At 35.5% G+C, this 64,436-nt stretch overlaps 4 protein-coding genes and 1 long non-coding RNA gene across 5 annotated transcripts; 1 reads left to right on the forward strand and 4 right to left on the reverse strand.

Annotated features, from left to right (window-relative positions):
* Positions 1 to 3,375: 3,375 nt before the first annotated feature.
* Positions 3,376 to 15,923, reverse strand: LOC134242659 (uncharacterized). The gene is made up of 4 exons (XM_062724760.1): positions 15,696 to 15,923; positions 15,295 to 15,528; positions 3,961 to 4,117; positions 3,376 to 3,908 (listed from the first exon to the last, which is right to left on the reverse strand). Exons 1-4 carry the CDS (start codon positions 15,921 to 15,923, stop codon positions 3,376 to 3,378), a joined length of 1,152 nt encoding a protein of 383 aa, XP_062580744.1.
* A 1,570-nt stretch (positions 15,924 to 17,493) lies between these two features.
* Positions 17,494 to 20,744, reverse strand: LOC134242663 (uncharacterized). Its single transcript, XR_009986894.1, has 3 exons — positions 20,156 to 20,744; positions 18,517 to 18,644; positions 17,494 to 17,962 (listed from the first exon to the last, which is right to left on the reverse strand). It is a non-coding gene; the product is annotated as an uncharacterized LOC134242663 (long non-coding RNA).
* Positions 20,745 to 26,371: 5,627 nt separating this feature from the next.
* On the forward strand, positions 26,372 to 27,212 carry LOC134242660 (uncharacterized). Its single transcript, XM_062724761.1, has 2 exons — positions 26,372 to 26,848; positions 27,084 to 27,212. The coding sequence occupies exons 1-2, from the start codon at positions 26,372 to 26,374 to the stop codon at positions 27,210 to 27,212; spliced, it is 606 nt and encodes a 201-aa protein (XP_062580745.1).
* Positions 27,213 to 27,913: 701 nt separating this feature from the next.
* On the reverse strand, positions 27,914 to 28,414 carry LOC134242661 (uncharacterized). The gene has a single exon (XM_062724763.1). It carries the CDS (start codon positions 28,412 to 28,414, stop codon positions 27,914 to 27,916), a length of 501 nt encoding a protein of 166 aa, XP_062580747.1.
* A 1,058-nt stretch (positions 28,415 to 29,472) lies between these two features.
* On the reverse strand, positions 29,473 to 30,894 carry LOC134242662 (uncharacterized protein F54H12.2-like). The gene has a single exon (XM_062724764.1). It carries the CDS (start codon positions 30,892 to 30,894, stop codon positions 29,473 to 29,475), a length of 1,422 nt encoding a protein of 473 aa, XP_062580748.1.
* Between the last annotated feature and the right edge of the window lie 33,542 nt (positions 30,895 to 64,436).

Genomic DNA, 64,436 nt, shown 5'->3' on the forward strand with positions numbered 1-64,436 from the left:
TATATTTCTAGTGCTTAAACTTGCAGGGAAAGGGAAACACAAAATCAAAAAAATATAAACTTATCAAAAGTCAACTTCATTGCACTTAATAGTTAATCACTCTTAAATTTAATTTATAGGGTGATTCCAATTTTACCTATTTTTTGTGAAAATTTAGCAGTAGATTTAATATTATTTACAATTATGATTACAAATTCTCCAAAAAGAAAAAAAAACACAAACACAAACGACTTACCAAAATAATAGAAATTAGGCTCTTAGTAAATAATTTATGGAAATTTAGTAAGTGTTGTTCTGTTCAGAGGAACTTAAACAAATAAATAGGTAAAAATTGGTTACCCTATAAATTAAATTTAAGAGTGATTAACTATTGGGTGTAATGAATTTGACTTTTGATTAGTGTAATACTTGGGTAGGCCCTAGATATTGTGAGACATTCACGAACACATGTGTACACTGGATGCTGACATTTTATTCAGTAAGTTGATATTCATACGCATACACAAAGCATGTGGAATAACGGCGGGAAATTAGAGAGTAATAAGGTTGAACATTACACAATAAGAAATAGTTCCATTAACATAGTAACAATAGTGTAAATGAATAATATGCAGTTATTACATTCCTCCTTTTCTCAGAAATGAAATTTGGTAATAAATGAAAAATTGAAATTGACAGCACACAGATTTTTCTACAAATACAATTTAACACAACAAGAAAATTACACTTGCAATAAAATTGACTAGAATTACGAATTGAGACACTTTGCAAAATTGACTAGAAATTTTACATCAAACTTAAAACCAAAACATTAACAATATGCAAGTTTATTTCATAAAGTCCTTCAAAGCTGCAGGTTTCCGTACGATTCTACCCGATCGCGTGGTGTACGGTTCCGCTTCATTTCTGGCTGGTATTACAGGCTTGTCTGATGACGGCACTGTTTTCGGTTTCGTTCCCGGTGTCACATTCGGAGTGACATCTTGCACAGATGTGTTTTCCAACTTGCGCTCGAGTATCAGTTCCTCTCCTTCTGTTAGTTCTGGTTCCTCGGTACCACGAGCGAGAGTGTTCGGGATTCGTTTGAAACATAATGAATTACGAGTGGTAAGTCGTTCCATTCCTGGTTCCGGAGAGACGGACACCATGCTTCCCTTCTTGGCCATAACGGTATACGGTTGTGGGTCAAAATTCGGGGCGAGCTTGTTGTTCCTTTGTTCATTCCTCATGAGGACGACATCACCGCAATGAAGTTCATCAGGTGGGTTGTTGAGTTTTGCGTTCATCTTCATCTTCCTTTTCGCAACTTCATCATTCTGTCTGGCGCACTCGTCGACAGCATTTGATATACGTGTCGGAACTTGAGGAAGTTTGGTCCTAGTTTCGCGATTGAACAGAAGTGAGAGCGGCGCAAATCCAGTCGATGGGTGAGGCGTTCCTCTGTACTGGCGAAGAAATTTGAATAGCTCTTGCTTCCACTTCTTTCTTTCTATGTGTGCGGCGCGAACAGCTTTCATCATTGGCTTATTAAACGATTCAGCTTGGGAATTAGCTTTCGGCCATCTTGGAGTGATGCGCCGATGATGGAAACCAATGTTCTCGGCAAACTCCTTAAAGGCATGAGAGTTAAATGGGCTTCCGTTATCGGTTTTTATGACCTTTGGTATGCTAAACGTAGATATCAATTTGTCCAATACAGGTACAGTCGCACTAGCGGAAGTTGACTTCATGATTTCAACAACAGGAAACCGTGAGTATTCGTCAATCACTACGAACAAATATTCACCAGTGGGAAGTGGGCCACAAAAATCGGCGCTGAGGTTCTCCCAAGGTCCCGACGGCATGTCTGACATCTGTAGGGGTTCAAAGTGAATCTGCATGTCTGTTATACTTTGACACGCTAGACAGTGTTTAAGAGCATTTTCTACGGCAACGTCCAGGCCAGGAAACCAAGTCTTTGAACGCAAGAATGCCTTTGTACGACTTACGCCCTGATGTCCCTCGTGTGCAATGTTGACCGCACGTGTTCTGAGTGACTTAGGTAGAACAATGCATCCATTTCGCAGAAGGACATTATCTGAGTGTACAACCAGTTCGTCACGGACATTACGTAAAGACTGGAGTTCCAGAATGTCGATCTCGCTGTCGTTTATAGATTTGATCTCCTTTCATCTCCCTGTTCTGACCAATTCTATGGCCTTAGAAATGGTCTTGTATGCGATGGTGGCTATCTTGACTTCATCTAAACTCATTGATCGAAGGGTTGCTTCCTGTGCAATGAAATGTAAGTATTTCTCAGCCATATCTTCCTCTCTGGATGTAGTGTGGCTCTTCACAGGATGACGCGACATGTAGTCTGCCGGGTTGTCCTTTCCTGGTCGGTAAGTAATTTCTAGCTTGTATGGTGAAGTCTAAGTCCCCAACGTTCAATCCTTAGCGGATGCTTTGGGCGCTTCCAAATGGCTAACAGAGGTTTGTGATCAGTTACGACACGAAACTGTGGTGCTCCTCTCAAGTACATATCAAAATGCTCACAAGCCCGTATGATCGCCAATGCTTCTCTCTCTGTCTGACTGTAGCGCGACTCTGGTCCACTCAGTGATCGGCTAGCGAAAGCAACTACGTTGTCCTCTTGTGTAAGTATAGCCCCTAGGCCAACAGGGCTGGCGTCAACCACAACTTCGATGGGTTTCTTTGGGTTGTAGTAAGCAATCACAATGTCACTGGACAACAAAGTTTTAAGCTTGTCAAATGCACTCTCCTGTTCAGACGTCCATTGCCAGTCAGTATCGGAACGAGTAAGACAGCGCAGTGGTTCACTCACAGTGGAATAGTCAGGAATGAACCTCGAACAGTAGGCAGTCATTCCCAAGAAACTCCTAAGTTCACTTACGTTTGACGGTTGCTGCGTTTCTCGAATCGCTGTGACTTTCCCAGGATCAGGTGAGATACCAGCCTTACTAAATACTAGTCCAAAGAAGGTGATTCGGTCCGTGTTGAACTCACACTTGGGAAGATCCAACTTTAGTCCACTGTCCTGAAGCGCTTTGAAAGTTTCCGTCAAGGCGGCGTCATGATCCTCTTGAGTTTTGCCAAATACCAGAATGTCATCTGATATGTTCTTTGCTCCACGTACTCCCTGGATAGCACTACGGATTGTCTCTTGAAAAATTTCAGAGGCAGCGGACACTCCAAAGTTGAGGCGCTTGTATCTAAATATTCCAACATGTGTGTTGAATGTTGTGATCGAGCGACTAGCAGGCTCCAATTCCAACTGGTGATAGCCCTGTCGAAGATCCAGTTTGGAAAACACGGCTGCTCCATTTAAGTCGTGAATAAGCTCATCTATGGTGGGCATGAGATGACGCTCTCTGATTATGGGTTATTGGCCTCTCGCATGTCAACGCAAACACGGATTTCTTCCGGATTCTTCTTAGGACCACAAACTATAGGAGAAATCCAGAGTGTAGGCTCATCCTTCACTCGCTCTATAATGTCGTCGACCAAAAGTTTCTGAAGTTCAGCTTCTACTTTCGGTCTGAGATGAAATGGTGTTCGACGACTACGTTGAGCTACGGGTTTCACAGACTCATCAACATGAATTCGCACAGTTCTGTCTTTGAGTTTTCCTATACCAACGAACAGGTCAGGATATCTGTCAGCAATAGGGGACAGTTGATGATCAACTTGAACAAGTCCAAACGACAAACATGTTTGATACCCTAGTAGGGCTCCATAATTGCCTTTTACAGCATAGAATTTGTGAGGTTGTACGACTCCTCTCCACTCGACTGTTAGCTGGCAGCTTCCAAACACAGTCAATTCCTTTCCTCCACCATAGGGTGCAAGTGCGGGATTACTCTCTTTCTCAAGCTTCGGACTACCGATTTTCACATGTGTAGTCTGATCTAACACATTAACAGATGCACCAGTGTCCAAGAGAAAAATCACACAACACACCATTTACTTTAAGAGTTTTCTGAGGTCCCTTTTTGCCATTAATCGAGTACATATATTCCTCCTCACTTGATTCAGCCTCATGCCGGAAATCAACTTCGCGCACATGTTTGTAATTTCTGTGCTGTCCTGACGCGCGTTTCTTGGCTCTGCACACTCTCTGGAAATGGTTAAGTTTCTTGCAGAATCTACACTGCTGTCCCTTCGCTGGGCAAACTGATGTGCGTGCATGAGTAAGTCCACAATTTCCGCATGGTTTGTCAATAGTGCTTTCACTTTTTGGGAGTTGATTATATCAACGAGTCTATGTCAGTGGGCCAAGACAGGAAGTGCAACTGACAAACAACCGCAAAGGAAAATGAGCATTGCGAATAAGAAAATAGTTTTTCATTAAACTTACTATAAAGAATTTATAATTCTTGACAATATAGTCCACAATCACTCTGTATTCAACTTAAGTCTGTCATTTTAATTTCCTCTTAAGGATCTGTCACCTAAATAATCATACCGATTTCTATATGTATTCATACATTGTGCATGTATTCTAATTTTAAGACAGGAAATTCCCTACTAACAAAGCGTCTGCAATATGATGAGAAAACTTGATGGTATTCTGGTGGTTAAAAACAGAAAAAAAGTTTTGATACAGTATATTTAGACAATAAAACAATGGGCCTAATAATCAGATGTACTTTTAAAATTTAAAGTCAAATTGGAACACAGAGAACAAAACTTCATGTCTTGGCTAGCTGTTTTGTTTACAATACATGTGTATGTGTGCATCTGACTCAGGCTGATTGATAACTCAGCGGGCATTGTGTGCTTGTGAATCTCTAATATGTGTAAAGCTTAATTTAGATAAGATCTCCCCACTGCTGCAGAAGTGACCTACTGCATGGATTAATATTACTTCTCGCCTTTTACTTTTGTGTCCGGAATGATAGTTTTCAAGCTAATTCAGAGATTTTGTGTCCCCCGCTTAGGGAAAAAGTAAACAATGCAGAGTTCGGGGAGGGGGGAGTCGAATCCCCCTGACTGAATTTGTAGAATTATTAAATGTAAAATATGGCAATATGGATATAAAGATTTGATTGCTTATTCTTTATTATGTGTATAGAAGATTCCTTTTATATGGAATATTTAACACACTGTGATGATGATCTTATGAGTTTGTACAAGCCATATCTCATAAATTTTTCATTTCACATGCTGAATACTATCATTTAGTAAAAAAAGGTATTTCGGGAAAAAGAAAAGAAAAGATAATGCCTCGTCTGGGAATCGAACCCGGGACCTCTCACATGTGAAGCGAGTGACATACCACTAGACCACGGTGCCGCTCTATAATGAGGCAAATTATATGGAATTATGAAGTCACATATATGTATATATTCATTTTCGGTATTGTCAAAATTTTACACAATCCACGGTGTTTGTTTTATTGAGCATTAATTAATCAGCTCTAATAGATGTAATAAGAACATAACGTCCGCCGAGAACCTGTTTTATACGCAATAACTCTCCTCATGCCTCTGTGCTAAAAATAGCGACATGTAATGCTATAAATACTGATAAAACAAACGGGGCGGGGCACTTTGAGAGGGGTAAGAGAGGTCCTAGGGAGTTTTTATATAGAATTACATTGCATAAGCTAAAAATCTTCTTGAAATATCGTCCGGAAATGATAGTGTTACACAAAGACAGCATGTATAAATTTACGACCTTGAACTTTGACCTTTTGACCTCAAAATCAATAGGGGTCTTCATTAGGCTACAGGGAGTTGTTATGTATAATTTCATTGCAATAGCTCAAATGGTTCTTGAGATATCGTGTGGAAACGAAAGTGTTATAACAGATAAAATTTGCTTATTTATGACCTTGACCTTTGACCTTATGACCTCAAAATCAATAGGGGTCTTCTTTAGTCCAAAGGGAGTTGCTATGCTAAATTTCATTGCAAAAGCTCAAAGGGTTCTCGAGATATCGAGTGGAAACGAAAGCGTTACAGAAAGACGGACGGACGGACAAACCCAAATTAATATCCCCCACTTTTCAAGCGGGGGACAATGAAAGTATAAACAGGGTGATTTTTATATGCGTATGAAGATTGCTAATTTCTTTTGTTTGTGGAAAGTTGTACAGTTATACAGTATAGTGAAAGTCAATTTGCGTGATGTCACTGTTTGACTCAAGCAAGATATAGAGTGGAAATAGATTATTGCAAATTGTTGGCACATTGAGTATTTTAAACGTGCATGGATGTTGGGGTATCCAATTTCCCTCTAACACAGATCTGTGTAATACTAGTGCATACACATTTTTTGGGGAAAAAAGGCCAAATACACACGTAAATTATGCTTTGTGGTTTAACAAATATCTTGCTGCAATTTTAAATAGATTTCACGGAAATCGGTCTCAAAAATATAAGATGTTAAATTTAAAAATGAATTAAACCAGGCAAAAAGGCATAATTAATATGTCATAATCGAACGAGCTCTATTAAGTATGAAATACATCAATCTCTTACATCACATAGTGATACTACATGAACTATACTTATACTCACATTTTTGATCATAATTGAACTTATTTTATTGTATGTACATGACATTTTGGGGTTTTAGCCATTTACAAAAATATATACTCGTATATAAAATCATTATAAAAAATATTAAAAAGCAACCTAGCTATTAAACTTTTTTTTCAGAATTTACTCCTGCTCAATCTGTGAAAAAAAGTCAACTGTTTTTTTTTAACTCAATACCCGGTGTGTATAAATCTGTTACTAATTTTGCTGTAGTAAATGTAATTTCTGAATATGATAAATTAACCCTACAACTTAGACATTATACTATCGATGATAAATTGTTGATATGGTCTTGATGTATGCGTTATTCATTTTCTCTCAAATTTGTCTTGAATGTCATTTTCATCCTAAAACATCTTTTTATCTTAGATACTGAAAGTATAAGTTCCATACAATGTACCTTTATCTAAGATAAGGACGAAGTCTGTGAGGAAAACGATTAATCTAACAAGATTTCGCATATCATTCAAGTAATTTTCAAATTACTGTAGATCACTTAATTTTCGAGACATCTTATTTTCGCGAGATAGTCATAACATGTAACTATTTATTAGCATGACAAAATTTTTTTTTACGAATTGTGGTTATTGTTCTTACTGTAAATAGTACTTATATATGTGCGAGAGAGAAATTTTCGCGATCACACTGTCTCGCTTAGTTACGCGGAAATAAATTTCTAATAAGTGATTAACAGTACAAAAAACCATACCGCTCTGACTCTTTAGGATCACGGAATCCACTTAATGCATTTGCTTCTCACATACCTCAAACAAGAAGCATCAATATAAGTATAATTTGGAAAGTGGGGAAGGTTACACACATCGAATTCAGGTTCGAATCCCACCGAAAGACTTGGAGACCGGTACTTCGTATGAGACCGTATAAACGAAGGTCCCTGCACTACTAAGTCAAAAACGTACTGACATTCCCATTTTTTACTGACAAACTTAGAAAATTACTGACAATGTGCTGTCGTTACTGTAAAACTTAGACAATTACTGACCTTTTTACTGCCGGTACTGATAAACTTAGAAAAGTGCTGACAATCTTAGTCGGTGCTGAAAAACTTAGACAATTACTAACCCGTTTACTGTCCCTGCTGAAAAACTTAGACAAGTGCTGACATTTACTGACTGTCCCTATTGTTCTCGCTCTCGGGGAGGCTGCAGTGGTGTGAAATTGATTTTTTTTTATTTTAACATAGGTTATCATTTCATTATTTATTTTTTCATATAATTTTTAACTATGTCCAGATGATATCTTTGGATAAAAATGCTTCTTTGGTCTATTTATAGAAAATTGATTTGTAAAAAAAAAAAAGAGAGAAGGGATAAAAAAATTTCAAAACCTTCAAAAAGATAAGCAATTAAAAAAAAAAATCTTCCTTTAGTAGTTAGATACCAGGTATGAAATTTTACAGAGGTCTTTTCCTTTTCATAATTAAACAATGTTATTACATGGCATGCATTTTATAAATATTTTCTTAATGAACGTTGACTCCCTGGCTTTCTTTGATATTAAATTAAAGAATTAAACTGTAAGGTTAGATGTGTTTTATTCAATTTTGATTTAATTTATTCAAATTAGTTTGAATAATTTTAATAAACTCATAGCGCTCGGTGAGGCCGTGGGTGTACCCTTTTGAGGAAAGGCGTTTTTTTTTTTTATAGTTTTCATATTATGTAAAATTTTAAATTATGTGGAGGCCGCCCATATTTGTTTTTGTACAGTCAAACATATCCGAATCCAAGCATTTGCAAGAAGAAACCAAAATTAAAAGACAGACGGGGGATTTAAATAAAAAAAAAGACTTTTTATTTTATTCATTGGGCAGGGGGAGGGGAGCTACGGGTCTGCATTGATCATTGATCCTTTGACATTCATTGATAAAGTTACTGTCCGCATTATTCTTTAGAAATAATGTACATCTTGTAGCTGATTTTCGAATCTGGATTTTCCAGATCCCCACCTGAAAGTGTTAATTTTAATTCAAATACTTGAAAAACTATGACATTTCATATTTTTCATCTTTTGTCTATGCATACTCCTGAAACAAAACTTTGATAGAAATAATGTCAATGTTCTTTTCAATTAGAGTGTCGGTAGACGTTCACATGGACCTAGTTTCTTTTTGTCTAGTATTCAAATTTAAATTGGGGGGGGGCACTTGCGAACTAAATGAAGAACGATGAACATGTACTTATTTATTTTATTAAAGTAGAACACACAATTAATACTGTCGTGTTTAAGTTTGTGCTCCTTTTTAAGGATAAGGAATACGGCATCTTTACCCTTATTACGGCCCACAGCGCCACAACTTTGTTATACTCGCCAACATTCCTTCTTCCCCGTTTATGCTCAAGAACGGATTTAGGCCAGGAATTACCTTCACAACTTATGACCAAAATCTCTAACTGGTTATATTAACATCATAACACCCTACGCCTACCTATTTTAATGAGATAAAATTTAATTTCGGCACAAACAATTAAATTAATTCCAATTCACCGATAGATACAGGTGGAAATGGAAGGTACGAAACATGTAATATTTTTGTTAAAATTGAATAATGATTAAAAAATACTTAAAGATTAAGTTTAAAAACTAAATAGTGGTCTAGTCCCTCGGCAATGTGAATAAACGGAGCACTTGTCAAGGATTTAAGTAACTTACAGTGTCAATACTGTTTGTATCTTTAAGAGAGAGTGAGCGAGGGAGGGAGAGAGAGAAAAAAATATTTGAGAGTGGTGCTACTGCTAATATTAGTCTTACCGCTGACCTAGTAAATATAAATATTCTGTAAGATTACTATAATTGCTATTACATGAATTTTTATTACTAGTCTGATAATTATTTATTAGTCTCGGACTTACAGACATTGGGTACTTATGAACCCTGTGTAAGCGACCAACCAACCATTCATTTAGAAATTATAATGTTTTAAGTGACAAAATTAACAAGGCATAGTACACGTTTATAAATGGAACACTGTACTGTTCAATAGGGGAACTCCAGTATGAGCAAATGAAACCGGAAATCGTAAACAGGGGTATATAATAAAATTATTAAATGACTTGTACAGATGTCCGAGAACATTAGGAAACTGAATTACCTAATAAACATCAGCAATCATCAATATTTAGAAGATTTACTTTTCTAACAAGAGACAGCTGTCCTGTTTGTGAAAAGAAAATTGATACAACTTTCCGATCGTAAAAGGGGGGGGGGGGGGCTCAACATTTAAGTCAGATATCTGTCTGCGAAGAAATAAATAGATGAAAACTAACTTGATGATTAATTAATTTTAATTCCTTAATTGAACAGGGATAGATATATTCAACACATAAATTTAAACTTGATTTAGTTATTCTGAATTATTTTACAGATATCAATAATATTTAGATTAAATCAAAGTGCTGAGAGTACTGATAGGCGGAAGCATGTTTGCAAGTTCTCATGTGCACTTTAATGACACATATTTGAAGCATAATCTTTTCTAAAGGGGGGGGGGTGATAAATATTTTGATGGGTTGTAGTATTGAAACCAAGGAACAAGAATAAACAATATGTCTCGGTTTTCATGCGGATACATGAGAAAAAGTCAAGTTGATATCAATATGAACATTTTAACATTTATTATACCCCCGCTTGAAAAGTAGGAGGGTATACTGTAGTCGGTATGTCTGTCCGTACTTACGTCTAGCTGTCCGTTCGTCCATCTGTTATACTTTGGGGTACTCATATCTTATCCGTAATTCCTCTTATACCACTGAGTGAAATTTAATGAAACCTTCACAGAATCTTTATTACATATTGCCATTGTGCACCTCCTCTTTTACTTTTTCATATGACACATATTTTGGGTTTGTTTCCCGGCCACAGCAAAACATGGACTTTTCCATTATAATCATATGGGATGTGGGGGTATCATTTAGTCAGTTCATTGTTCACAGTACCTCTTTTTTTTGTCAAGTATAACAAATTAAAATTGAAATGCAAGTTGCAATACATGAAATTTGTAAGATATGGTTTTGGGGAACAAGAAATTGAAAATTATAAAATTTCACACAAAAATGAGAACTAATGAGTAATAAAAAACAATAAATATCACAACTGCTTTTGCGTTTTGTATGTGTACATGTATTAAGTTTTAGTACCAATGAAACAAAGTCTTGTTATAAAACAGCAAATTATATAAGGAATACAACATACAACATACAACATACAGAGAAGACCTTACATAGATTTACAATGTGCTTGTGGTTCTATGAATTGTTTTCATTCAATATATGTATGACCCAGGTAGAACAAATCACACAAGTCTTTAATGCTGGTGACAGGTGAGCCCTGTGTCATGATGTCCACAATAAATGGAATATTTTTTCAGGAGAGCTTCTACCATGGCAGGCCCTTGAATGCCAGACAGTTTTATTTTTATTCCTGTGGTAAATTTGTCTTTGATGATTGTATTGAAATATTGGTACATACATCCCAATATCAGTGGTAATTTCTTTTCTGGAGATTATCTACATGATTCCCTTCACAACTGTCTCTTGGCAGCATTTTCTACAAAGTGTATAATTGAAAAAAATTAAGAATATCTCACAATGTTTATTTAACAAAAATTATTTCACATTATGTATCTGACTTTCAATAAATGAAATCAAGGACTTCAAAAAACCTTTTATGATATACCGGTTATTTTAATATATTTTCTAGGGAATTCAACTTTACCGGGTACTCGATCCAAGGTCCAAGTATCGAATACTAAAAAAAGTTTACTCGGATGTATATTATTTCTTTTTTCAAGGTGCACATTTTTATCAGTAACTTATAAATTATAACTAAAACATGCAAATGGTGATAAGCATGTCTTCATCTACACCTAGCTGTAAAACACCCGTTATCGCCTTGATCTACATTCATTCATTCAGTGAAATCTGACACGCAAAGAAATTAATGCCACTATACCCACTTCAAGAGTGAAGTGGTTATATAGAAATAACGAAAGATTCAAAACTGCGGAAAGTGAACTTGTGTAGTAAGTTTAGTGTAAATATACTGGAAACAACCAACAAATGAAATAATATAAGACTAGCGATCCTGACCGACAACATCTGTCCGCTCTCTTTCGCTAGTTATATAACCTACATGTGTACACAGCAGTTTTTCAAATAGATCCAATTAAAACTACCTTTTGTAATTTTGGGTGTATTGTGGATTTGTGTTTTATTTGATAACTAATTTTAGTACCAACTAGAACTGTCCAATAGGGACAAATACCCCCGCTGGGTTTTTCAGAGTAGGTGCCAATATTCAGAAATATTTTATGGATTTAGTAAGTGGTATTCACTATTGTCTAATAAAATGCCTTGCCACAGCATGATAAGCCCATCAGATATTGTTGATAATCATAAATTGGTTAGGGTGCAAGAAAATCAAGTAACCTTAATTAACAGATTGACACAGATTTCAATGATCTAATTTCCATTTCTTATCATGTTTAAAATATTGTACATACATCTCTAAGAGACTTACAGTGTAGGGATTAATTAAAACAAATAGTACATCATATAATTCTAAACTGGCTGTGTTAGAGCTTAACAAATATCCATCTGCAGCTTTAAATTGTTTATTGCAATATTATGAAATAATGGAAATGCTACAGTCTAATAAAAAAAATTCAAAAATTAATTATTCTTTAGACTATAAAATTCAAGTGAGACATGACTGCAATTTGTTGCAAATACCGGGTATATGAAAATTGAAATGTAATTTTTTTTTCAATTAACACATATATATAATTAATTTTAATTATATCATACAATACTAATTCAGTTTTAATCATACACTAAAACATCAATTTGTTTTAATTACATTACACCAATTGAAAGATCTTTATCTGAACTACAGCCATCAAGAACTCTTAATTAACACAAGCAACTATAAGGCCATTTCTTTTGACCCAACTCCCAAGAGGTAAATTAAGATTAGATCTAGAGATGCCCTTGCCAGTTAACCGACAATGAACTCATTAATTTCTCTCTAATTTGACATACACATTTCTGCTATCAAAAATTCTCCTTGACCAGTGCTTGATAATTATGCCCATGGGACAAACTGAATTCCTCTCAAATCATTAACATTTGTTATAGAATTTGCTGTAAAGTATACGATAAAAAATAAGTTTTTACTTAATTTAGCATTTTTTAATAAGGATACAAATATATTTTTTATATTTTTAAGGATCATTATGAAATTTAAAATTTTAAAGACTTAGTTTTTTTTATAAAAAAAATCACTTAAATTAAAGGTCACAGTGACCTTAAAATAGGTCGTGACACACCGTCTACCCAAGATGCATAAATTGTCAAAGTTTGATGATTGTAAGTCTAATAGTTTTCTAGTTATGACTCAAACAAAATCACAAAATAAAAAAGAAAAACGCCTGTAAAATGCAGAAAAACCATCCAATCATGATGAAAATCCCAGGTGCACACCTTCATATGGTGAATAATAAGTGTATAAATTTTCAGACAAATCCATCCAACACTTTCTGAGAAACGGTCCGGACAAAATCTTGTCTACAGACAGACGGACAGACGGACATGGTGATTCCAATATACCCCCCTAAACTTCGTTTGCGGGGGTATAAAAATTATTTCCAATGGAATTCATAATTATCTGTACATGTAATGAAAAAGTCAGATAAAGTCAAAAAAAGTCAGATATCGAGTAAGCGATTATTAAACATGATAAAAATTGACCGATTTGACTTCTCTAATATTTTTTTTGTATTTGTTTTCTCTTTCAAAAGCCTATATTATAAGCAATCATGTATTTGCATGTATTTAGAAAAAATGGAAAGAAAATAAGTCAACAAAAAATTAGAAAAGTCAAAATATACTTTCAAAAATAGTATTCGGTTCAGTTTTGCCATCAAAACAAGAAGATTTGTTATGCTATAAAAAATATGTATCATAAGTTATGAAATTTTTTTCCACTTATCTAGAAATATAATAAATTGATGTACTCACCATCAGAAAAGTGTTTCTGGTTGTGCTGAGTTGAGTTTTCTTCTGCCATTTAGAGGTGGCACAGGGCAATTCCACAATGCAATCTTAATTATATCCCCTTTCTGTTAGCTGCCACCGTAGCAGGGACACATCTATACAAAACACAATGTAGTTCTTATGCTTGCGTTTTAATTTCTGTCCAGATTTTACAGTTTTGGCCCATCCTTCAACATACATGTATGTATTAACATTAAATGAGAAAGGATATATAAATGTATACACAAACTCGGCATGATCATTCCTCAAATAATTTCTCCCTGGCATGTATTCATGGTAATTAGAGTACCAGTTCGTTCGATAAGACCCGACCATAACAGCTATCATATTTCGATATCTAACATGTCTAAAGCATGCCTGCATAGGGAGACGACATTTTCAGGTTAAAACAATCAAAGATAAGGGTGACAATAAAAGATAGGCTAATCACAAAGTGTGAGTTACCTTGTTTATTTTGAAGAGAAGGCCTGTCACTTCCAGTCAATCATTGTAAATCATTTGTGCTCCACGTGGGTTTGTTGACAATAATTTCACGCTGAATCGTCTATCTGTTAGATTATTACGCGAATGTAGTACACAATTGATAAAAGGAGTTACATACCTCTTTTCTTCTATTTCATACAAGATTATTGAAAAGATAAGTTCCTCAGTAGCTATGTACCTGTCATTAATTCTAAACATAATTACCTACTTGAACTATTTTGTCCCTCGTAGTATTTCTAAAGATCGCTTCAGTATCCCGTGCTAATCAAATGTTGAACCCAATTTGTTTATGTTTTAGACATACAGAGTTGTCGTTCGTTCTTCTCTCAAACCTGAAACGTATCAGCAGTAACAAAGTAATTATTCGTTTTATTATAAGGCTATTATTTTTATTGGACTTTTTTTACATAAATCAAAATGAATAGTTTAAATAAATTTGCCATAACACACACACTTTTTGATATGATAATAACGATAAAGATTGGGAAGGGGTCGAATATGATTAAGCGGGTTGTATGCCCTTAGTTTAAGATACATCCGTTTGGAGTACCATGAAGCGGGACAAACATCTTGAGAGGTCGAAAGGTCAAAAAAGCATGCAAAATTAAAAGGCGGCTTCCGCCTAAAAATGATAACTGCCTGGGAGTTTTTTTCATCAAAAATTAAAATAAGACTTTTTTTTTAATGCAAAGTATAACACAGTCAATTTCACACCACTGCAGCCTCCCCGAGAGCGAGAACAATAGGGACAGTAATTATCAGTAAATGTCAGCACTTGTCTAAGTTTTTCAGCAGGGACAGTAAACGGGTCAGTAATTGTCTAAGTTTATCAGCACCGACTAAGATTGTCAGCACTTTTCTAAGTTTATCAGTACCGGCAGTAAAAAGTTCAGCAATTGTCTTAAGTTTTTCAGTAAAGACAGCACATTGTCAGTAATTTTCTAAGTTTGTCAGTAAAAAATGGGAATGTCAGTACGTTTCTGACTTAGTAGTGCTGGTCGCAGTGGGTGCTGGCTCGAAAAAGACCCCTCTCTGCTCAAAGGGTGCCGAGTATAAGTAAGAAAAATTTGAAGTTCTCCACCGGCAACTAATGGCATATCCATATGAGTCAAAAATTCTCGAGAGGGACGTAAAACAATATAAATCAATCAATCATACATCGAATTAATTTAATAATCAACTCCCATCAGTACTTTCAGTACTTTGATTGTCACTTGTTCTTTACTTCTCGGGTTGCGGCTTCGGTGTTTGTCAGATGACTTCTGCATCGCGTTTACACTGTTACGTTCGTTCTGGGCCTCCATAGTTAGCGCTTGAGTCTCAGCAACCTCGAGGGCACGACCTAGATCTAGGAGTGTTTTTAAGTTCATGTAAGGCTCCCGCAGCGCTCTTCGCCTCAGTCTGTTAGAGCGACAATTCTGAATTATCTGTGAGAGAATTTCCTTATCTATCTCTGCAAATTCACAATCTTTAGACAATTTCCTCAGTTCTGTGATATACTCATCTAACGATTGGCTGACGCTTTGTTTACAGTTTCTAAATTTATAAACTTCCATCTGAGGGTTTTTCTCGGAGAAAAGTAATCAGATAATACTTGCTTTGTGGCCGCATAATTTGGCGCTGTGTCTCCCTTCTCTGCTTCGTAGATATCAAACACTCTTTCTCCAGCGTAGTGAAGAAGGAGGGCGCGCTTTCCCCCCTTGTCGTCGATGTTCATGCCGGTAAACAAAAGCTCCAAACGTCGGGTCCATTTTTCCCATTTCGGTCCAGCGTCGGCCTTATCAGCATAATCGAATGCTGCAAATTCTGGCAGTCGATCCATGATACACGTTATTGACCTCGTCGCCAAATGTAATACTTGGGTAGGCCCTAGATATTGTGAGACATTCACGAACACATGTGTACACTTGATGCTGACATTTTATTCCGTAAGTTGATATTCATCACCTGCATACGGAGTGTAATGAAGTTGTGGTAACAATAAACGCTAAGAAGATCAAGAATGCGGGTTAAATGGAATAACCTGTCTCCCCTATCTTAGTTGAAATAGACTAGCCCAAAAGGGGTATATAAAAGAACGCGCTGAGAGTTTCAAAGTTAGTCAGTCGTTTGTGGAGCTGCAAAGTAGAAGCAGTAGAATTTGGGTAAGAATAAGAAAAGGTGAAATAATAGAAATTAGAATACATTGCACCAGTGGCGAGAAACCCGGGGAATTGAGGTGAGATACTGGGGGCTGTAGATCTGCATAAGAACGAAACTCCTAGTGCCCGCCATCAATAGGAACCTGGGGCAAGGTACACGGTGCTTTGTTACCAAGTCATAATTTAACCACGCTTGTATATATTTTGTGATTAAAGAAATGAAAGTATAACCCAGATAGGTTAAAGGAAAATTGTTGTATTGTAAATATTTAATATCAATTCTCTGTAATTATCAAACAATATCAATAATGCTTGGCCACGCTACATTTTCAATTTCTATGAAACTTTTTGTGTGTACTCACATTGTCACATCATTAATGGTTTTATATTTTTTTATTTCAAAAAATGTCTCGTTGACAATTTTGAAGTACATATAGACTAACCAGGGCATGTTTCAAGTTTCCTGAAACTATCCCCTTAGATTGAAACTAATATGAAATAAAATTTTCCATATCCATTCTCTATTACTATGGAAACAGGAATGCAAGATTTGTTACCATGGAGACAAGAATACCAGATTTTTAACCAAAATGGCTGCATTTAATGTAACAATATTCCCAAAACTACACTTATTTACTCTTTTATAAAACCTGTGTAATTAGTTAAATGTGAATGTGAACTTAATTTTTTGGTACTTAAATTTGCATTTTTATGATGTTGCAAAAATATAATGCATTTTGTAATGCTATGTCAAATAATTGCAAAACCTTGTGGCTTTTACTTTTTCAAGATTTGGTCAAACTTGAAAAATTCTGAAATGAAACGAAAACAAGCAGGACATTCATAATATTTTACTCATTTCAACTTGTTACTTTGTATAATTATTTATTAAATTCAAGGGCAACTGCAAACCACAGATACTTTGAATGAAGTCAAAAATTTACCCCTCCCCCTCTTCTGATTTTTTTCTTTTAAAACTTATGAAACACGGCTTTAAACTTGAGAAAAATTACATTGGTTAAAAAAAAAATCAATTCCTCTTGGGTAAGTTATCTTGGATTTAAACATAAATATCCAACAATGGAAAACTTCCCCCCCCCATGAGACACTGTCCTCCACTAGTATCATTTTAAGGAAGTTCTTCCTTTCATTTTACTAGGTTTCTGCCAACATCTCACCACACCAACTATATCAATCTTCTTTTCTTTTTTTCACATGTAAATATAAATTCTGAAAACAAGAGAACTTTTCGCTTTTTTAATTTTTTATAAATGCAACATTTAGAGTACATGTATTCTCAACTACAGTACATATCATTAGATTTACGTGACAAATTCTACTGTTTCTGCTGCTCTGAAAGTCTTGTCTCTGATTTTTCAATTTGAGAGTTTTTGTTGGTCAGGCATGTACCAGTAATGACCTACATGGACATACGCAAGTAACACTGATAATTAGTTAAAGAGAATTATGCTGACTTGAGTTTTTTTGGCAAGGTACAGGATAAAGTTTGATAAGTTCTAAAACATATTGTTATACAGCATAAGATTTGAGGATGCCATCACATAATATGATAAACATGTTCCAAATATATTTGAACTTTAACATCTCAAACACTGATATCTTGAAGACTGTGGATACATGTATGTTGAAGTAGGTTGGAATTCAGCTTTCATGATCACTTGCCTGGTTTCAAACCTAAAATATGGCATCCATTCTCAACCTGCAATGGTAAATAATTCCTGCACTTTCCAATATACACTAATTTCAAGCTAATTAAATGTGTATGTAATCCTTTAGAAAGTTGTTTTCTTTATTCTAGTATAATAATTTTTCTGTTACTGGACAGGTATTAAATTTTGTTTAAAAAAAAATAAGCAAGATTTAAATTTAGATATAAAACTGAAATATTTTTTTAACAATTTAAGGACAGATGATACAAACTTTTGTCCAAGAATTTGAAAATAACAACTGGGGTCATGTTTAAATCCGTAAAATTAATAACTTTCTGCAAGTACTTTTTAATTTTTAATTCATATTTGCGTAAAAATGGAATTTGAAGTGAAAAGTATTTGTATAGATTAATAAGGATAGTTTCAAGAGGGCAGACTTTTGAACATCACAGAAGGTTTACAATTTCTTAATATTCTAGAAATTTATTAATAGCATCATTAATTTGCAATTAAATTATGCTAAAAAATATATACCAATTCAGCCATCCATTTTTTGTTTGTATCATCTGTCATTAATTTTCTTTCATATTTTAAGAACGGTTACCTTGAAAAGAACAAAATCTAGGCTGTCCACTTTCTTGCAGAATGCACTTGAACTTCAGTCATGGCCTATTTGGTCCTGTTTTGGTTTAATGGTCTTACTTTTTCTCTATTCATCTTATATGGTAAATCCTTTGATGAAAAAATGATGAAAATAATTATTTTCCTAGGAACATGATCAAAAGGAAAATTCATTTCATTCATACACAGACATGTTCATTTGTGTGATCATCTTACCAGTAGTGAATATTTTCCTGAGTATCAAATAATTTGTTTAGAATATTATAAAACATGGTCAGTGTGTATAAAACAAATATCATTATAAATCAGAGTTGAATATTCTACATGTACATGTATATAGTTTTATTATACCCTCTGCTTGAAAAGTGGTAGGGTATACTGTAATTGGTATGTCCGTCTAGCTGTACGTCCAGCTGTCTGTACGTCCGTCTGTCTGTTACGCTTTAGGGTACCCATCTCTTATTATCCGCAACTCCTCTTATACCACTGCAATGAGTGAAATTTAATGAACCTTTCACAGAATTTTTATTACATATTGCCATTGCGCACCTCCTATTTTACTTTTTGATTCGACACATATTTTGGGTTTCCTGGCCACAGTAAAACATGAATTTGTCATCAGTTATAACCATATGGGAGGCAGGGGGTATCATTTAGTGAGCTCATTGCTCACAGTACCTTTAGTTAAATTTTGTTTTAACACTAATACATATATACAAGTGAACATATATATTTTTTACTGTTTGCTATTTGAAAAGATTATTATTATTCACAAAAAATTGAACTATAGATTATACAGTAATGGTACTTCACAGACAAATGAAAGAGTCTATATAAACAAAAATAACTCAATATTTCCAGAGCATTCTTAACCTAGATCTATTTTGTCAATACATATAGTACAGTTTTGGTTATATATAATAAATTTAAAGTTTAAAAGATAGAAGCTATTAAATAAAACAATAACATCCAAACAAACATGCTGTTTTCCTATTTTCTGCTTCTGAACATCACATGACCATATTTTGCTGATATATAGAATACTATTTTAAAAACTCAGCTACTTTATGCGTGTGCTCACACATTATGAACGTTTGATGCACTTTTTTTTTATAGAAACAAACTTGCTCTAGTTAAATATTTTAACAACACAATACTGTAACATAGTAACATATGTGCCTAATGCCAATAAAGAATTGAAATAATATTAATAGGATAAACAATGAATGAAAACTGACAGAAGTGGAAATTTATATTATAAAGATAAATAATATTCACTTAAAAGTCTCAGCACATCATAAAAAGTAAACCTACTGAATGGCACAGATTTTATACAATATTTACATAGACATTTATATTTCGGGGGGGGGGGAGTTCAGCTGTATCAGCAAGTGGTGTTTATATGATTCAAAATCATTTTTATTAATAAAAATAATTAATTCATTGGTCAGAAAGTCAAACTGTCAAAAGGTATTGTTCGCTTGATTTGATAAGGACCATTGATAAGGACCACTGATCACTACCGGTAAAACAACTGTGTATTGTAAGGCAAATAAAATTAAGAAAATATGCATTTGTTAATCTTGATATTCTTGTAATGCTCAGTATATAAATAAATTTACCTTCTGTCTTCATTGTTTAAGATGTCTAGCCTTCTTTTCTTCTTTCAGACTGTAAAACTTTGTTGAGATCTTTCGCCAGAAAATGTTCATTGCTGTTTACTAAATACACATTGTACCTCCAAACGTTAGAGAGTAGTTCAAGGGAAGTAATTAGGAAGCAAAAAATGCTTCAAAATGTAGAAAAAAGTAATCTTTACCTTTGAATTTCTTTGACATCTTTGAATCTCCCACCAATATTTTACATATTTTGATATAATCAAATATCAGCCTTTCATAATTAATTATTACTAAATTTGTAATCAGTGTGCCTTTTTTGTTTTAAGCCTCCTAAAACTCCACTAAACCAATCACATATCTGATATGTTATAATATGTAAAATGGCCATTTACTATTGAGAGATTAAATTAAAACTACTGATATAATTACTATAATCTGTAGTATAAAATTTAAATAATGAAAACATATTAAGTTATCTCTTTTCATTTCTGGACACAGTTTTTCCTGATAAGTACATGTTTTTCAAAATTGACGAAATTGAGGAATTTGCACCCCGTTTCTATGGCAACCAAGGGTCTATTTCATAAACCCACTTTAGATTTTACAATAAATGACATGGCTGTTTAAAATTATTATAAAAATATCAAAATGTTTTTCTATGCGTGGCCAACAATTTTGATAATTACAGAGAATTGATATTAAATCATTAGATCAAATACTCAGATAGAGTAACTCAGTTAGAGTAAGAGGAAAATTTCATCCCCTATAAGAACCTAAACGCAGGGGTACACGTTACAGGAGTATATATATCTCAGTTGATTCGATATGCAAGAGCACGCTCTACGTATGAACAATTTCTTAAACGAGGTAAATTATTGACAAGCAAGTTGATGAAACAAGAATATCAACAGTCTCGTTTAAAGTCATCATTTCGTAAATTCTATGGTCGATACAATGACCTTGTCAGCAAATACAATTTATCATTGAATGAAATGCTGACTGACGTTTTTCATACAAATTGTTAGTCCATTATTTATACACTGAATTGACGACGGATTTTTTCGCTATTTTCTGATCATGACAAGGAACACACGGCGGGTGTGACCAGTCGGCAGGGGGTGCTCACTCCTCCATGGCACCTGATCCCACCTCTGATGTTTCGGAGGTCCGTGTTTGCTCTGCTCCTATTTTGTATATTGTTTAATGGACGTTGAGATTGAATACTGTTCGTTATTTCCATATCCTTCATTCATACGCATACACAAAGCATGTGGAATAACGGAGGGAAATTAGAGAGTAATAAGGTTGAACATTACACAATAAGAAATAGTTCCATTAACATAGTAACAATAGTGTAAATGAATAATATGCAGTTATTACAATTAGTTTGTATTATGTTTGATTTTGTGTTTCCCTTGTGATTTTTGGTGGTTATGCATTTCCGTACTTTTGAAGGCGTGTACATAAGCTCAAGAAGATGGGCGCATTTGGCGAGTGATCTGCAGGAATCATTTGTACGAAACATTTATGGTTTAAATGTCCATGATATGGTTTGGCTGACTATTCTGGTCAGATTTTACAAACAAGTCCATGGTTTTTTTTTTCATTTAGTTTGAAAGACCTTGCGAAATTGTAACATTTAAGTCCGTTTTTCCTAGGGGTATAATGACATAGTTATGTTACACAAAAATTAACACCTAAAATATTTAATGCATAGATGTATGATACGTGTACATGTAAATTATTGAATAAATTAGAATTGATTTCGCTCGAGAGCCAATCTGAACCAAAATTTATCTTATTCAGAGTTTTGTTACATCAGCATATAAAACGAAACTGACAAAATAAATGGTTGTTTGCATGAAAAAAAATTAAAGCCCCATTCCAGGCTCGAACCAAAAATTCTTTGGTTTGAATGCACTGGACAGGTAGCCCAACTTACTGAGCTATCACCTCTACACATATACAGCTGATTTTAAAAGGACAAAGAAAACACCACATTCTCACATTTGGATTTTTTTGGGAAAAGGTTCAGTTTTCGTGGTCTCTGGGTCTTCTCTCCATTTTTTAAAAAAGTGTATTCGTTTCTTTGAATTGAAATGCACAAAAATAACGTTTCAAAATCATGGAGAGAAGACCCGGAGATAGAAAAAGGTTAGAAAAACGTGTTTAAACCATTTTGTACCAAGTGCAGAGCTGCCAACCCTTACGATTTTGGCGTAAGGCGTACGAAATCAACGTCTAAAATACGCCTTAATATTTATCTCTATATTCTTCCGACTTCAGTTTTTGTCGTTCAAAGTTGATAGTACCGGTATTTTCATATCTGGCTGTCTATAGTTTCTGCTATTATAATATATTCGTAATTCTTACAACGCTTGCTTATATCATCGTTTCGGTTTTTGAAGGCCGATCACATTCATGTCATCAATGTTTTAAAGTAAACTAAATTGAAATATGCCTCAGATTGCATGTCCATTTACAAAACGTCTTCAGCGGCAGGGGGCCTAGGTGGTCCCTAGACCTCAGCTTACTATTTGTCATTTCAGAATGTTGGCAGCTCTGCAAGTGTCTGACCTGGCCAGTAGTATAAACGGTCTGGATGGGGGGGTCAAATGAGTGCACTTTTTTTTTTCCTCTCTAAAAACTGCTAAGTCCATAAGAATGATCGAGAAGGATCTAGAATGTGTGCCGAGGCAGTGCATGGAGCTCATATGCATTATGATGTCATAAACTTGGCAGTATAAGGGGAAAAACCATGCTATGAGAATGTGATTATGAAAAAAAAACTTCTGCGGTACAACACTCATTTGATGTTGACAATCAGCTGACTGATGTAAACATTGACTGTCCTACTTTCAGCATCCAGTGCAGTATTACGTCATAAACGTGTCAGCGATTCAAGTCACAAACTGTGTTTGTCTCTGTCTATGTCACAAACACGTATAGAGAGCTGACAATCAGCTGATTTTTTTTTTTAATTTAATGATAACATAACACAGATGTTTTGTTTTCTGCATTTATTAATAAAAACAACAACAGCAACAATAATAAACAAAATACACTGTGAATATAATTTTTAATGTCCATTAATTTTTCACTTTTTTCTGCAATTTTAAGCTTTTCTTCTTCTTAGGCGGCTCGACAGAGGAGATTTGGATGGGAGGTTGAACTCTCTTCTTTAGTTTATTTACCTGGGCCACAGTGGGTGGTTTGTTTTCCTTGGTTTGACTGGGTCCTGGGTTTTCATGTATGGTTGCAACAGCTGTCCCATGCGGCTTTTTCTGAGGGTTATGACTGTCTGTATTTTCACTTCTCTTTTTTTCAGTTTTCTCAACCTCTCTCAGAAATTCCTGGTCGTCATCTTTGTATAGGCATTAATTTGCCCAGTGTCCGGGTTGACCGCATTTAAAACACAAATCTCGCTCTTTTCTGGGACAGTCTGGAGCCCAATGACCCAGTTCTTTACAAATAAAGCAAGGGTTGGTTTCCTTACTTTTCTTCGGACCTTTTGGTTTTTCATGGTCTTTTGGGTTGGTACTTGATTTCATCTTGTCCTCAAATTGACTTATTTTGACTTCCAGCTTAGCCAGTTTTCCTCCCATGGCACCAAATTCGTTTGTGACTTCTTCCCTGAAGGCTCTTAGGATGTTAATGATCCCATCTAAGGTCGTCGTTAGGATTCCAAAATCTTCTTTGTTGATGGGCTCTGGTATGTTGTAGAGCCCTAATTCTAATCCAATGGGATCTTGAGTCTCGGGTAAGGCATTGTAAAATCCAAAGTCTTCTCCATTGTTGTTGTTGTTATTCATGTTTTCACCCTTTACTAAATCAACTATCTCTTGAGCCATGATGATGATACTTCTGCATGCACAAACCGAATGAGGACGATTGAAATGAAACACGGGTTTATATATACTCTTTGATATGATATGCTGCACGTGCCTCAGGTAAAAAAAAAAAAAAATTCAGGTAAATTCTAAATCTAGTTTTTTCCAGAAAGATCTGTTATTTTCCAGAAAGATTACTCGCACGTGAGACAATAAGAAAAAAAATCAGGTAAATTCTAAATCTAGTTTTTTTTTTTTTCTAGAAAGATCTGTTAATTTCCAGAAAGATTACTCGCACGTGCCACAGGTAAAAAAAAAATTAGGTAAATTCTAATTCTAGGTTTTTTTTCCAGAAACATCTGTTATTTTCCAGAAAAATTAAAAGGGTATAAATATAGGCACCTTTTGTCATTTTTTGGTCAGTTTTCAATCATGTCAACACCTAACCATATGACTGAGAGAGCTCAAGCTCATCACCAGCATGCTCTAACCTTACATGGATATGACTATATGATGCGATGCATAGAAAGGAATGGAGAAAAACTGACACCAGAACAACAAGAAGTGTTAGAAAGGGCTACTACCATTATCGAGGATACGGATTCATTGTGGATGCAATGTACCGGACTGTTAACCAGCCCAAATATAGGCAGACTGGCAGTCATACATTTTCTGTGCGAGAAGATGAAAACCAGTCTACCAGAAAAACTGTACGGTGTGTCCCTAAGCCAGTTTCAAAGAAAACCTTACAGTCTGATTTGTCACCCACAAGGGGCCAAGGTTTTCCAGCTGTTACAGGAAATCGAAACCATCGAGAAAATATGTATACAGTACGGATTCAAGATGGTACAGATCTCGGAAGTAAACAGAATTCTGGAGCAATGGGCAAAATTGGAAGCAAACGTGTAACTTTTAACACCACCCAGAATCAAATTTATCATTTGCCTCCAGAAGACAGAACAAGTCCCTGGATGACTCTAGCGGCTGATCGGTTTCACTTTCGTCGGAGGATTCAACATTTAGAGACATTGTTTAAACCCATTTTACAGAAACATTATAATGAAAACATCAATGATCTGTGTTAGATGTTATTATTATTGTTGTTGTTGTTTTTTTTTTTGTATTTTGAAAACTGTTTTTGTGAAAAATTTAATAAATAATGGGATCACATTGTTTGTGTATTTGTGTTTTATGTTAAAAAAATAATAATAAAATAAAAAAAAACTTAATAGCAATAATAAAAAAACCAAAGGAGCTGTCAACAAGGACATTCGTCTGCTGTGTATACATGAACATCCGGGTTCTTCATGTCCGTTATCAACAATAGAAATTTAAAAGAAAATCATTAAAAATTACTATGTTGGTGTCAAATTTTCATTTTAAAAGGATTAGACATGTCTAAGGATTCTTACCATATGATTTATGACTCAAAATACCCCTTCTAAGCTTAGATTTCTATATATTTTTTTAACTGTATAATGATGTTCGTGTGTGTGTGTGTGTGTGTATGTTTGTGTTAGCACAGAATTTCTACGGTTTAAAACATAACCCAAACAGACTGTAACTTATGATGTGTGTACAAAATGTTTTCTTTCCTCACACGATTGAGTGGGTTCTAAAACATCAAAGGTAAAAACCTCCTAAAAATCACCAACGGACTCTCCAAACCTTCAGCGGAGGTTCGTTGAGTCTACATTTTTTTTTTTTTTTAAATTTACGATTTTACAACTTGCCAGCTGAACCTAAAGTGTATACAAAATGATTTTATCGTCATAACACTCTTTACATCGCAAAAATAAACGATGAGAAGTCCCGATTTAAAAAATTACTATTTGGCTCTATATATTTCTATGATTTCTATACGAAAAAAATGGCCGACATCCAGGCCCTGTGTGTATAGACCAACCCACGCCGTCTGTATTTCTTCCTTTAGAAGAATTGTTTCGAACTAAAAACTATATCAACCTGTTTCACTATGTCCTATCTCCTAATAAAAAGTGTCTTTTCTTTCTATCTCACTCTAATAAAGCTACACTAGTCTTTTAGGGTATCAAGGTCAGTGCTATCGACCCCCCATGCTTCCACTATTTTACTTAATTTCTAAGTCACCAAATAATGTCATGTATCAAATATACTATCAAAAGATGCAGGAAACTTACCTTTTTTAGACTTGAATCATGATTTAATCCAATTATGAACACACAATAAATATTCCATCAAAATGTACGTATTGACAAACACATTTCGAATTTTACCTCGGCTAGCTCACTAGGTTACATCCGGGCTTTTAGGGTGCTTTCTTTAACGTCCGTGATTAATCAATAAATAGGTCGAGCAGGCGGATCGCAGTGTCATTTGTTATCTTCACGGATTCCGAGAGGACAGAACCATGGCACATCGCGGACCGTTTCCGCACTTTGGTCTTTTGGAGGGACTTGAGGTCGTTATTTACGTGGCCTTGCGGGGTGTACTGACGGGGCAGGAGTTTGCTCGATGGCCAGTAGCGGGAGTGGGGATGATGGATCCGCCACCAGTATCAACAAGAGCGGACAGACGGAGGGCTAGGAGGGCCGGGCGCCCGTATTCAACACCCCCGGCCTTAGGACCGCCACCACCACCACCGTCACCGACTAGCCCAGCTTCGCAGCCATCCCTTGATGCTAGACTGCAGGATATGTATGGAATTTCGCCCCCGGCCTCTCCTGGACCTTCTGTTACCCTGCCAACATCACCACCAAATCCACCAGTATCGCCACCCAGAAGCCCATCGCCCCCACCGCCCATCATTAATGATGTTTTGCCAATCTGGGGAACCCCTGTGGGAACAGAGACCATACAAAGATGTTCGGTTTGCTGGGCTGAGGACGTCAGTACTTACTATATCTGCAGGGAATGCCTGAATAGACCTGCTTGTGAAAGGTAAATACAATTTGTAGATTTTTTCTTTTATATTATTTTTAAATTTAATTTAATTTTTTTTTGGGGGGGGGTGTATAAGATTTTTTTAAAAAAAATTATGAATTAATTTTGAATTTCAATGTTTAAAAATTCAGTGATCTAAAAAAAAAATGTTATATGTATATATATTTTTTAAATTGTAGATGCACCAGAATGCTTGTCAGCAGAGAGATGAATTGCCCCATATGCCGCTATGGAGGCACGAACCCCCCCACAGGAGGTGCAAGAAGAAGAAGAAGGGGAAGAAGACAGGAGTGAGGGAATGCCAGTAACAGCAGGCCAAGACTGAGGCCAATACCATCAGTACCAGTCTTAAACCCCACGGTCCTTTTAAGGACCACCCACATTTTTAGAAAAGATGCCTTCATACAGGTGTATATGTAGAAACGAATGTGTCAAGAAAAACACCAGGTCATATCCCCTTCAAATATTTAAAAAAAAAAAAAAAATCAAATAAAAAAAAAGAAATAAATTAAAAAAAAAAAAAAAACAGCAAAAAAAAAAATAATAATAATAAAATTAGAATTTTTTTTTATCATACCCCCCTCAAATATTTAAAAAAAAACAAACTTAGAATTTTTCAAATTATTTTTTATTACACTAATTTTTTCTTAATCCCCCCCCCTCTAAACTCACAACTCAAATAATAGTTTGGATTTTTTTTTTGCAATTAATTTTTCCCCTTTCATTCACTAAATAGTTTTCTCTTTTAAAAAAAAAAATGTTCTCCCCTTAAATTCACTTGATAGTTTTCTCTTCATTTTTTTTATTTACTAAACTTGATAACACTTAAAATAAATTCTCATTATTCATTTTATTTTTCTGTGGTAAACTCATATTATTTATTTAATTATAACTCATCTCACACACACATTTTTTCTTTGGTTGTATATTTTTAAATCATAAGAACACACCTGTTTTTGTAATATTATTTTATTAAAACAACAACAACAACACATTACAGTGCAAGGCATTATGTATGATGAAAAATGTACACATGTTTGTCATAAGTGTGTGCAAATTGTTCAATATATTGTCTATAATGAGTCCAATTTCCCCCACCTAAATTACATCCAATCTTGTAAGGAAAACCAAATGTTTTATAAGGTAAATTTCCCAATTCTTGTAAGCAGGTCTGAAACCAATTCTCTCTGTTTTGGGGGGTATCCTCATAAGTGGAGATTCTTTTAGGTCTGTGACTAGCTCTGCCATAATCCCATTGAGCTAGTAAACAAATGACCACTGGTGTTTGTGAGGTAAACACCCTAATAGTTCCTGGAATTCCTCTATCTTCTTCTACGGCTAAATTTCTAGTCCCTATAGGTTTGCGAGTCGCATACACATTCGCTTGGGGGAATTTCTCCGCAAGACTTTGACTCAATCCATGAGCTCTGACTGTTAAACAGTTACACTGGTGTACAATAACTTCTGTATCACTGTTGAATAAATCTCCTTCCATCTCCTGGAGACTCATGGTTCAAACTAAATGTTCATGTCAAGTCATTTCCCTTTTTATAGGCAATAAAAAAAATGCATTGGTTTAAAAAAAAATCATTTTTTTTTAAATTGTCATTATCAACCAATTTTCCTCAATTTATTTATTTTTTAAAATCCTTTTTTTTTGGCTGAAGCTGTCACTCCCTAAACAAAATAGGCAAATCTAACAAAATGGCAATGTATTTGTACAATGCTTAGTATTTATTTTATTTTTTCATTGTATTTATGTATACAAACAACCCACATCCAAAAAAAAAAAAAATAAATTCTATGGTTAAAATTACCTACTTTCTAAAAAAAAAAAAACACACATCTTTTTCATTTTTTTTTTAAAATTGTATTTATGTATACAAACAGCCCACATCCAAAAAAAATAAATTCTTTTGTGTATTGATAAATAAAATGTATGGTTAAAGGGGGATAATCTACTTTATAAAATGACAAAAAAAAAACAAAAACACATCTTTTTCATTTTTTAAAAATGATTTTTTTTTTTTTTTTAGATCTAACAAACAAAAACAACAACAAACAATTACAACACATTTTGATAGAAACATTGACAAATTTGTCCATGACCCGTAGGTAATTTATGATAAGTGTCTTTAAACCAACGGGCGACAAAATGATCCCTTTGTAAAGCCGTACTCCGGTCAAACGGGAATAACCATTCATCTGCTTTTTTTCTCTTCTTGTCTCTTTGATGTAAATAATACACGCAATATTGTCCACACACATCTGAATTCCAGTCTTGATATCGATACGGATTATAAATCCATTGGTAAGCATGACGCTGGATAAAGTCTTGAATTTCTCGATGTAAGGGAGGAAATCCATAAGAGTCAAAATATTCCACCACTGGACTGCTCACATATAGACACAACCAGTGTTCTCCAGGTCGATCTTGAGGATCCGTATTGACCACGATGGCTTTTTCTCCAGGTCTTAATTGATCCGGTAATAAATCTAAAGGGTACACTCCACCAAAAGAACTCTTTAATTCTCTGGATAAGACTTCTCTTAATTGTCCCGTATCCATTAGTAATCAATACTCACTTCTCTCTGTTTGTTAATTTCTAATAGGTTATCAAATTCTGCATAAACCACACAATTTAAGGTGTTAGCCGTGTTGTTGGTAAACTGAACTTCTACTCTCAGATTTCCAGTTTCTATGATGTGGAATTTATCCGACTGCGCCTCTTGATCTTTGGTGAAATCCCAGCCCCACAGAGTGTATCCGTTTTTATACTCTTCCAGGGTGATGTCTGGAGCCCAGTCTTCTCCTAATTTTCCCAGGGCTTGATACAGACTGAGATAAGATCTCAGATATAAATCGTCATTGAAATTGGGCTCAAAACAACGAGTACTCATGGTCTCTCCGTTGATACTGACATCTAATTTCTTAATCCCAAAGTTTTGGAAATGAAAGGGATTTTTAGTTTGATCTCCATTAAATGCTGCATTCTCCACAAAGCCTAAAATGAGACGTTTAGGCATCTGTCCTTGAAACAGATGATCCGTAATCTTAGATTGGGTCCCTGTGGCGATGGTAAAGGTTTTCACTTCTACTCTTCTCAATGTATATTTAGCTCTGTGGGTGCTCAAACTTTGATTAATGGCATTCATCATGACCGCCGTGGGTTTTACTTTTCTCACCCACAAGACCATACTCAATATTTTCACTTTTCCAGTACTTCCTGCCTTGATCATCATGTAGAAAGCGGGTCTAGCTCGATTAAATCGCAAACGGACGTCCACTCCATTGGGTAGAAATCGATCTTGTTGAAACAAATCCAAATGTAAACCATCTAGCAAACTGATTTTCTTACTCGCAGCAATAGCTTGGTGTCTTTTTCGGAATCCTTCGTTTTTAGAATTGGCCGGTAACGCTGTGAGGATGGGTTCGTTAATGGTCACCGTGTCGGCACCACCATTTGCAGCTGGAGTTACATCAAAGGTTTTATTTTCAGCTACACCAAGAGCCTCTAACCCCACTTCGTCCATGTGTCCTGCCGTATCTTTTTCCCATAGACTACAGGCCCTCGTCTGTGTCTTTAAAGTTCTGGGTCGGTAAGACAATAATTTCTCCAGATAAGCTTTGTAAGGATAGGTATCCGTCCCCGGAGTCACTATTTTGCCATTCAGACTGACATCGATTTCCGTAAACATCGAATGTAAGATATTATTCACAGGGCTCGAAGTGCTGTTAGCTCCAGTTAGATTACTTCCATCGTCTTTGGTAAATTTACATACCATTTGAACATAGGTTTGAGATAAATCTAGATAGTGATCTCCTTGTCCTTTAATTTCAAATTCGATAGGAGCGGTGTCGGAATCTAAAGTACTGGAAATGGGGTAATATTCTTCCCATTTAGAGTCTTCTAAAGCAATATTAGTCGGAGGGACTTCAAACAATTGTAAATTGTTCATTCCACACGCACAGGAATCGGGTTGCAACATGATGTTTCTACTAGGATTTAGTATTCACAAATGAACCTTCTGTTCAATGGACTGTCCTATTTATAGTCTCTCTCTCAGTCAAACACATCCAAAGGACGTTTTCTTTTAGGATTTCCTCCTTGTGTTTTCCTTTTTCTCCTAGGACCTCCTCGGGCCAACATAGGTGTATTTCTTCTTCTTTTCTTAGTACTTCCCAGATTCATTCTTTGCTTCACCATTCCCGAGGTATTTTTAAGAGCTTGTACTCCATGAGTTTTGACTGCGTCTTTTAAAGATCTCTTATTTTCCAGTACGTCTAACCCCGTTCTGGCAGCAGCAGTCAAGGCGTGTTTAGCTCCCGTTTTCAGTAAATCAGTAAAAAATCCTCGGCCTCTCTGTCGTCTTCTTTTCCTTCTTGTTATTTTAATCACCATTCCCGATCCCCTCTGTTTTTTCATTCTCTTTCTTCTTCTTTTCTTAGTACCTCCTAGATTCATTCTTTGTTTCACCATTCCCGAGGTATTTTTAAGAGCTTGTACTCCGTGAGTTTTGACTGCGTCTTTTAAAGATCTCTTATTTTCTAATACGTCTAACCCCGTTCTAGCAGCAGCAGTCAAGGCGTGTTTGGCTCCCGTTTTCAATAAATCAGTAAAAAATCCTTCCCCTCTTTGATAGTTTTGGGGTGGATAATAGGCTGGTGGTGGTGGTGGTGGTTGCTGTTGAGCCCCTCCCAATAATCCACCCACTAGATTGCTGACTAAGGGACCTGCTACTTTAAATAGGGATCCTAAAAAACCGTGTCCTTTTTGACGTAATAAACCTCTATGATAGACAAACTGTCCGTGTCCTCTTTGTCTCAGTAATCCTGGATGATATTGCATGGTTCATGTCTCTTGTTTAACTGACCTTTCTGTCATCAGGGACTTCCTTTTATACCCTTTTTTAGGGCTGAATACAATACAGACAGCAGACCAGACAAGCTACCACACCCAATAAGATGGAACACAATAACGGTACATTCATCTCAGTAGACTTTTCTGAAATGAAGTTTCACCACTGATTTGCCACTTACAAAGGGCATGGGAGTCCCTAAAGGAGTCATGATGTGAATCTCAATGGTATCGAAATGTTTTTTACTTAGTTTCAAATATTCCGCTCGAATGGGTTCCCATTTGGCTTGTTTTGAATCCTCCAAATGAAATGTACAAGGCACCACTCTTAATAATTTCAAGGCATTGGAGCCTACCGTCTGGGGTTGAATCAAGTCACAATAGACATACATGGATTTCAGATTTTCATATAAATCCACAGTATTGTTTCCCAAGTAACTAATGTTGATCCATTTGGTCATGTTTTCTGTATCGTTCTGAAGAATGACTTTCTGACTGTCCATGCCTAGCTTATAAGCTAAGGATGTGGGGAAACGAATGCATAAGGGAGTAAGCATTTTTTCATTGATTTCATACATCACTCGATCATAGGTCTCGTAATATACTAATTTCATAGATTTTTCTTCATTTCCCTCACTAAGGGTTTTCCATATTTTTTTCAATGATCTCTGTAGTCCTAGACTTATTTCCTCTGTTAAAGCCTTGGGGTGAACATAAGGCCCGGATCTGAAGTGAATTCTTCTAATTTCCATCTTGCTATCTAGTTCAACGAGTGCAGGCCGTTTAGTATGGGCCCAATCGAGCAGTACAGGACATTGACGTAATGGCATTGGGTCTAAGGTTTTCATTTTAAATCTGCCATAAACATTGGGGTTTTTGATATGGTGAGCAAAAGACTGAGGGATCAGGATGTCAAAATAAGCCTCCTCTTCTGTAATGTTTTTCAATGAATTGGGATACATCATTTCTGTTAAAGCCACCTCCCATTCTCCGTCGGTTAAATCGACTGTTTGTGGCAATAACGTTTTAAATTGGGCTGTCGTATTCCCCTGAAAAGAGGCCATGGACCCATCACTGGGTAAAGTCATGTAAAAACTACTGCTCTCGCCCATGTTCTATCTACTACTGAGCAGAAAGGACCTATGACCCTTCTATTTATAACAACACTTGTATTTGCTTTTAAACAAAATTTATTGGTTCAATTTTTTTTTTTTACACATCTTTTTCTTTGGCTTCTTCTTCTTCTTCTTCTGATCTGTAATCAATGACTCTGTTCAAAACCCCAGATCCTTCCTTTTCCAAATTGTTTTTGATGTGGGAAAAGGGGATGCGACAATACACGTACTGCTGAACGCCGTGATAATCTGGAAAAGTCAGTTCTTTTTTCTCCATCTTGAAAAAATGTCTCATACATTCTTCTATGTCAGAGTACCAAAGACTTTCATTCAGAACCATGGTGATGGGTGTCACAGCATTCCCATGATGAGTACAGCTGACCCATTTGTATTGCTCGTAATGTTGGTGGAGTCTCACCCTCACTCTAGATATTTTGGGATGCGGGATTTTGACTCTTTTTTTCCAGCCACACGTTTTCCAGGCAATATCCTGGATGATTTTCATAGAAATCCATGATCGCTCCTACTTTAGTTTTCATCCAGCCTCCTTGCATGTAAATAAACTGACTAATGGGACTCTCACAATACCAGCGATACTGCATCTTTGAAAAACACGTTTGACTTGAAGACTGAACTTTTTCAGAATGAATGATTTTTTTGGGGGGTCTACCTCTTTATAGACTTTAGTCCAATCTATTTTTAGTATCTCAGGAAAAACCACAAACAATTTTTTTTGATTTTATGATTTATTTCCTTCATATCTACATAATGGACAACTTCTGTAGCAGGTCACTGCGAACTTCTCCATACATTTCTCACAGCAGGGATATTGACGGCATTGTCTGCATTTCCATTTCCCCACCGTATTTTCCTGGCAGCAAGTCAGGCATTCCTTTAAGGGCCTTTTCCTGGTCACTTTGACCCATAGAGGCACCATATTCTCTGCCCCGTTCTTCCATGTGAAATATTTCACACACCAGCTACATCCACAGGTCTCCATGGAAGGCTCATCATCCACAAACCAGTGTGGAAAAGGCATTTCACAATGCTCGCAAATTTGATAAGTCCTATGATGCCATCCTGGATAGTCATACACCGTAAATGTACACTCATGGATGTTCTCCCTATCACAGTAATGACATATTTTCTTTTCTTCTTTAAGCCAATACAACATTCTCCAAACAAAATGCATGATTGGAAATGAGCATAGTCAGACTAAAACCTCTGTTTTATACCTAGACTCTGTGACGTCATCACATGTCATCAAATGTGATACACTCGGCTTAATTTAAAAAAAAAATGAACGAACAAGACCTGTTTCTGTGTTTACAGTTTTTTTTATTGTTCAAAACGACACAAAGGACAACTTTTGTAAGAAAGCCTTATAATGGACTTGTAGCACTTTTCACAGCAGGGATATTTCATGCACTGCTGACATTTCCATTTTCCTTGGGTGTTGTCTTCCCAACAGGAGGGGCACCTCTCGATCTTGGTATTTCTTCTCATGAGCTTGGCCCAAGGTGGTATCATATAATCAATACCATATTTCCACAGGAAATATTTCAGGCACCAATCACAGTGACAACGCTCCAAACTAGGGGGATAGTCTATTGTCCAGTGAGGTATGGGTTCTCCACATTCATTACATCCCCAATAGACATCAATAACTTCATCGTCACTGTCATACACTGGTATTCTGCTGACCTCTGTCAACTGGTTACGACAATGAGGACATCTACTACGTTCTTGTTCAATAAATAATACATTCTCCACACGTAAGTCATGATTGCTAAAATGAGCACAGTGACCTCAAAGCAAAGATTTATATATACATGTATATCTGATGATGGCTATTTTAAGCATCTCGGAAAAAAAAAACACAAGATTTTTTTTCTCTCTCTCTAAGGTTTTATTCATATAAACAACAACAACAACAACATCTTCATCATATTAACAAACATTCAAAACATTGGTGCAGTTCAGTTTTGTTTTGGTATAGGAAACAATCTGCTCATGTACAAATATTCGGTTTCACTGACATAGTCTTACAATATACTCTCATTTTCTCTATTTATTTTTTGACTCCCGAATTAACTTGGTGAATTTGTCTTCTTGGTCGTAGGTGTATGATGCATCATGGTAGGACTAGGCATGATGTAACCTACTGAAGAACTGACACAGACCATCCAATATTCTCGATTAGGATCGTGTAAAGCTAACATGACCACACTCGTGATGATGAGAGATACACAGATGAATAATTGTGCAAAATACACAATTTCTTCTCGAGGAATATTCTCTCCACAAAATTTCCAATGAGGTGTTACTGGATGAGATCCGTTTGAGGAATCCATGAATCGAAACTAGGGGGATATCCTTTCCACCGGACTTCTTGAATGATTTTCTTCCCTATGCGTCGCTTTTTATACCCCAAGATTTCCTCCACTTCGTAAACATCGTCTTTTTTAATGATCTGTTGTAATTCTTTCTCGTAAAAAGTGCCTTCTAATTCCTCACCGTTGTAATCTTGTATCCGATACACGTAAGGGTAACGACCGGGGACTCTTTGAGAAATGGTAAACAGTTCTGTAGTCCAGTTGGGTAAATATCCTTTTTCAAAAGTGCGTTTGGCTTTACTGATGCGCACCTGATCTCCTGTTTTAAATTTGGGTTTTCTAAGGGATTTTTGAGATTGCCCATATAAAGTTTTCCAGACTTTAACACATTGGAAGGCTTCACTTGAGCTGGAGCTCTTTGGATACTGCGATGGAAAGTATGATTGTAAGCATACACTAAGTCCGGTAAGACCTCTAAATACCGCCTGGTTTTATGACGGGTGAAATAGCGCCACATGCGTGCTTTGAGAGTTCTCTGAAATCGTTCCACGATACTGGCTTTGGTGTCCGTATTGCGAGTGGTAAAGAAATGAATGGATTTAAAAGCCTGTAAGAATTCTCGATTGGTAAATTCTTTGCCTTGATCCGATTGAATGCGGACGGGGCGTCGACCGTCTTGTTGAAAAATCTCTGGTAATCCTCGAATCATTTCTTTTCCCGTTTTCTGTTTTAAAGGCACCACCCAAGCATATTTAGATAAGACGTCAATGGCACACAATAAAAACGTATAGTCGTCATTGTGTTTCTTTAAACTGGACACATCGGCTAAATCTAATTGCCATTGTTCGTTTATATCTGTCACTCTCGTCTGCTGTCTCCGAAATTTTCTGTGAATGGGTTTATGTAAGGTATAGGTATCTTGCTCTTTTAACCATTCTCGTATCTTTTTCAAGGAAATCTTATGTCCCAGACTTCTGACCTGACGATACAAAGCTTGTATCCCCCCGTACCCTCTCTTGGGATTGCAATAAATCTCTTTTAAAATGTCTTGTACTTTCTTTTTCTTCATTTTTTAGGCAATGAAAGCCAATCTTCGTTGATTTGTTGTAATTTCTTCTTTTCTTCTTGGGTTTTTAACTGCTTTTTAATTGCTCTAAAGGGACTGAGTCTGGGTGTGAATGTTTTAAGCACTCTTGATCTCTCTTCTGCAGGTCGACTAATAGGGGTTAAAAAGGAAGAAGAAGCATCCTGAAATCCGCTCTCTTCTTCATCTTCATCACTTAAGATCCCTTTAGGAGTACTGATTTTCCCTGGTTTCTGCATGGCTTTTATAAGGTTTTGGTTTTTCACGTAGTCCATGGGAGCATGGGTCTCTTTTAAAGCTTGAGCAAATTCATCTAATCCTTTAGGAACGGGATGGTTTTTCAAGGGTTTGTTTCTCATGTTATCAGCCATTAAATCCACCATATTAGAATTGGGTACTTTATGACCTCGATAACTGATTTCTCCGTCTTTATCCCAAGTCAACACTTTGGTTTTCTTTAAATGATTTAATAATAATTCAGCTTTCCTTTGCATGGGTTTATTCACGCTTTGAATGATTTGTTGATCGATCTCGGAAGTGGTACTCGACTCTTCTGGTCCAGCTGCTGCTGCTGGTGCTGCTGCTGCTGCTGCGGGAGCTGAAGCTACTGCTGCTGCTGCGGGAACTACGGGTGCAGGGGCTGGTGTTTTTGGAGTCGGTGGTTCTCTAGCTTGTTGTAAATAATTCCTATAGCGATGAAGTTCTTGACCATATAAAGCCACTTTTTCTTCTGGGGTTAAATCTTCACGCTGTGTAATCTCGTCCAATTCCTGACCTAAGCTAAGGGTGGTTTGAAATTCTGGGGGTTTGGGTAATTTTGCCTTGAGTTCATTCAACAGAACTTCAGGCACCAAGACCATTTTACGACTCATTTTAGGAGGTCCAAAAGTAAAGGGGCTGCTGCTGCTACTAACAGAGGAAAAAAACCTCCTTTCTGCTTGACTAATAAAGCTCGTCTTTTCTGAATGGATTGGGGTCGAACCAGTCTCCTGAAGATGTGTTTCTTTGGAGCTAGTTTTCGTTTCTGAGCCGAATTGAGAGGTAACACCCCTTTTAATAGGTTGTAGACAATCTCACAAATTTTCAGAATACAGTCTCCAGAACAATGTTTTAAAATTCCGGTTTTTAAGGAAGAGGAATAGTGAGGGTCCGATAACACTCTCAAAAGAGGGGCATGAGCTCTTAATCGTGTAGAACAACCCTTTTTCTTCTTCTTCTTAGCCATCTTTTATAACAATGGAGAAAGGTTTCCCATGTCACCCCCTTTTATAGTCTCTCTCTCTCTCTCTCTTAAGGAGGGGCATACCCCCCGTGTTTGTCGATCTCGTGTTTATCTCTACTTTTCTCCCTGACATAAATTTTCCCACAATATCGACATTTATATCTCATGCCTTTAGGTAGTTGAGGCGTCGTCGAGGGCATCAAGGGTTGAAAGCGCGTAATTTTAGGAGAATGAATGGAGACTTTAATTCCAGGGGAGGGAATTCCCACATTCACTCGAGGAAATACTTCTAAATCACTCGCTCTTTGACTGCCTATGGGTCCCATAGTACGATCCATTCTCAGTTCTGCTTGTTTCTTTAACAACTCCTTCATCGTTTTTTGTCTTTGGTCCTTATAATACTGATTAATTTCTTGTTTCAGACTTTCGGGCATGGCTTTACGTTGAGCGAGAGTTTGAGGGGTAGATTTGGTTTTCACCGCTTTTTTCTTTGAAACTGTTTTTTTCTTGGGAGCTTTTCTCTTCTTCTTCTTCTTTCTGCTCTTTTGAGCTGCTCCTCCTACTCGCACCATCCAATCGGGAAACACTCTTTGTTTCTTATTATCGACTCGCACTACTACACTTTTCAACCGACGAACACGTGGTTTTTTAGGGCTGTTCCACTTGAATAAATGACGAATGATCACTCCACCAAGAAACCCAGCTCCTCCGCGTTTTAAAATGGCATTTTTTCTGTCTTGATCACTGGCCGACTGATCGGCTATGATACTTAAATCTTGACGATGATTATTAATAAATTTTTGGGTCTGTTTATTAATAGGTAGTACACCCTTCATTAAATTTCGAGCCCTCATGGCAAACCAATTCAATAAGGCTTTACGCCCTAATTCGATTAAATGGGCTCGCTTGGCGGGATCTCGTTCCCGCTGTAAACGTCGTAAGGTTCTCATTAATTTACTCTTGGCAGATGGAGCCATGATGATTGATCAATAATGAATGACTAAGATGAGCGTGATACACTTTTATTTATACTCTTGAGGCATGTGTACAGTCAACATTTCAAACATTCGACTTCTCAATCTGTATTCGTCTGGGGTCTGTGGACTTAAGTCGACCAGTAAATATCCATGAGGAGGACTAGTGGCATCTTGATAAGCTGACATCAAATGAGGCAGGGCTAGCTGACGACTCAAGACACTGATCTGAGATTTATCTCTGGGATTTTTAAACAGGACTAAATAATGAGCATTCAAACTAATAGTGCGATGGGAGGCTGCTCGATCAAATAATGATGTAAATCACACTGGTATTCCGATGATGGGCTTTACGGGTAAACCAATCCACAATCGATTATGATGGCTTTTCCTCCCATCATGTCGTCAAAAATGAGTAAGTGAGGAATATTTAAAGTGGCCACTAATTTCTCATCGTCTTCTGGGATATTTCGGATGAAGGACACCCGATCTGTTAAAGACGTGTAAGCAGGTTGCCATTCTCGATAACACCAGACGATTTTTTGAGGCATGGGGGTGATCCAGTGTAAATTGTTCACCAATTTCTTGACAAATTCTGTTTTCCCCGATTTAGAGGGCCCTGCAACCACCATGGTAAATTCGTGTTTCAATTGAAAAGAGGGGAGGGGTGTCTCCTGGGAATACATGTTGATCAATGAAGGAAGAATGGGGTTCAGGGGTCTATTTATACTTAACACAGCTATCCACTTTTTATTTCTTTTACCTCGATTGTATAAAAAATAACAACACATCAATTTTTTATAAAACAATTTTAATAACCATAAGGCAAAGTGTTATAATTCTCTACAATTTGTCTCTTGTCATACACAATTCTATATTGTTTTTCTAAAGGCATGGTCTTGACTTCATGGTGACGGGTCCTTTGTATTTTGTAGGGATAGGAGACCTGGATTTCATCTATTTCTTTCTTCAACATTTTTTCTAAAGTCTCTGGAGACACGATCTGGGAGGCCCGATAGTATTTTCCTTTCCTGTTGCACCGGAACTTGATAAATTAAACAAAATTGTTAAATTTCCTGTGACATGTCGATAAAAATCTTCACTTTTCAATTACGCCCTCCGTTCACGGTAGCTGAGTCGGTAGAGCGCTCGCTCCGTGATCGGGAGGTCGTGAGTTCGCATCTCGGCCGCGACTGACCTAGTCATTAAAATTGGTAGCAACTGTTTCTTCGCCATGCGCTCGGCACTTTGAAGTGAAAGTTGCGGGTCCTTCGGATGAGACATTAAAAACCGAGGCCCCGTGTCAGCGGCAGGCGTTGGCTTGATAAAGATCCCTCACTGCTCATTGGCCCTGAGTGCCGAGTAAAGATCAAAATTTAAAGCCCTTCACCGGCATACGGTGACGTCTCCATATGAGTGAAAAATTCTCGAGAGGGACGTTAAACAATATACAATCAATCAATCAATTACGCCCAGATTCCTGCCGAATGCCAATCAAAAGCGCCCTCGTTCTTTAGAAAACTGGTTGGTCATAAGGAAACGACGCGTGGCAGCTGTGAAAGAGGTTTGTATCACGCCACGTTTAAAGATTTGGTCACCATAGATGTTCTTAATTTATAGTGAATTCTAGAACCTGTAGCCAGGGAACGGTGACATTCTGTGTGTGGTAAGTTCTGTTTTCTCCAGTCGGTAAGCTTGTTTTGGTTACTTTTTATAGGATTTGCTTCTTTTTGTCTGCATACTTGTTTAGTGTTAGGAAGGTGGGTATTATAAAGGGTGTTAAGAAAGTTCGTTCCATATTCTTTTATTTTCGAAAACAAATGCGATGAAAAGATATTTACAATTTGTTATATTTCATGTCTACAGAGTTCATTCTTGCCACTGATAAGGTTTTAACTGTCTTTTGTTGAATCAATAAGGGGAGGGCAGGTTTTAAAACAGACGTCCGTTCAGCAAAATTAGGGGTGACGCATATTTGTTACATATACGAAGCACACAGGCCAAAACACCCTTTCAAATACTATGCCAAAATTATCAAATATGTGAAAAATTTCAAAATGACAAACCTATTTTTAGCTCTACTGGTCAGAGACCAGAAGAGCTTATGCGATAGTAAGGTATCCGTCGTCCGTCTGTCTGTCTGTCTGTAAACAATTTTTCAAAACGCTACTCCTCCTACAGTTTTGGTCTGATTTCAATATAACTTGGCACACAAGTAGACTACACTAACATACATAAAATAGTGCATCGGTTTTCGATTTAGATGAACAGTGTTGCCATTGTTACTAAAAATAGAATTTTCTGTGACATTCCTTTAAAACGCTACTCCTCCTACAGTTTTGATCTGATTTCAATATAACTTGGCACACAAGTAAACTACACTAAGATACATAAAATAGTGCATCGGTTTTTGATTTCGATGAACGGTATTGCCATGGTTACTAAAAATAGAATATTCTGTGAAATTCCTTTAAAACGCTACTCCTCCTACAGTTTTGATCTGATTTCAAAATAACTTGGCGGACAAGTAGACTACACTAAGATACATAAAATAGTGCATCGGTTTTTGATTTCGATGAACGGTGTTGCCAAGGTTACTAAAAATAGAATTTTCTGTGAAATTCATTTAAAACGCTCCTCCTCCTACAGTTTTGGTCTTATTTCAATATAACTTGGCACACAAGTAGACTACACTAAGAAACATAAAATAGTTATTTTGATGAATGATGTTGCCATGGTTACTAAAAATAGAATTTTCTGTGAAATTCCTTTAAAATGCTACTCCTCCTACAGTTTTGATCTGATTTCAATATAACTTGGCGCACAAGTAGACTACACTAAGATACATAAAATAATGCATCGGTTTTTGATTTCGATGAACGGTGTTGCCATGGTTACTAAAAATAGAATTTTTTGTGAAATTCCTTTAAAACACTACTCCTTCTACAGTTTTGGTCTGATGACAATGGCTTCTTTTCTCATCCTTTGTTACAAGTACAAACCAGTAGAACTACAGTCTTGACAGAGACTTCTGGTTTTAAAAGTGATCTATCGTTCTTATATATACGCTCATCAGCTTATCTGATGCAAGATAAGTTATGAAGAAACAAAAGTGAATTATCCTTTATTTTCACTCAAAATGACCAGCATTTCTATTATTCGGGTATTTTGAAGATGTTATATATATTTCCATTTGGAAGAATAAATTCTATAATTCCCTGCTAGAAATAAATTTCTATAAATCTAAAGCACACTCTTGTAATTTTGTCAGCCTTGAAATTTCATCTCTTTAGTTAAGCACTTCTTTGAAGTTTTTGAAAATATTTCATCCCGGAACCAACTTTCTTAACACCCCTTACAATTGTCTCATTTAATGTCCAAACATTGTATCATAGTATTTTACAAATGTAATTAGTATTTTAATTCCCAAACGTTTGTACATAGTACTATATATAGAAGGTTTACACTCACCGGACGGGTTAGGTATTTAAATTGCTCGTGCTGGCCAGTTTGGGTGTATCAGGCACCAGAGAAGGACACGTTGTTCCCTTGCCAGTTATTATCACATCACGTCTCTGATTTGTTATTAACTTCATTTCAGAAATCCTACTCACTTCTGAGGTAAGAGTATTACAGTTTAATGTTTATTTTAAGTAACAGTATATTTGCAAATTCTGCCAAGTTACTTCGCCGCAGTATATTTTGGTAAAGTGGTTTGAAGTAAACATATTGTTGAATTGTGTATATAATGTATTTATATTCAGTAGTAATGATGCGTCGTAAGCATTGTAGTAAGTAAGTAGTAATACTGTACTTGAAGTTTGTTCAAAGTAGTAACAATGCATCAGCAGCATTGTACATGTTAGACGTGTTTGTACAGTAGTAAGTTGAATAATTGCAATATGCATTCTTCGTATAATTAAAATGGCTATGATAAAGTGTGAAGAGTATGTTGAGCACAAAGTATGAGTAAAATATGTATAGGAAAAATAGCCTATTAAGTATTGTATATGAAGTATATGTACATAATTTAATAAACATTTACAATATGTTTTTATTTTAAACATTCCATAGATCCTAGTTGTAGTAGTAAGGAGGGATCCAAGTATATATACAGTCAGGAAGGACCAGACGAGGCTTTCCGCCGTAACAGTATAATGCGCCACACGTGAGTCCGGGACGGAAGAGCCGCCATTACGGGCCACAGCGCCATCCTAGGCCAAGGAATCAGTCCACAGTGAAATAACATAGACTTTTTTTTTAACTTTTATCATATCAAACAAAATATAGAAAAATATTGATATAAAAATGTAAATAATGCTGTAAATATATTTCAATAAAATGCTGTAAATATATTTCAAAACATCTCACTATTTCTGATTAAAGATCTGTGACAACAATACAAGGCTTTAGCCATCTGAGAAGTACAATAGAGAAGCAGAATTAAAATGTAAATAAACTTTATTAGTCGCACCAATTTGAAATTTTTTATCAATTTTAGTTGCCATCAAAAAATATATAATGTCAGTCTTTTTATAGGATAAATTTTGAATGGAAGGAGTTTTATAAGGAAAAACTGACTGCCAAAAATTAAAGAAATGTTGTTCAGTAAAAGTGTTAGCGGGGGGAGGGGCTGCAGCCCCTCTTACCACCCTCACCCAAAAATATTTATTCCCTTGTGTTTTGTTTGCATGAAAAAAGTCATAGTCGTTTAAATAGCTTACCAAAACAATTTGTATTTATTTGGAGTTTCCCGATCTATTTTTAGATCAATGTTTAGGAAATAAATCCTTGTATTCACCTGGAACGTCGCGTTCAGGTCAATACAACGCAATATTTTTCCAACAAAGTTGGATCTAAGCCAATCAGAAAGATGGAAATTATTCAATCATATAATAACTCCTTTGTTGCACACGATTTATTTCTTCAAAATGATTCTGTTATTTGATAGTATTCTAGAAAAGTGGTTCGATTTATTTTAATGCATAGGGCATAGAGAATACAAGGGGCTAGGGACTCAGGACGGCAGATTTGAGTGGTCAGAGCCTATGGAGGGGCGGCGGTGGTACAACATGTACTTCGTCCCTACAGACCAATGGTAAGGCCATACCGTCCGTCTAACGGATGGAGAGACGACGTTACGGATCGGTATCGCTAAAAAATTTCGTATCGGGATATATCACTATTTTTCCCAAAAATATCACGATAATTTCATGATATTTTTACAAGCAATTTTACCTATGATTTAAATAAACAGTCATTATTTTTCCTTTAAATATGCTAGAAAAACAAAATTTGACTTTTTTGAAATTTAGTAAAATTCATCATGTTTGGATGTACCTAGATACCGGTATTTAGGTCTCTGTATCACGATACGTATCATGCAACAAAAAATCGCGATATACCGGTATACCGATAAAATCTCACATCCCTAGACGACGTCATAGACGTTAAAAGTGAGAGACCTGTAAGTCCGGTGGTGTAGACTGTTAGTAAACTTCCAATGTGGTTTATTCAAGAAACATTTCTCAAGTTGTATAACTGAAAAAAGTATTGAAATTATAATTTCAATTTTGAGCATTTTTAAAACAACTTGAAGTTTGTAATGAGTTCTTTGGAAATTTGTATTGCTGAGACAAAAGAACAAATTGTTAACTTAACAAAAAAATTATTTAAGAAAATAAACAAAAACAAAATTAATGATGATATTCTCTCTCCCTCTTTTCACCATACTCAAACTAAAATTAAATGGAACAGAAATAAGTTTAACAAATATCTTATACAACATTATACATTTATTGACTGAGTTTTCGGGCAACATGCGTTTTGACGGACCCAAGAATAAACTGTCTGCCTTTGGTCGTTAGGCCGAAGGCAGACAGTTTGAACATTAAAAATGTTAGATTTTTTTCTGTAGAGGTTTGTATAGGAACAAATTTTTAAAGGTATAACAAAAATAACTTTAAATCAACAGTCTTTTTGGTTCAATTCATGCATCAGATATAAAGATTAACAAATAGCTGTACTTTATTAGAATAAGAAAAAGTTCACTTAAATAAATAAACTGAATAATAGTTTTTGGAATTTCCTTTCTCAATTTTTTTACAAAAACAATTCACTGAAATTCACGATTCACGACACTAGTCACGCTGAAGGACTCCCACCAACCATGTGTTGATCCGCTCCCATAAACTCACATGCAGACAATCGACAATAGATGATTCACCACGGTAGTTGGAGGCCCGGACTCGCTGGTCTCACCCTCCAGCTTGGAAAGAACGTCTTAGGTCCTTAAAATCCATACGCCCTCATCACCATCCATACTGTCACTTCACACCACGTATAGGTCTCTTATTGGTCTCCGTGAGGAATGTTGACCAAACACTCCTCACGTCTTACTACGATTTACTCACTTAAAATATCATTCGTTTAAATAATCTTAAAGTAACTTTACACATAGAAAAAAAGCAAAATAACATACTAACAACAGTGAAAACTGACAAATAAAACAAATACGCTTTCCGGCTAGTGAGACAGGGAAAACAGAAAAATATGCCAGTCCAAACAAGCATTCCTTATTCTAAAGGCTATCAGTAAAAAGTCCCTATAAACTGTATTATTCACCACACCCCAAGAACGTATAAGACAAGTACAAACGTGGCATCCGGCTGGTGTTGCTACCGCTCCCTAATCTGACACTCTGGCCTAACCGGCCACATTTTATACTCACACCTGTCGCTAAAAATAACTTACACACTACACCCGTCTATGGTAACCCACTACCGTCAAAACAGAGCCAACAAAAAAAAAAATACCGATACTAAACAACCATGCATTCACACAAAAATTAAACAATAATTGAATCAACTTTATTACAAAGTTAATTATTGTTTAATACAAAAGTTACTGATTTTATCAAAAAGTTTTGTTTTGATATTTATTTCTGACACGCATCTTCAAGTTCTTTGATCGTGGGCGTGTCAGTTTATTCTTCATAGAGTTTTTTCTTTCTCTGTGTGAGAGTTTGTGAATGTGGTGTATGTTTGTTTTTGTGTGTGTGTGTGTGTGTGTGTGTGTGTGTGTGTGTGTGTGTGTGTGTGTGTGTGTGTATTTGATCTGTGAAATACATTTATTTTTATTTAATTGATTCTACAGTGTTTAATAATTTTGTTGATGCAAAATTTGAAAATTCAAGTTATCTCTCTTGTCTTAGATAAGCTGTTTAACTTTTCAGACACACGGAAAACAGCAAAATTTAAAACAGGTAATGTAAGAGACTTGAAGCAATCTTTTTTAAAATTAATCGTATAGATACAGTAATTGTAATGAATAACATGGAATTTCACAACTTATTGATTTTTAAATAAGCTTGAGGCATTAGGAAAATAGGTAACTGAAACATATACAAACTCATTTTTTCGAAGTACGTATTCATGAAAGAGGGTGGTTGCGGTGTTCTATTGTTTGCACGTTTAGGGATATCTGATTATTAGCATTATAAAAGTTTAAATAATGAAACTTAAGAAAAACGAATCTTATAGGATTTTCTGTTATCCCTTATAACATCTTGCTATTGCCTAAACGATAAACTATGCTCAATTATTTAAAATGAGAGAGAGAGAAGGGGGGTGGAGAGCAACTGTAGTAGAACGAAGAGGAAAAAGTAGCAAAGTAAACAAAGGCAAGAACAAAGAGGGAAAAAAGGTCAATGTCAAAAAGGTGGATTTAGATGGAAATTTAATTAAACTTAACAAACTTTTTCCTGTGTTCTAACTTATATTCATGTTTTAAACAACAAATGGATAAACAAATTACAGTACCGGTCTATAATAAGTAACATCGCATGAATTAATGAATTATAATGGGCAGAAGGTCAAAGTTCAAGGTCAAATTGATATATGAATTTTGCATTTTTTGCTATCACTGAAACTGGGGAATATTAGTTAACATTTATCTTCACCGTCTTTCTGACTGTCATTCTGTCTTTTAGTGACACTTTCATTTTTTTCAAGTTCATAATTGCATACATTCTGTATGTTTTAACATTTTATTATTGTGCGATATCTCAAGACGCCTTGATCTTTTTTAAATTAACTTTACGTTAACCTTTAATTTTTATACATGTATCTAACAATTAAAAAAGAGAGAGCAAGACCAAGCGAATGAGCCATATAAAATCTAAAAAAGTCCAATAAAGAGAGAGAGACATTTTTGGTTATCGTGTTATGCGTGTCTAGCAGAAAATTATGAAAACACGTATAGACCATGGGAGTTTATTGAAAACAATCAAACAAATAAAAAATAGTTTGAGAAATGGATCGAATCACATATGTTTTCCTCTTGGGATTTTTAAATGAATGTAAAATACCTTTCTAAATGCTAAATGAGACATGAAATCACTCTGAGAAGAGATGGTAGTTTTATTCACCAGGTTTATTGTCTATTAAGCAAAGAAGCACGGGTATTTGTCATTCTTACAGCGACGATAATAAGACCGAGTTTAATCAACATTTTCATATCACACGTGCATTTGGCATTTTCAAGAACTGGTTTAAGGAGCACATATACATGTATAAACAAACCATATACGGTATTCTATTCGTTATTACAATAAAAAAAAATACATGCACACATTTCTGTTTGAACATTATTTATTAATTGAAACATAAGAGTTTATATTTATTTATAGTTATCTAGAAATCTAAACGGTAAATTCAGTTTTTTGCTAAACATTTTCATGAATTATTGAGAAAGTGATAAATTTAAACCGTACATGATGTATAAATTATCTCCCTTGTACTCTATGTGAAGAGATACACGGGTGATACCTTATTAATTTCGCTTTTATTATATGTATGAATGTCATGTTATAATTATGTACACTACTTGATAACATTTAAGTTTTTATTCAGTGGATGCTCAAAATATTTTACGTACATGTATGTACACTACTTGATAGCATTGATGTTTTAATTGAGTAATTCATGGTGAAACATGTGGAAATAATATATTAAATATCAAAAGTCAATAGAACAATACAAAATAGGAGCAGAGCAAATACATGTACATCCTATAAACTAGAAGAAGGATATGGAGATATCGAATAGTATTCAAAAAGTCCATTAAACAATAAACAATATAGAGCAGAGCAAACAGACCTTCATAACATCAGAGATCAGGTGCCACTGGAGGACTGAGCACATCATGCCGACCAGTCACACCAGTCGTGTTTTCCTTGTCATGATCGGTTTATAAAAAGAAAAATCTGTCGTCAATTCAGTGTATGAGTAATAGACTAACAATAAATATGAAAAAGGTCAGGCAGCATTTGACTAAATGAGAAATTGTATTTGTTGACAATGTCATTGCACTGAAAAAAAGACAGTTTAAAGAAAGTAAAAGGATGGCTTTAAACGAGGATTTTGATATAATGTTTTGTCAATAATTTACCTTTTTAAATAGTCATACGTAAAGCATGCTCCCCCCCTCGCCAATACAATCACACAGCACATATATTTTGGAATAGGGTGATGAAAAGTTTTGTTAAAAAGTTTGTTAAAATAACTATTGTTTGCAGTCATGCTTGAAATTTCATTTGCGTTACGTCACGATCTTTTTAAAAAATAAAATATTCAAAAATTGTACACGTGTCACACCGCAAGCTTTACGACTGGAACTTTGTAATATATCGTATTGGTTGCTCGTGCAACAGATTATTTCCGTATCATATATTGACAATTACAAAAGGATAACAAAAGCGAGTGAATTGTTTACACATATAAGCATCTGAAAAAAAGTCAAATAAGATCGTGATTGGAAACATTTTTGGTTATTATTAACAGCGCGTGCTTGGAGAAAAAAATCCATTATATTTTTTAAATGCATTAAACATTTAATCTTTTATTTTTTATCTCCAAGGCACTTTGGAGTTAGCTAACAGTGTGTTTAAATCATTTTCTTTTACGTATTAAATGTTACTCCATTATTTCTACATATATCACGTTGCGTCACCCATTATGACATATTGTTGTCCCCCGCTTGAAAAGTGGGGGATATTAATCCTTGGCACCTTATCCGTCCGTCCGTCTTTCTGTCTGTGTGTAACGCTATCGTTTCCACACGATATCTCTAGAACCTTTTGAGCTTTTGCAATGAAATTTAGCATAGCAACTCCATATGAACTAAAGAAGACCCCTATTGATTTTGAGGTCAAAAGGTCAAGGTCATAAATAAGCAAATTCTGTCTGTTAAAACACTCTCTTTCCAAGTACTTCCATCACGCAATATCTCCATAACCATAATATCTAAAGATAGTAACCGTTATGCACTTCCTTAGGCATCTTTAAATTGGTACACTAAAATGATATTGAGGTCAAAGTAGTAAGGTCGTAAATTTATACATTCTGTCTGTGTGTAAGACTATTATTTCCGGGCAATATTTCAAGAAGATTTTGAGCTTATGCAATGTAATTTTACATCAAAATTCCTCCAGTTCGCCCCTCTCAAAGTGCCTCGCCCCGTTTGTTTTATTAGTATTTATAGTATTACATGTCGCTATTTTTAGCGCAGGGGCATGAGGAAAGTTATTGCGTATAAAACAGGTTCTCGGCGGACTTTATGTTCTTATTACATCTATTATAACTGTTTAATAAAGGCTAAATAAATCAAACACCATGGATTGTGTAAAATTTTGAGAATACCGAACATGAAAACATGAATATATACATGTATGTGACTTCAGTTCTGCATATACTTCTCTCCATATAAAGCGACTCCGTGGTCTAGTGGTTATGTCTCACGCTTCAAATGTGAGAGGTCCCGATATCGAATCTCGGCCGAACATTTTTTTTTTTTTGTTTAAATACTTTTTTTTTACTAAATGATAGTATTCAGCATGTGAAATGAAAAATTTATGAGGTTATAAAATCATCATTACAGTGTGATAAATATTCCATATAAAAAAATCTTCTATACACATAATAAAGAATAAGCAATCAAATCTTTATATGCATATTGACATACATGTATTTTATTTCCTCAGTATACATGTATACATTTAATAATTCTACAAATTCAGTCAGGGGGAGCCGACTTTTTCCCTAAGCGGGGGACACGAATTCTCTGAATTAGCTTGTTAGATTAAACACCATTTGGCACACCTCGGCCGATTCCCACTTCATCTGATAAGGTGACGGAATCGACGACACGAAGGTTTGCCGAATGGAATAGCATTAGCAGTGTCATGCTGCAGTCTGGTGTGCATTGGATTAATATTCATTTTGTGTTATAATTGGATTATATATTTCATGAAGTTGACAAGACCTATGGAGGTCGGTAAGTACAAGTTTAAGTATAGTGGGGGGTAAAATAAACCCAAACGATTAGGTTAAAGTTCAGAAAGGGTCAAAGATCATCGCATGCCACACTACACGAATTTCATATTGTGAAGTTATCTCCCGTTGTCGATGTGACATTCAGTTACTGCCAATACTGGTGCGGATCCAGAATTTTTTTTCGGGAGTAGGGAGGGGGGGTTCACATCTCAGTCAAAAAATTCCAGCCCAGAATTTCCTGACAAGCAGGAGAAAAAAAGACTGAAAACAAATAAACAAAATAAAAACAATGATAGTGTGGTCAATGTTTTCTAAGTTAGGGGGAGGATGTCCAAAGTCATTTTTTATTTGCTTCAGTATATAGTCTTGTTTAAATAACAAAGCAAATTCCAGGGGGGGGGGGATGGGGGGATTCCAATCTCCCTACCCACTCCCTGTCCCTGAAATAACAATCTATTTTGTGATTCCAATTAAATAGTGTATTTTTTTTCCATTTGACTAATTATACATATTTTGTTTCTTGTGTTTATATTATGTCTGTCTATTTGTCTGTAGAAATTGTAACCTTGCCCATAAGTTTTAAGTGGGATGGGCTATACAAATGGCTTCCACATTTTATAGGTTTATTTCTTGTGACAATTAAGACCTTTTATTTGGGTACCATTAATTTTTACCTCTGATCGCTTGACCTTGGATACACATTTTTACAAGAAAAATACTAAACTTTAAACCTGGCCTAAATTTTGATCAGTAGGTGCTAGGGCTTTCATGCTTAACATGTGTATTCATTGTGAACTGTCAACAGGTATAAATATGTTTGACCTTCACCCTAGAGTTACCCTTAAAAAAAATTAACCTTGGCAATTAACTTTTGAACAGGAATTACTAGGGATTTCTTTATTTCACATGTGCATTCCTTGTGACAAGACTTTCTTCTGATACTAACAATTTGAACCCTTTGACCTTGACCTTTGAGTCTGACATATATTTGAGAAACTTCAACCTTCGCCATAGGCTTCCATACAGGGACATCAGTGTTTCACAAACACATCTTGTCTTCATTATTATTTGGTGGTGTCTCCATATGAGGGAAAAATTCCCAAGAGAGATGTATTCACAACAAACAAACAAATTACTAAAGAAAATATAAAACATGAATATGTTGGTCATGCATATCTCTGCATGAAAAAAAAACAGCTTTTCAAATACTGCAACCATATTGTAACCCTTTCAAAACACTCATTTGAGCTTTTCTGGTTTCCTTAGTATATAACGTCTGTCGTGACGTGTCGTCCATCTGTTTGTCTGAAAACTTCTTACATTTTTAACTTCTCTAGAACCACTGGGCCAATTTTACCCAATTCATATAGAAATATGTACATTTGTATGTCAGACTGTCCATCTGTCTCAATAAATTTAACCTTGGTCACGGTCATGCATATCTACTGAATGAGAAGAGACAAGGCATTCATATTAACTTATGTACTAGTATTTACCTGTGAGAATGGCATGGTTTTTTTTTTTTTTTTACATATGACCTAGAAGTTTGACCTTCTTGCAAAAAAATTAAATTGTTATAAATTCATCATTTTGAAAGAGAAAAGTTAGGGCATTCATATCATAATGCATGTATATTATTACCTGTGATAAGACCTTTCCAAATAAATCATGACTTTTACTCTGTGACCTTGACCTCGAAGCGGTCAAGCCTAACCTACTTTTCAAAAATGTTGCATTTGCTTATAACTTTTGATTGAGATGAGATATGACTCTCACATTTGACATGTACATTAATTACTCATAAGAATTCAAGATGTTTCCCAGCATGCAATGCTTTTTTACCCCTTGACGTTGATGTTTTACATAATTTTCAAAATATTTAACTCTCCTAAAAGATGATTAGTCTTCTGAGGAACATTAAGGAAGACTTCAGGGAAGACAGGGCTTTTTGCACAAAAAACGTCATTTTTCGACCCCCATTTGACCCCCCGGGGCAAAATGTAAATTCCGAAACCTTACTGCACATCTACCTGACACCACCAACCATCTCCCAAAAGATGATTAGGCTACTGTGTAAAATGTAGGAGAAGTTCAGGGAAGACGGGGCTTTTTGCATAAAAAACGTCATTTTTTGACCCTCATTTGACCCCCTGGGGCAAAAACTAAATTCCGAAACCTTACTGCACATCTACATGACACCACCAATCATCCCCCAAAAGATGATTAGGCTGCTGAGTAAAATGTAAGAGGAGTTCAGAGAAGACGGGGCTTTTAGCATAAAAAACATCATTTTTCGACCCCCATTTGACCCCCCAGGGCAAAATCAAAATTCCGAAACTTTACTGCACATCTACATGACCCCATCAACCATCTCCCAAAAGATGATTAGGCTGCTGAGTAAAATGTTAGAGGAGTTCAGGGAAAACAGGGCTTTTTGCATAAAAATCGTTATTTTTCGACCCCCATTTGAGCCCCCGGGGAAAAAATCAAAATTACGAAACCTTACTGCACATCTACCTGACACCACCAACCATCTCCCAAAAGATGATTAGGCTACTGTGTAAAATGTAGAATGAGTTAAGGGAAGACGGGGCTTTTTGCATAAAAACATCATTTTTCGACCCCCATTTGACCCCTGGGGCAAAATCAAAATTCCGAAACCTTACTGCACATCTACATGACACCACCAATCATCCCCCAAAAGATGATTAGGCTGCTGAGTAAAATGTAAGAGGAGTTCAGGGAAGATGGGGCATTTTGAAAAAAAAACGTCATTTTTAGACCCCCATTTGACCCCCCGGGGCAAAATCAAAATTCCGAAACCTTACTGCACATCTACATGACACCACCAATCATCCCCCAAAAGGTGATTAGGCTGCTGAGTAAAATGTAGAAGGAGTTCAGGGAAGACGGGACTTTTTGCACAAAAAAACGTCATTTTTCGACCCCCATTTGACCCCCCGGGGCAAAATCAAAATTCCGAAACCTTACTGCACATCTACATGACACCACCAACCATCTCCCAAAAGATGATTAAGCTACTGTGTAAAATGTAGGAGGAGTTCAGGGAAGACGGGACTTTTTGCACAAAAAACGTCATTTTTCGACCCCCATTTGACCCCCCGGGGCAAAATCAAAATTCCGAAACTTTACTGCACATCTACATGACACCACCAACCATCTCTCAAAAGATGATTAAGCTACTGTGTAAAATGTAGGAGGAGTTCTGGGAAGAAAAGTGTGACAGACGGACGGACGGACGGACGGACATGAGTAACAACAATATATCCGAACTTTCTTTAGAAAGTGCGGGTATAAAGAGGAGCATTTGATGTAACTGCAGTTGGGTTTTGTTTATGATGTAGCTCAATCCATGATTTAAATACATCAGACCAAAATTTGTTTTTTAGTGATTTTTTAATATTTTTAATATATTCAATTCCACATGTTGTAACTTTATTTATATCTAACATTGGTATAAAATCATGTAGATCTCTATTTGACAGTAGTTTTCGCATCCAAAATAATTTCAAGGAAGATGTAAAAGCCTTTACATTTATCATCTTTAATCCCCCATCTTCATATGTTTTAACAATTACATCCTTTTTTTGTTCTATGTTGAGAGTGGTTCCACAGGAAGGAAAAGAATACTTTATCCAACTCCTTATAAAAATTTTCATCTGGGTTTGGAATTGCCATAAAAATATGGTTTAATAAAGGCAGAACCAAAGTTTTGATAACAATGATTTTTCCTCTTGGTGTTAAGTGTCTTTTCTCCCACTGATGTAAGATTGATTTTATTCTGCTTAACTTTGGCTGATAATTCGATTTAGACATATTTTGAAGATCTACATCAAAATTAATTCCCAGTAAAGTGAATCTATTAGTCCCCCATTTCAGATTAAAATCTCTATAAATGATATCTTGACTATATTTTTTTCCACCCAATCCATACTGTATTAGTTTTATGCAAAAATTAACTTCCCTTAACTCCCGATATATTTGAAAAATATTCTAATACTTTGATTGTTGTCATGTAAATTTGCACTAAGGTTACCATCAAGGATAATTGAGGTATCATCAGGGGGTTGTGAAATTTTCTTTTCATTATTACAAAAATCCCTGTCATCCCAGAACTCCTCATGTTTTTTACACAGTAGCTTAATCATCTTTTGGGAGATGGTTGGTGGCGTCATGTAGATCTGCAGAAAGTTTTTGGAATTTGATTTTTTTCCTGAGGGGGTCAAATCTGTCACACTTTTCTTCCAAAACTGAACTCCTCCTACATTTTACACAGTAGCTTAATCATCTTTTGGGAGATGGTTGGTGGTGACATGTAGATGTGCAGTAAAGTTTCGGAATTTTGATTTTGCCCTGGGGGGTCAAATGGGGGTCGAAAAATGACGTTTTTTATGCAAAAAGTCCCGTCTTCCCTGAACTCCTTCTATATTTTAAACAGCAGCCTAATCACCTTTTGATGGTGGTGTCATGTGGATGTGATGGTGAATTTTAATTTTGGGGGGGAAAAAATAATGTTTTTTTTATGCAAAAAGCCCCATCTTCCTTGAACTCCTCTTACATTTTATTCAGCAGCCTAATCACCTTTTGGGAGATAGCTGTTGGTGTCATGTAGATGTGCAAAAGGTTTTGGAATTTTGATTTTGCCCGGGGGGAGGGGGTCAAGTGGGGGTGGAAAATACGTTTTTTATGCAAAAACCCCGTCTTCCCTTAACTCCTCCTACATTTTAGATAGTAATCTAATCATTTTTTGGGAAATGGTTGGTGGTGTCATGTAGATGTGCAATAAAATTTTGGAATTATGATTTTGCCCCAGGGGTTCAAATGGAGGTGGAAAATGATGTGTTTCATGCATAAAGGTAAGTCTTCCCGGAACTTCTCCTACATTTTACACAATAGCCTAATCATCTTTTGGGAGATGGGTGGTGGTGTCATGTAGATGTGGAAAAATAATGTTTTTTATGCAAAAAGCCCCCTTTTTCCCGAACTCTACCTACATTTTGCACAGTAACTTAATCATATTTTGATAGATAGTTGGTGGTGTCTTTGGGGTGAAAAAAAATGTTTTTTTTATGCAAATAGGCCTGTCTTACCTGAACTCCTCCTACATTCTACACAGTAGCTTAATCATCTTTGGGAGATCGTTGTTGGTGTCATATAGATGTTCAGTAAGTTTTGAGAATTTTGATTTTTTTCAATTACCCGGGGGTCAAATGACGTTTTTATGTAAAAATGACCTTTTTTCCTCCTACATTTTACACAGTCGCCTAATCATCTTTTCGGAGATGGTTGGTGGTTTCATGAAGATGTGTAGTTAGATTTAGGAATTTTGATTTTGCCTCAGAAGCCTAATGGGGGTGGAAAAATCTTTGTGTGAAAAGGAGTCCTCCTTAATGTTTCAGAATTTATTTCATGAAGGAATTAGACATTTTTAAAGTTAGGTTAAACATCAACGTCAAGGGGCAAAACAGAATCGCATGCTGGTAAATACCTCGAATTCTTATGAGTAATTAATGTACATGTCAGTTTTGAGAGTCATATCTCTTCTCAATCAAAAGTTATAACCAAATGCAATATTTTTGAAAGTAGGTAAGACTTCAAGATCAAGGTCACAGAGTTAAATGTCATAATTTATATTGAAAGGTCTTAACACAGGTAATACTATACGTGCATTATAATATTATTGCCCTTACTTTTCTCTTTCCAAATGATGAATTTTTAACAATTTAATGTTTTTGCAAGTAGGTCAAACTTCTAGGTCACAATGTAAAAAAAAACCATGCCATTGTCACAGGTATATACTAGTAAATAAGTTTAATTTGAATGCCTTGTCCCTCTCATTCAGTAGATATGACCCTGATGACCAAGTTTAACTTTTTTGACACAGATTTACAGTCTGAGATACAAATGTACATATTTCTATATGAATTGGGTAAAATTGGTCTAGTTGTTCCAGAGAAGTTAAAAACGTAAAAAGTTTTCAGACAAACAGATGGACGACACGTCACTACAGACGTTAAATGATAAGGAAACTAGAAAAGGTCAAATGAGTGTTTTGAAAGGGTTTCAATATGGTTACAGTAATTGAAAAGCTGTTCATTCATGCAGAGATAGGCATGACCAACATATTCATGTTTTATATTTTCTTTTGTAATTTGTTCGTTTTTTGTTAATACATTTCTCTCTGGAATTTTTCCCTCATATGGAGACGCCACCAAATAATAATGAAGACAAGAAGTGTTTGTTTAACACTTATACCTCTGTATGGAAGCCTACATTTATGGCGAAAGTTGAAGTTTCTTAAATATATGTTAAACTCAAATGTCAAGGGTTCAAATTGTTGGTATCAGAAGAAAGTCATATCACAAGGAATACACATGTGAAATAAGTTATACCTGGTACTTCCCATTCAAAAGTTAATTGCCAAGGTTAATTATTTTTAAAGTGGTTCAAACTATAGGGTCAAGGTTAAACATATTTATACCTGTTGACAGTTCACAATGAATACACATGTAAAGCATGAAAGCTTTAGCACCTACTGATCAAAATGTAGGCCAATTAGTTTAAAGTTTTCTATTTTTCTTGTTAAAATGTGTAAAATCCTAGGTCAAGTGATCAAGAGGTATAAATTAATGGTACCCAAATAAAAGGTCTTAATTGTCACAAGAAATAAACCTATAAAATGTGGAAGCCATTTGTATAGCCCATCCCACATAAAAGTTATGGGCAAGGTTATAATTTCTGCAGACAAATAGACAGACATAATATAAACACAAGAAACAAAATATGTATAATTAGTCAAATGGAAAAAAATATACTATTTCAGGGACAGGGAATGGGTAGGGAGATTGGACCCCCCCACCCCCGGAATTTGCTTTGTTATTTAAACAAGACTATATACTGAGGCAAATAAAAATGACTTTGGACATCCCCCTATTCGTTTTTTTTTTCTCCTGCTTGTCAGGAAATCCTTGGCTGGAATTTTTTGACTGAGATGTGAACCCCTCTCCCTACTCCCGAAAAAATTCTGGGTCTAATGGCAGTAACTGATTGTCACATGGACAACGGGAGATTGTGTCTAGTATTTGTCTAGTGTGGTATGCGATGATCTTTGACCCTTTTTGAACTTTAATCTAATCGGTTGGGTTTATTTTACCCCCACTATACTTAAACTTGTACTTGCCGACTGCCATAGGTCCTGTCAACCTTATGAAAAATAGTCCAATTATAACATAAAATGAATTAATCCAATGCACACCAGAATGCAGCAGGTGCTAATGCTATCCTATTCGGCAAACCCGGAGTGGGAATCGGCCGAGGTGTGCCGAATGGTGTTAAATGAAAAAATATGATAATGGGTGACGCAACCTAATGTGATGTAAAAATTTTCCAATGGGTGTTTACATGTTAACATGTATAGTCCGAGAACAAATGTTAATTTAATTCATAACAAACGGTGTTTTAACAAAACTTTTCCATCTAGCCTATTCCCAAATGTATGTACTGTGTGATTGTGGTGTCAGAAGGGGGGGGGGGGGATTAGTAAATTTAAAAAGGTCCTATTATGAGCAAAACATTTATCAAAATCTAATTTACATTATTAATAGAATTCAAACTGGTATATAATGAATTAAGCATGTAAAATAAATATAAGAGGTTCTGATTTATAAGTCACAGGGATAATTTCATACCCAATTTGATGAATACATGTAAATTACAGGCACGAGAAACCGGGGGGGGGATGGTGGGGGGGGGGGTGCCCCCTTTTTTTCCCCAAAATTACCTGTACTATAAGAAAATGTCCATTGAAAAATGGTTGCCCCCCCCCCCCTTTTCCACAGTATATACATTGCAAGGAAATATGGGGAAAAAAATTTGGGAAATGAAAGTTTTTCCTCGAAAAAAAATCCACCCCCCCCCCCATTTCATTTTTTTTCCTTGTTAATTTTTCTGGTTAGTAAAAAAAAAATTTTTAGGTTGGCCCCCCCCCTACTTTCAAAAACGATGCTACGTGCCTGAATTATATAGAATTATTTTGACTTTTTCCTTGGTAAGCCGCCCGTAGGATTGTATATTTAGAGGCAAACACCTAAGTGCGGGGATTCTTCTCATGACAGCATCTAGTTTATTAAGGAAATTTCCACCATTAATAGATGTCATGTGATGCCATGGCGGTGGTGTACGTTTTTTCGTTTACACTCTTTTAAACTGTTAGCAATAGTTAGTAACAGTTTACGTTTATCAGCGGTTTTGGTAATTTATCAAACATTATATTCTTTAAAAAGTTAAATTTCCCAGATATGACTTATATCTTCCAACATACCCGCTTTGTTGAACACATTGAATTCAATTTTGCTAAGTTCTTCATTCAATAATAAATTTTGTTCACGTCAGCAAAGAATTTAAATACAGCTAATGCTTGTAACACTATACATTAAGGAAGTAAAATGTGAATAATTCCCTAAAAATCCCAGTAAATGGACAAACACCCTGTGCGTTAGTTTAATGAGCCAATCCCTGCTTTCGGAAGCTAATTCCCCGGTTATCCGTAATCCTCTAGATCTTACTTAATTCCCCGTGCCTTAGTTTTGAAGGTAATTCCCCGCAATTTGAATCCTCTATTTGTATCGGTATAATAAACCAGTTTCTCTCGACCAAGACTATTTCCTTTGGCGCGCTGCGGCTCGGTAAATACTCCTGGTCTTGGGAAACTGCAATCTTGCTTAATCCATCAATGATATACCTTAACTGTATACACAGTAATAAATTTTTGTTAACTTATGTATGCCTTAGTTTGTTATGATTTTGTGTTACAAGGGTTTCTAAATGACAAATTATTCATCATGAATATATTTTTATATACATGTAATTGATTATTACTTTTCGGTCTTGTTTGACTTCTGTAGTTGAAAGTTAATTGTTTTCATTTGATGTTTAGGAAAGGCATTTTTGCACATGTTACCAATATCTAATTCTTGACATCTCTTTCCTGCCTCACAATATCAATGTCATTTACTCAGCTCATACTTGTTATTGTCTGACGTCACGGCGTCAGACAGTACTAGATTTAACCAGGGCTTATTTATGCAGTCGTTCAATGAAATTGTTTAGATAGTTCGATGGTGGAAATTTCGATACATGCATAATCTTCAAAAACCATGTAGTTCGTCCCAAGAGGAAATGAGCTTTTATTTACATTACTGAATGATCTTGTCTTTAGTATAATCCGTGCATTCATCTTTCATGTCTGCTTCAGTTCTATATAAAAAAAAAAATGCCTTATTATATAAATCTCACTGTTTTGTGTTGTGTATTAAAGATTTATCATTTTACATGTTATGGTCAAATAATTGATTGCTTATTTTCAGTGAAATCATACCTTGACATTGAATTACTAGTACCTAAACATCAGACACGTGGTCAAATATTTTCTCTTAGTTGCCCTGCCCCCAGTATTGTAGAAACTGATAATACAGTGCCTGAGAAAAATGCAGTGAAAACAGAAAAAAATGTCTTATTCAAGTTCGCTTTTAATTCTCTATTGTGTAAATAGATTTGTATGTTGCTGAAGTGTTCTTCACTCCTTGTTTCTTGTTTCTTTTCCCAGATGCTTCAGTTCAGAATTTCATCAATCAATTACGTAACAGTGTTTAGTAGAGAATCATTGTACATCAAATGGTTTGAGAAGCGATGAAAGCTTTCAAGAACAGCAGGGGAATGGTCAGCATGTGTAACGCTCTTCCAAGATTGTTATCGCCAGGGTTAGGGTTGTACGCGCCCATTAAGTGATCAAAGATCTTCCCATTGATTTCATCATTTACAACCTTCATTTTATTCTGTTTGTTGAATAAAAAGTCAGTAAGGTCATTTAAAATTAAAACATTACTTGAAAAATGCTGACCCGGGATCTTGTAACATCTAAAGCCTAAGTTAATCAAAATCTTTATTTTATAATAAAATATTGTAGAAGTGTGGCAGACCAGAAGGATTAGGGTTAGGGATATTTTTAATATTGTTTCACAGAGATGTTGTTATGTGCAAATGAAGAAATAAATTCCATAATTAATAAAAATTTCACTTAAGTCTTATAGTGAAATATAAAAGAGATTAACTGTGCCTCCTGCTGTGACGATGCAGAAATCATCTTAAAAAGGTGACTTTAACATAGACTTATTCAAAGAACCTCCACAAAGTTGGACGTATGCTTTAGAAGAAATTGATTTTTCACAATTAATTACAGCAGCAACCAGAGTAACTAATACTTCAAGTACCCTAATAGATCACTTCTATACCAATAAACCAGATACCATGTGTGAAGTAAATGTACCTTTTATAGCCATCTCTGACCATTACCCAATATGTGCCACTAGAAAAACTAAATGCATGCTACAAAAAGGAAAACACATAGAAATAGAGTATAGAGACTTCAAAAAGTTTGATGAAAATAAATTCCTCCACGACTTAAAATATGTAGACTTTAACAATCACCTCCAGATGCATGACCCTAATGAAATACTAACTGAATTCTATGAATTATTTAATAGCGTACTTGACCAGCATGCAAAGGTTAAAACAAAACGCGTAAAGAGCAAAACCCGCCCTAAATGGATGGCACAAAAAATAAACAATGCAAGACATTTACGTGATTCTTACCACAAAGAAGGTAATATGGAGAACTATAGACTTTATCGAAACAAAATTAGACAAATCAAAATCTTCTTACTATAACACAGCGATTGAACAGAGTTCAAATACCAAAGAAATGTGGAACTATCTTAATCAATTAACATGCAATTCAAAGAACATAACACCATCTCATGTGTTTTCTAATGGGTGAATTGTTAAAAATTTACAGGATATTGCAAATACATTTAATAATCACTTTACGGATATCTCTAATAAGCTTCTGATGAAAATGCCTAAACATGATTATGATCCTAATATATTATGTAATTTTGTAAGGTCTAAACTTGATGAGGAAACCGTCTTTAGTATTCATCAAATTGAGGAAAGTGAAGTTTTTAACATGCTAAATTCTCTAAATATCAATAAATCAGCTGGCATTGACTTTATTGGGCCGCGTCTCCTAAAAGTCACATCCAAATATATATGTAAACCTATAACTCATCTTATTAATGCTAGCATAGAAAGTGGTATTTTCCGACAAATTTAAAACAAGCCAAAGTAACACCTATATTTAAGAAAGGTGACAAAGCTGACCCGAATAATTATCGTCCTATTTCTATTTTACCAACTATATCTAAACTGATAGAAAAACATGTAGCTAAGCTAATACAAAACTTCACTAATGAATTTGATCTACTAACACAATCCCAGTCGGGATTTAGGGAACTCCATTCTTGTCAAACTTCACTTACAAAACTAACAGAAAGTTGGCTTAATGCAATGGATCGTGGTGAACTAATCGGCATTACATTTATAGATTTTAGTAAAGCTTTTGATTTGGTGAATCATGATATTCTTCTAGAGAAATTAATTCATTACAAATTAGACCAAACAGCTATAAAATGGTTTAAGTCATATCTTTACGACAGGACCCAGTGTGTTAAATTTGGAACATGTGTCTCCAATATTCAACCCGTCACAGCAGGAGTGCCACAAGGGTCAATTCTGGGCCCTCTTTTATTTTTATTGTACATAAATGACCTTCCATTACATGTAAACAATTCAAATATTGATATGTTTGCTGATGATGTTACTCTGTATTCAAATAATCATAATGTGGAGAGCTGCAAATTTTGTCCTACACTCGGCACTCAAGGTCATTGACTGATTGAGCAGGGAGGGATCTTTTTTGTGCCAACACCTGACCTACTGCGACAAGGGGCCACGGTTATGCTGTATCATCCCAAGGACAGGTCTCCGCATCCCACAGTGGGATTCAAACTCACGACGCAAGGATCAACTCCTTACTTCCCGACTCTAGAGCAGACACTCTAACCACTGTGCCATGCAGGCAAATTCGAACAGACAGAAAAATTTACCAAAATCCAAAACCATGTTCTATAAACAGGGAGCATACTCTCTAAAGTGAGAAATATGGTTATCTGAATTTTATTCTATGCAGAGAGATGGCAAAATATATGAACATCTTATCCTTGTGAAATAGATCTAAAATGCTACAAACATTTAATGATAAAAAAATAATCCACAGACACAACCCAGGTTCAAATTTACTGAAAAAAAGTATATTAAAAAAAATTACCCAAACAAAAGTGATGCAGCCACAATATCATAAATATGACGGTACCCATCCATGACAAAACCCCTCCTCTATAATCAGCTGATAATAAGATCTCGAATTCAAGAGAAATCTGTTAAAGAATTATGGAAAAAAGATAAATTCGAAACTATTTCATTCGGTTAAGAATAAAACACTTCATTTTCCCTCAAAATAAATAAGAAACGGATGACACTCTTTGATTTGTTTACCTGTACTTCGATCGAAATATTCCTGATGGGCGCTCGTACCCAAGTTTTTATGACATGAAATTCATCCATCGTAAGTCGGAAAACCCTTCGGGTTTGTAAAACTATTTAATTTCCCCCCGAAAGCTTTGTGTAAACCAGAAACATGCTGAACGCAATACACAACACCATGTGCGAGGAATTATCGTAAAATCTCGCGAGTCACGTGACGAGACTTACAGACTCTGGACCGAATTTTCTCAGCTTTTGAATTAGTGGGAATAAAAAGCTTACTTCCGGTAAAGGGAGAAGTCATTAAAAATGAAATTTAAATAAAAATAATGAAGAGAGATATCTCTTTGTAATAAAAAAATATCTCTTTTTGCTTGAGAGATATCTCCTTAAGACACTTTTGAAAGATATCTCTTTCACTTTGAAAGATATCTCTTAAGATAAACTAAGAGAGATATCTCTTTTACTTTGAGAGATATCACTTTAACTTGGAAAGATATCTCCCAAAGTGAAAGAGATATCTCTCTAGGTGAAAGAGATATCTCTTTAGGTGAAAGAGATATCTCTTTAACGTTTAGAGATATCTCTCAAGGAGAAAGAGATATCTCTCAAGGAGAAAGAGATATCTCTGAAAGTAAAAGAGATATCTCTCTAAGTATAAGAGATATCTCTCTAACTTTAAGAGATATCTCTTTCTTATGGAGATATCTCTTAAGAATTAGAGATATCTCTTTAAGTTGAGAGATATCTCTTTTTTTCAGAGATATATCTCTAAAATGAGAGATATCTCTGTAATTTTAAGATAAAATTTATTTTCCGAATAAATAGCAAAATGGCTTGCCATTAGCGACTGATTGAAAACTATTAAAACTAAAACAGCGACTGATTGAAAACTATTGAAACTAAAACAGTTGTAAAAATAATTATCAAAAAAACAACAGTTAGGTTCTAAGTAATATGGGTGCATGATTGTTGAAATTAACTTTTAGTGTATTTATATGTACATCAGTTCATATACACAATGACTTTGATAACTATATTTATGGCAGTGGCTGATCTCAAATTTGCTAAAATGAAGAAATTCCCAAATATTTATTTTTTTTACGATAGAAAAGGATGAAAAGGCTAATGACATTTTGATATTGGCATATGAAGAAATTTGATTGTGAAAACAAAATTGAACCACCACCATCACATCTTTACAAATCTCCTCCCGGAGATTTATTTTCATTTCTTTGTTTAAAACTTTCAGTTTATGTATATATTTTTATCCCCTTCCACTTTTAAAAAGAACATTACATCCCTGCATCAATTTTTTAACCTCATATAAACGTACGTTCCCTTTCAACCATCTCCACTTAAAGCCCCCCCCCCCCCCATTTTGGAAAAAAAATCCTAGATCCGCACCTGTATGGAAAGTAAACCTCGACACGTATGTAGCAATGTACTTTCATGGAAAAGGACTATGGTTATTACGTCAAAGCATTTATACAGAACAACAATGAAATGTATGGAGATAACGATCAGTCAAAAGTACTTATTCCAAAAAATGTATTCCGTGATTTTAATATGAACGTAGGAAGTGTTTGAATCTGCACCCCTCCTGATTTATTAAAGTAGAGTGTACTTATTACACTTAGAGAGATCTTCTTCTGAATCATTGTCTACCTTTTTAGTCCAGCCATCCTATATAAGTGATATATTATAACAAGATATGTGTTATGTCCAAAATAAATAAGAAATAAGCATTTTTAGCTCTTCTGAGCCAAAGACTCAAAGAGCTAATGCTATGGCCATTTGTGCGGTGTGCGTTAACTTTTTTGAATATGGGCCATAACTCAAGAATCCCTTGGCCAATCATTGTCAAATTTGTCACAGGGTATCCATGGCCCAAGAGCTACCATTTATACTAAAACTAGGGGTGGACCCTAAAACAAGGGGAGATAATTAGGAAAATGAAACCAAAAGTACTGGTTGCTAAAAAAAACTTCTTCTCCAGAACCATCGGGCAGATTTTCACCAAACTTACATACAAGGGTCGGGATATGTTGAAGATTAAATATTGTTCAAGGCATGACCCTGGGGCAAAGGGCGTGGTCTCAAGGTCACTTCAAAATTGACCAAAATTTACACTTAATAAAAATGTTGAT

Source organism: Saccostrea cucullata, unplaced genomic scaffold (genome assembly GCF_032062105.1).
Source record: "Saccostrea cucullata isolate Sc308-1 unplaced genomic scaffold, CSIRO_AGI_Scuc_v1 ctg2556, whole genome shotgun sequence".
Classification (NCBI taxonomy): Eukaryota; Metazoa; Mollusca; class Bivalvia; order Ostreida; family Ostreidae; genus Saccostrea; species Saccostrea cuccullata.

Excerpts from the sequence above, each read along its gene's own strand:
- LOC134242661 (XM_062724763.1), bottom strand. The coding sequence starts at position 28,414 with ATGAGTCTCCAGGAGATGGAAGGAGATTTATTCAACAGTGATACAGAA.
- LOC134242660 (XM_062724761.1), top strand. The coding sequence starts at position 26,372 with ATGGCACATCGCGGACCGTTTCCGCACTTTGGTCTTTTGGAGGGACTT. Across the intron at positions 26,849-27,083 it reads CGGTTTGCTGGGCTGAGGAC|ATGCACCAGAATGCTTGTCA; the intron begins GTCAGTACTTAC and ends TTTAAATTGTAG.
- LOC134242662 (XM_062724764.1), bottom strand. The coding sequence starts at position 30,894 with ATGTTGCAACCCGATTCCTGTGCGTGTGGAATGAACAATTTACAATTG.
- LOC134242659 (XM_062724760.1), bottom strand. The coding sequence starts at position 15,923 with ATGGATCGACTGCCAGAATTTGCAGCATTCGATTATGCTGATAAGGCC. Across the intron at positions 15,529-15,695 it reads ATTATGCGGCCACAAAGCAA|ATAATTCAGAATTGTCGCTC; the intron begins GTATTATCTGAT and ends ATTCTCTCACAG. Across the intron at positions 3,909-3,960 it reads GAAAACTCTTAAAGTAAATG|ATCAGACTACACATGTGAAA; the intron begins GTGTGTTGTGTG and ends TTAATGTGTTAG.